We start from the raw sequence: 72089 nt of genomic DNA on the forward strand, positions 1-72089 counted from the left end.
TCTGATTTATGGCACTATCTCACCCAAGACTTCTGGCAGCCGGGCAGAATACAGGGGAACAAGAGTCTTGGCACCGGCTACCTTCAAATATAACAACTTTCTAACAGATAAGGACAGAAACCAGCAGATAACAGAGAAATATAACCATCTGCTGAAACCCGGCTTATCGCATCGCTACAGCTGCACGCACAACATTTCCTCATAAACACGTCTAATAAATATACACATGTTTACATTGCTTTCATTCAGCATCTGATTATCCAGAAAGTCTGATAATCCGGTATTTGTTTCCAGCACGGATGGATTTAATAAGCTCATAACAAATGAGTAATGCACGTCACAAAATGAAAGGAAAAAGGTGACCCTTTCCGCATAGGTCATTTTAGGGGTCGGTCCCTCACTGATGGTCAAGTTCTCCCTTATCCGATAGATTGGTGCATTTGATTTGTATCTTGTCCAAACAAGTTGTCCCCAATGAGAAAAAGGTACGGTAAATCTGTAAAATAGTTTCCTATAAATGCAAAATAAGAAAATTAATAAAATTTGATTTTGTTCACAAATTTCTTTTACGATCACTCGAAAAAGTCAGAATTTTAATAGTGAATTTGAAAAATGTGCATTTTTTTCATTTTTCTTTTAAAAAAAAACAAAAAAACAAAAAAAGGGGAGGGATTTGAAAATTTAGGGATTTTTGGGACCAATAAGACTTGTACTGCCCAGGCGCTGACGTCTACATCAGGCACTGATGTCTACCCCAGGTGCCGGCATCTATTTCAGGTGAGGCAGTCTTCCCCAGGCAAGGGCATCTGCCTCAGGTACCTGTGTCAACCTCAGGCACCAGCGTCTACCCCAGGCGCGGGCGTCTACCTCTGGTGAGGATGTCCACCTCAGGCGCCGGCGTTTACCTCTAATGAGGGCGTCTATCACAGCTGCCAGCATCTACCTCAGGTGAGGGCGTCTATTTCAGGTACCAACGTGTACCTCCGGTGAGGAGGTCTACCTCAGGCGCTGATGTTTACTTTAATGAGGGCGTCTATCTCAGGTACCGGCGTCTACCTCAGGTGAGGGTGTCTATTTCAGGTACCGGCTTCTACCTCTGATGAGGGTGTCTATTTCAGGTACCGGCGTCTACCTCAGTTTACGTTTACCTCTAATGAGAGCATCTCTCTCAGCTGCCAGCATCTACCTCAGGTGAGGGTGTCTATTTCAGGTACCGGCGTCTACTTCCGGTGAGGATGGATACCTCAGGCGCTGACGTTTACCTCTAATGAGGGGTCTATTTCAGGTGGCGGCACCTCACGTGAGGGAGTCTAGCTCAGGTGCCCAGGTCTACGCCAGTAGTCCGCCCAGCTCTGGTCCAGCTTCAGAGTACCAAAGTAGACCATGGACTTTTCGCTCATTTCTAGAGACCTTTAAATTATTTCATTATATTTTATATTTCTTTGAAAAATTACATTTTTTTTTTTCTTAAGAGCATCTGTAAGCAAAATGTGAGTTTCAGGTACCTGGATAATATAACAGGAGCTGGTGACCCAGCATGGATGCAGGAGGAGACCCTGAGGGTAAATAGACATAGGTCAATGGGTCAAAAATTGATCTGAGGACAGGCCAGGCTCATTGACCTTCCGGTCTGTTTTTTTTTTAAGAAATAAACAAACAATTGTTCTTATCTACTGCGGAAAAGTGTCCTGCAGCCTGGGAACATAACATATCACAGAGGTATCAGTGGAGCCACTTTTTAAACAGTTCTTCCTTTGAATAGATAAAGACTATGCTCAAATTACAAAAAATTCCCAAATGCAGCAAGTCCACCCCAAAATGTAATGTTTTGGGGTTTTTTTTTTGATCCATAAAGCTGGTTCTTATTCATAGCCTTGAAGTGTGTCAGCAGTGACCTTATGGCTCTTGAATAAATGATATTGCTGGGAAGTTCATCTGTTTTAGTTGTTCTGAGCACAAAAATACCGAATCAAGTAACTAACATCTTATGACATATGCAAGTCAGAATCGAAGACTTTAGTGTATAAGACGGTGTAGACATTAGGGAAGGGGGTGCCAGAATTTAATAAAGGGCTATTCAATATATGAATGATGGGCCGACCCCCCCCCAGTGCCCCCTACTGATCAATCCAAATACTCAAGTCCTGGCAGTGCTGTCTGCTGGGCACTATTCGTACGAGGAGTCTTTTACAGCATTTAGGGGTCCCAGCATTCTTACAAATCATGGCAGTCTGAATTATTTCACTTTGATGACATATACATCACCCATTCCCTGTAGACTGTGAGCCCTCGCGGGCAGGGTCCTCTCTCCTCCTGTACCAGTCTGTTATGTACTGTTAATGATTGTTGTACGTATACCCTTTCACTTGTAAAGCGCCATGGAATAAATGGCGCTATAATAATAATAATAATAATATACAGTAATATGAACAGCCCCTTAGAGAGAGTATATATTTATGTATCTGTATACACTCCAGAACTCAGTAGGAGAATAGCGATGGGCAAATGAACAATATAATCACTAGACAAGATCCTCAAATAGAGGAACATTTCACTGGCGACAAAAACACAACTCACTTTCTGTAGTCACATATGGATGCGAAACCTGGACAAAAAAACCCAAACAAGACAGAAGAAGAACCAACGCCTTCCAAAAGTAGCGCCGCAGAAGGATGTTATCCATACCATGGATAACTAGAAGAAAACACAAATTTTGAAACAGATCAAGCCAGGCATGTCATTCGAGCAAGGATCACCTACAACTTGACTACTTTGGAAACAAACATATGAAGAGAGCAATCAGTGGAGAACGGCATCATGGTGGGAAGAATAAAAGGAGCAATGTGAAGAGGAAGACCAGCAACCGAATGGCCTGATACTATCAAGACAACAGCGCAGAAGATTCTAGTGGACCTAAGTTGCAAAAGATCGCTCTTCCTACAGAGTGTTATTCCATCAAGTCGCCATGGCTCGAGATTGAGCTGAAGGCCGCTAAATAATATACACTCCTTAAAAATGAAATTGCAACATGAAGATGAAAAAGTTGTGTTATGATAGAAATCAGGAGGATGGACTGGCTTAAAGTTTACAAAGACCAACCCCTGGTACAATACGCAACCACAGACTGGTAAACCTTTACCAATCAGCGATCGTTCAATAGCCTGCTTACACAGGCAGGCTGCGGTAAAACGGTGCGCACTGAGCAATCTCTAGTAGATCTGTGATAGACCTATTCAGTGCGCACACACTGCCATGGTACTCGTAGTGGGAGACACGTTTACACAGGTTGATGTACAAGGTGGCCATTAAATAACCGAACGGTGTTTGGAGCTGTGTGCAGACTGACCCAGTGGACAGAATTGGCTGGAAATTGGTATGTATGCTATTTAATTCATGTGGAAACGGAAGGGATAAAAAAAAAAATAAAATACCAAAACTCCCCACCAGGTGAAAAAGTGGCGCTGTACAGTGAACGAGCAGCCCAAAAACAATGTGCCAATAATTGGAGATGTCACAATTGTTCCACAGACTAGCATAACTGTTCAATATGGCCGCCATCACGCATGGTGATCATGTTCATCCGATGCAGAACATGCTCGACGCTTGAGTGAAACACGTCTGGTGAGATGCTGTGCACAGCCAAAATGACAGTCTGAGGTCAGCCAGGGTGTCGACATTTCCCCGATAAATGCACTCTTTCAAGTGTCCACATAACCAGGAATCGCAAGGATTGAGATCGGGCCATGTGTTAGGAAGGAGCGGCTCAAAATCCTTTCAATCAGGAAAATGTGCACGCAGAACATTCTTCACACGATTTGTGATGTGAGGAGATGCTCCATCATGCATGAAGGTGGTCGTCTGAAGACCCTGCCGCTCTTGGAGTTGCGGAACAACCACTGTTTCTAGCATGGTCTGGTATCTCGCACTGTCACGAACAGGTAGTAACCCCAGTTGGCCTCGTTTCTTCGTAAAAGAACGGTCCAAGGATGAATGATGAGGTGAAGCCACACCAAACTGTTATGTTGGTGAATGCAGCGAAACTCCCTTGACCGCATGAGGATTTTCGGTAGCCCATATGCAACAGTTTTGTGTATTCACCGTTCCATTCAGGTAAAAATGCCCTTCGTCGCACCACAGAACATTCCATGGCCAACTGCCATCCACTTCCACGCTCACCAGAAACATGAATGCAAAAGTCATGCGAGTATCATTGGAAGAAGTTGTTGGCTAATTTTGTATGGGTATGCCCGCAAGACCTTTCGGAGAACTTTCCACACTGTGCTGTATGAAAGCCCCAAATGCCTGGAAACAGTGTGCACGGCTGTTCCCGGCAGGGTTGTTCGTGCCCTGTTCCATGACAGCAGTGGCAATGTTCTCCACAACCTCTCTACTTACCGGTCGCCTTCGCCCTGGATGACCACTCAGTAACCCTGTTGCCCCAAAACATGTCCTCATCTGCCAACAAATTGACAGCCATTGGACCGCTAAGGACGAAAGGCCTTCAGTGCAGCTGTAGCATTCCTGGTATTCTCATAAAACCGTACTAACGGCGCACCATCCGGCAAAGAGACAGGCAGACTGAGTTGAAAGGCACGCTCACCTGGTAGGGGGTTTTGGTATAAACATTTTTTAAGATTCCATCCGTTTCCCCATGCCTGGACTAGCATAAATACTAATTTTCAGCCAATTCTGTCCACTGGGTCAGGCTGCACATGGCTCCAAACACTTTAGGTTATTTTATGGCCACCTTGTACTACTGAAAATAATTTTTTTGAGCTGTGTTAGAAAAAATTTCACTTAACGAACAAGCGTTTTGCTCGTACATAAGTCGATCGGCAGCCTGTTTATATGGCAAAAGAATTGAGAAATGAGCGTTTTAACAACCTTCGAAAACTATTCTCTTGCTGCGTAAATGAAGCTTTAGACTAGACAGTCTTATAACGGTACAAATTTATGAACATGGTTCATCTACAACCAGGTGATGGAGAGGCTGCCGGTGGTCCAGACCGGAACAATAGAAAACACATGCAATGAAAAATCTTCCAACAAGTACCCTGGACCGGACTGGACTGTTGAGCAGAGAATCCAACATCAAAGAATGATCCAAAATTTCACTCTGAAAACTCCAGCGACTGGTCTCCTCAACTTTCCAGATTGTTGTCATAAAGAAAAGGTTACACAAGGGTGGACACCACCTGCACACAACTTTTTGGAGATGTGTTACTCCCAGCAATTTCTAAAGTAGTTAACTTCTTCAAAAGAAATGGAAAAATGGCCGACGTTCACCGTGAATGAAACATGGTGAGGAGATTGCCAGATCATCGCATCCTCGTTTTCTTTACATTGTACACCGCGTCCAAACATTTTTAGAAATGGGCTGTAGTTATAGGACTTTCTAGCCCAATTTTATACCATTACTTTGTGTTAGACACTTACAAACTTTCGGCCCGTGTTAAGCTGTTAACCCCCTTATGTACGAAGTAGTAAAATGTCTAAGACACAAAAAAAAAAAAGCAGCACACGGATGAGATCAGTGTACAGTCTGCGTGCTGTATGCATTTACAGGGAGCCGGTCACCAGATTTGGCAACTAAGCTGCAGCCTCCACCAGTGAGCTCTTATACACAGCAGTCTGGGCTCTTATACACAGTATTCTAGAATACTGTGTATAAGAGCCCAGGCTGCTGTGTATAACATAAAAGACCTTTATTATACTCCCCTAGGGAACAGTCCGGTCTGATGGGTGTCTACTCTCGGCGGCGATCGCCATCCTCCTTCTGAGGCCAGTGTGCATGACATAGCTAATGTCAGCCACAAAGGCAGGCATTGCAGTCCTGCGCAGGCGCACTTTAATCTACTCTACTCAGGGCAGATCAAAAGTATTGTAGTGCGCATGTCCGGGTGGTCTCTAACCTGTCTTCCCGCCTGTGCATTACAGCGCTTTGATCTACCCTGAGGAGGGCAGATCAAAAGCGCACCTGCGCAGGACCCAAATGCCAGCCTGTATGACGTAGGAGGCATCATGCACACTGGCCCCAGAACAACGGTGAGTGCAACTGGACCGGAGAGCAACGACACCTACTGGATCGATCACTCCCTAGGTGAGCATTAGGCCCTGTGCGCACTAGAAAAAGGCTTTTTCTCAAGAAATTTGAGTCTAAAAAAAGATCAGCGCACTTGCGTTCAAAAAACCCACAGATAACGCACCGAAAAACACATGCGTTTTTACCGCAGGTTGGTTGGTGCAGGTTTTTTTCCATTATATATGGTAAAAAAAAAAAACACCACACGCTATGAACATGAATTTCTCAGACGTTGGCAACAACCCATCCAATCCACACAGGCAGAGGAATCAAAACCATAGATGTCCATAAATCTAGTGATTTGTACTAAGAAATTACACAGGATAAAAGTATAGAACACACTTGCTGAAATTTATATAATGCTTTGTACAAAAGCCTTTGTTGGGAGTTAAAGCTTGAAAACTCATCCTGTATAGAGAAACTAGTAGCATGCATTGCTCAGGTGGGATTTTGGGCCACTCTTTCACACAAAATACTCTTCACATCCTAAACAATGTTCTCAGCAGCACAAATGAACCCAGGATGAGGTGCTGCTGAGAACAATTGAGTTTAAGAAAGCTTAGAAGATCTTCCGGAAAAATGCTCGAGTGCCTCATAGACTTCTATGTTACTTGATTAAAGAGTCAAGCCCGTCCCAAGTGTCAAAATGCTCGTTAAGAGTACAAATCACCTGAGCATTGGAGTGCTCACGCATCACTAGCTCCAAGTTAAATTCGGGCATTCACATCAGCACAAAACCGTGCACCTCGTGGCTATGGTCAAGCCACTGCATACAGCTGTACCTCACCAAACACAATGCCGAACATCGGATGGAGTGGTGTAAATCGTCACCACTGGATTCTGGAGGAGACGTGTCCTGTGCAGTGACGGTTCCCACATCTTTATATGCCATCTGATGGACAAGTGAGTTTTGCAAATGCGAAAAAGTTACCCGTCTGTTGTGCCTTCTGTAGTTTGGTGTCTGAGGGATACTGTAATGTGCTTGTTTTTCAGGGGTCGAAGTCAACCACTTACAGTGGAGGGAAATCTTATGATTCATCACCAAGACATTTTGGACAATCAAAGCTTCTAATTTTGTGGGAATAGATTGGCAAAGCCCCTTTTCTGCTCCCCCATGACAGTGCCCAGAGCACAAGGCCAATAAAGACATGGTTGGGGGTGTTGGGGGGGGGGGGAATTAGGTGTGGAAGGACATGAGCAACCACAGTCTGGACCTCAGCCCCATCCAACACTTTGGCATGAAACAGAACGGAGACTGTTAACCCGGCCTCTACCCAACATCAGTGTCACCTCACAAAATGTTCTGAATGTGGTGGTTGGGGGGGGGGGGCGCGCTTAAGGGGAGGTTTGGGGTGGAAAAAAATTCCCATATATTGTACTGAAATCTTTTGAAAAACCTTCCTAGAAAAGGTGGAAACAGCAGGAATGAAAGGGTGAGTGGGGGAACCAGCTACATATTAATACCTATGTAGAAAGGGATGTCCAAAACAGCCTGTAGGTGTAATGTGGAGGAGGCACAATACAGTAAAGGCCCCGAGACACGCAACGACATCGCTAACGAGAGGTCTCTGGGGTCACGGAATTCGCACATCCGGCCTCGTTAGTGACGTCGTTGCACGACACTTACGAGCGACTGTTATCGATCCCAAATATTCACCAAATCGCTGATCGTTGACACGTCGTTCATTTTCAAAATATCGTTGCTTGTTGTGGACGCAGGTTGTTAGTCGTTCCTGAGGCAGCACACATCGCTACGTGTGACACCCCGGGAATGACGAACAGCGTTCCTGTGTCCTCTGGCAACGAGGTGGGAGTGACGTTCATGCGGATGCTCTCCACCCCTCCGCTTCTATTGGTGGCCTGCCATGTGACGCCACACGAACCGCCTCCTTAGAGAAGAGGTTGTTCACCGCCCACAGCGACGTCGTTAGGAAGGTAAGTGTGACGCGTACCTGTGATATTGTTCGCCACGGGCAGCGATTTGACCAGGACGCACCAACGACGTGGGCGGGTGCGATCGCTAGCGATGTCGAAGCGTGTAAAGCGGCCTTAGGCCAGAGTCACACTTGTGAGAGACTCGTGCAAGTCTTGCATCACATCACCTGACATGCTCCTGTCAGGAGAGCTGCAGGCCATCTCAGCTGCATAGAAATACATGCAGCTGACCCGCTCCTGTCAGGAGAGTGTGTGGCCATGCCGGGTGATGCAATGTGAGACTCGCGCGAGTCTCACATCGCAAGGGTGACTCCAGCCTTAAGTGTAAGGGAGCAGAGAAGAACAACATGCATGGGTTGGTGATTGAAAGGTAAATTCAGCACCTAAAGTGCTGGCAGAATGCTGATGGAGAAGAACTACAGGAGAGAGAAACTGCAGCACATGAGACTCGGAACGGTTCATGGCTATGTTGTACGGCAGAGTTTTAGCTTGTAGGTGATTTATGCTAAAGGACAGGAAACAACAAATGCAAAGCATTCAATCCTTGAAGTTACATTTTCCTTAAAAACATCCAGTGTCCACAAAAGGTTTTTCAAAGTAAAATTTTATTGCATTTTACCCTTACAATATGTTACAGAAAACTGTTTAATGAGTCACATGGTACAAAGTTTTTGGTTCCTTAAAACATTGCTATAAGAATGCAGCCTTGTACAACCGGTCCTGGGAGACCCGGAAATCGGAACCTGCGGATTGTGAGTCGTAAAGGCACGATCAGCTGGAAACGCAAAGTTTGCGTCAGGCAGGTTGTCAAATACAACTCTGCTCATTGCGCGTGCATTTATCCCTGAGTTGTCAGCCCTCGTTACTGCTATATCTTAATTGCTTACAGCAAACTGTACAGCCGCCTGCACAAATGAGAAATGTCAGCTGAACCCTGTAGAAACAGCCAATGATCATTTGTGTATACACTGCAACACATCCATCAATGGCAGATAACATGGTATGGAGGATCGGGCATGTTGCATTTTAAGATGCCCCATCCTTTAACAGGTTTTTAATGTGCGTGGCCAACTTGGAAGTGTGGTGATCATCATATTCTCCCACAATCTTACATTGGGTGCAAAGAGATCCAGATGGGGCACTGGGCGGTACCAGATCTAATAGTCTCGTTCCTATTCTTACTAAAATCGGACCTGTCCTCCGATATTACACCGCCAACCTCATCCCTTCACGCCCGATGGAAGAGTGAACAGCAATAGCGACTGGTCGAATCCAACAATCATTATTGATTTGCCCAAGGCTGATATTGATTCCTGAAAGGAGTCAGGGAAGGATGCAAATAAATCACAACAATTAGAAAAATACTAAAAAGAACTTTTAAAACCTATTTACACATATAAACATTTAAATTGTTAACACGCATTTCTGACTTAAAAAAATAAAATACTCACCAAATATAAAGTTTTTGTACTTTGAAACCCCTCAATCCACAGGTTTCCCCTTTTTAAAATAAGACTTATGCTCGCTGCTGGTGCCGTTCCAATGGTGCTGGCACGGTCTCTACCAAGATGGCGCACATCAAGTCTTGTGGCCACTTCACGCTCCCAGTTTTCGGGCAGGTCACATCTATAGAAGAGTGGAAGTGCTCACTTGCTCCAGATGCATGTAATTTGTTGGAAGTGTTAGATTGGCCGCAAGACTGATACACGAACGTCGAGAGAGCGAGTGCCGAACGGCGCCGGCGGTCAGTATAATCGTTGTTTTAAGAAGGGGAGAACCTACAAATTGAGCAGGGGGTTGCCCAAGTAATGGACAACCCCTTTAAGTCTCATCTGCATCAAATTTAGCTATTGCTTACTTGTTCTGTGTTATCGAGAAGACACTTCAGTACGACAGCCATAGCAGAAAAAAAGTCTACACTATTCAATGGAAAATCCATCTAGGTTCACAGTCCATTAGGGTGCAGGTGGCAATAAGGACCCTAGTAAAATTAGGAGTAAACCTTTAGGTTGCGTTCATGCTGCAATTTAATACTGCAGACGCTCTCTGCTGCCGTTTCACCTGCAAGACTACACGGCCGATCATAATGGCCACGCCGTTTTGAAGTAAAAACAAATATTTCTGTACAATATGAATTGATTTTGTAGGAAGAGCACAGCGCTGCTTCGATAGAAAGCCGCAACATGTAAATGCAGTCTTAAAAAGGTGCTGCCCGGTCTTAGAATAACTGCAGGCATTTATCACATGTAACTGGAGACTTCTGAATCCTTACAGTGCGCACAGAGCACACTATCAAGATTCTCTAGTGTTGCTGGCGAGAGCAGGCGGTCATGCGAACGACCATATGTGCCTGGCTTAATTCACTTGTATGGAGCGATGCTGTGCACATAGTTGGAATTTGGCTGGACCTACGCAAATCACATACCTGTGGTCTGGTGACCACCGCGGTCTCACCAACACCAAACAATCCTGACAGTGCGAGTATCGCTCGCTACAATTTAGATAAGAGACTGCAGACTTTTCATTCAAAACGCCTTTAAAATGAAGCATGTAGAGATGGTCACCCAGATTTCCAATACTAGCAATCTGGGAGAGGATTCCTTGTAGGCTTAAAAGGGAACCGCTCATCACTTTTTTGGCCTATAAGCTGCGGCCACCACAACCGGGCTCTTCTATACAGCATGTTGGAATGCTGTATATAAGAGCCCAGGCCACTGTGACAACATAGACACTTGATAATACTTATCCAACGGTCGTGCGGTGGGCCTTATGGGCGTCTTTCTCCAGTGCTGGCGCCTCCTCTTTTGGCCATCTTCGTCCTCTTTCTGAGGCCTGTGTACATGATGCAGCTACGGCATACACACTTGCCGGTTCCGCGCAGGCGCACTACAATACTTTGATCTGCCCTGCGAAGGGCAGACCGAAGTGCGCTTGCTCAAAGCCTGAATGCCGGCGAGTGTGGATGACGTCGGACGCGTCATGCACCGCAGCTTCAGAAGAAGGACGACGAAGTGGTTGAAAGAGGCAGCGCCGCCACCGGAGACGCCCATAAGGCCAACCAAGCGACCGTTAGGTAAGTACTAAAAAGTGTTTGTTCTATACAGTGGCCTGGGCTCTTATATACAGCATGTTAGAATGCAGTATACAATAGCCCAGTGGTGGTGGCTGTAAGCTTATAGGCCAAAAAAGTGGTGACAGGTTCCCTTTAAGTACTGGGGATGTTTTTTAATATTTTTTTTTTTTTTTTTTATTTTGGAGGGTGCAAAAATGCTTTTTAACTGAAGCTGTGAAAATATATTGCATCAAAGACAAACTTTATATATTACAGTATTAGTGTATCATAAAACCAAAAGCAAGTCCTGGGAGAAAATCAGGAACAGACCAAATAATATGCACAGCACAAACTTTAGACATGGCAAAATGGATCCAAAAAAAAAAAAAAAAAAATTACATTCACTCAGTATATAAAATACTAGATTAAGGCCATGTGTGCATAAGGCAAGTACAACCCAGAAACTTCATGGGTTTCTTGACATTTTACAACCAGATTTAGTTTTGCAAAAATCTGATTAATACGGCAGTAAAGACTCCTTCCTTCTGGTGACCTCTGACAGTTAGGACTTCACCTGAGCAATTTGAAACAGACTGGTTGCTAGGAAACTCCATTTACAAAAAAAGGTATCCATAGCAACCAGTCTGCCTCCTGGGCAAACTTTTAAACAGGCTGTCAGCCAGCTTTAGTAATCAGATTTTACAAACAAAACAGTGCAGATGAAAAATCTCTTGAAGACCCCATAATAGATCTAGTCTGGTTTCACCAAAAATCAAATAAAAAGACTGAACCCATAGACTACTAACATTTTATCCATGTATTTAACGAAAAAAAAAAAAAAAACATCTGTAGTGTTTATAACTATCCCAATGAGCAAAATTAAAATACCCCAGAAGCAGCGTTGCAATTGTCATACAGAACAGAAATGTCATGAGATGAAAAAGTGTGTGGGGGGGTCAATACCTCTAATTGTAACAGTTCTGTAATATATAAGGGTGTCTGAAATGTAAAAATAAAAAAAAAAAAAAAAAAAGGGGGGGGGTGAGGTGCACAAACATTAACATTGGCACTGCATATGCTCCGATGGGAGGAGAAAATAAAAACGACGAACACTGAATATAAAACACGAAACAGCAAACAGCTCAAAAAAAAAGGAACGGAGGACAGTTAGTGCAAGAAGAAAAAAACGATTGATGGTGGAAGGTGCACATTCGACCACTGATATTCCTCGGATTATCAACAGAACAGATTTATAAACAAGTGAATAAATAGTTGTGGCAGTTTAAGGCTAAAGAAAAAAAAAATAAAAGTAGTAAAGAAAAAACTAAAACGAACCCCAAATAAAGCCTCTGGGATGGATCAGATAAGCTTTTTTTGCGAGAACCAACCTCGATGGTTAGGTGATGGGAATGAAAGGAGTTGGGGTGTAACACTTGGATTTTAAGTGCCATGGTGGGGTGTAACTGGATTTTAGTATTTTTTTATGATTTAGGGGAGAAAAAAAAAAAAAAAAAAATAGATATATCTTTGTAAAATTGAACTGAGACACATAGGAAAAGTCAGCAGAGGAAGGTGTGGAACGATTGCGTTGAAGGTACCCAGTCAGATGTGCTTTGTGACATTGTACCGAAAGTAGTCTAACTCGCGAGCGGACAACATAAAAGCCTCCTCGAAAAATAAAGGCACGGAGCTGTGGAAAGGCACGATGAAGGCTTTCTCCATAAATAATGTCCAGTAGTCGTCCTTTGAAACAAACAAAAAGCCACAGAGCAAAAGCTGTGGCCCGAGAACGAGGAAGTAGAGGCAGATCTCACAAGAGGAGACGAAGAATTGCAGGACTATGCGTAGAACTCCTTCTGTTCCCTTGGCTTCTGATATCCACCGTTGGACTGTTTTGGTTCCTCCAGAGAGTAGCTGCCTTCATCTTTCTTTTTCATCCTGTATAGTACAAACACAACCAAGGCGGCTGCGAACACCAAACCGGCCACTCCACCTGCGATGATTCCTAAGAGACAAACAGATTGTAGAGGACCAAGTATGAGACCACGCAAGACAAAGAAAGCCACGAGAACCCAAATATCAGAAAAATCGATAATGTAGAAATGTTCTCTGGACAACGCCTTTGCCACAATCATTGTGATATATTACTATCCATGACATGACCCATGTAGAACTAGTGGAACCAAGTTTTACCTGCAAGAAGTTCCTTCCTTTCCATGATCCCATGTGAGGAGTCAGAGTTCCCGTCTTCAGAGGATGGGTTCATTCTGCCTTCATTGAGAACTGGATTAGCAGCCTCAAAAAATATATCCTAAAAGAAAGTAAAAATAAAAATAAAATATCCAACCCTGATGTATAATCTGTTGTAAAGCAATTGTTGGCATTTCTAGAAGATAGGTAGTACACCTCAGTGGAACCAGACCAAGGCCAGGCATTAGGGTCCTTCTGGTGCCAATGATGTCCTTTGTGCAATAAATATGAAAAGGTCTAAAATGGACTATCTATATAGTAAATTTGGGTCCTCCTGATCAAATGTGTACATTTAAGAAGGTGGTATCTGGCTCCGCTCACATCCACATTACGAGGTGAGGGGTGCTGAAGAGGTCATGTCTAGCAGATAGAATTGGACACGTTCGCACTCCCACGGAGCGAATGATTAGGATAGGTACCTGCCATCAGTGAGCGGAGCTGGACATCCCTTTACAAGTTCAATAGACCACAAAAGTAACTTTGCATTAAGTGTTTTTTTAGGGTGCACTTATACAGGCCATCCCGAGGGGGATAGGCGCTTGCATAGACAGACAGTCAGGCTCATAGTCCTAGCCAAACCCTCGCCTGTGTATGCTTCAGTCATAGTCAGCCCCCGATAAGCCAGTCACCAACAAAGATGACGAAGATGTAGAGTTCTACCTGCATCTCCTACCCCACACAGAGGAACATTGGTGGCCCTAATCAAATCTATCTTCGCAAGTTGTATTAATATTTTTTTGAAACCTGTCTAGGGCAATTTTTCATTCAGTTGGACAACCTAAGGGTTTAATAGGAGACTAGGAAAAAACCATTATTGACTGCCTCTACTAGTGAAGAAAGGTACATCACCAAGACTTGCCTCATCTGCGACCCCTGATGGTCCTTCCTCCTTAGAGTCGGGAATCTCATCGTTTTCATCAAAGGGGCTCCTGGAGACGTTATACTGGACCGTGGTGCTGGGGAGGTCTTCAGCTTCCGTATCCTCGGGGATGTGTTCTTCGTCGCCTATTACTGGGACAGCCGTTGTGCTTCTATCGTCGGGGACATAGATTCTCCTGCCCTTTGGATCTGGTGTGTGAACTTCATAAGGCTTTTCGGGTTCAGTAGGCATGGTGGTAGCTTCATGGTGATGACCATGATGAGGGTGTTCATCCTCCGCAACGGTAGTTGCCTTTTCTCCTTCTTCCGCATTACCCTCATCAAGAACCGGGTCGGAGGGCTTTGTAGTCACTTCTTCCATAACATCTAACCCACCAAATGGAGTTGTAGTATGAGGAGGATGATGGTGGTGGTGATGATGATGATGGTGGTGGTGAGGATGATGATCTTCGTTTGTGTGAGAGTCTTCTGCCACAGTTGTAGTTACCAAGGGTGGTAGATTATCTAATGGATCCACAGCAACTTCTTCATTATCCACATAGGTACTTGTAGCCCCGGAGGTTGTTTCTTCATGGAGAACACCGTGCTTTGCCAAATCCCCGACAGGAGTAGTCAGCTCCTGGGGAACGGGATGCAACCCAGACTCTGTATCAGGTGTACGCGTTGTAGTTTCTTCCGGCAGATCAACTCCAGGAGGAATATCTGTTGCAACATAATCTCCGTCTGACTCAGAAGGAAGAGTTGTGCTAGACGTGGTTGTATGATGGTGGGGATGATGATGATGATGATGATGATGGTGTTTCTTAGAGTCATTTTCTTCTTGGTGGAATGGAGATGTTGTGGCTTCTTTTGTGGTCACTTCATCATCAATATCCACAGCAACAGGGTCAATGGGGGATTTTGTGGTTTCCGCAGACTTCGTGGTGATGGGGTCTTCAGTTTTAGTTTCTTCCTCATCTACAATCTCCGGCCCTTGAGCTGCTGTAGATGCTTCCATGGTGGGCATCAGAGTCGAGACAGATGTGTTATAGACCTTTACGTCAGACTCCAAGTCCACAAAGAAACCTATAAAACAGTTATAGATTTGTTATTTTCAACCAATTTAAGAAAAGAAGAATTTGGTCCAGTAGCGTCAAACACCGATGTGTAATCCACCACCGCATCACGATAAAATGACTCACAGTCAGTGCTATGTAGAGAACAAAAATAAAAAGTTGACTGTGCTATCCTGGTACAGACATTCCTACCTGACATTAAAAAGGTGCCAATATTTTGTATGTTCGAATAATTATGGATACATGCTGCATGTGAACACTGCCCAAGCAGAGGCAGACCTATGGTGGGCGAGATGCTGGCGGTAATCCTCACACTGGATGGCTGCTTTAGTTCCTAACACTCAATAAGACACTCACTAGTCCATAGTGACCGTCTTAAAATGCAATCTGTCAGCAGGTTTTTGCTATGTGATCTGAGAGCAGCATGATGTAGGGGCAGAGACTTTGATTCCAGCAATGTCTAACTGTGTTTTGTGGTTTCAATATAAAAATCAGCAGATCATCATCATTGCAGGACTAGGTGTTTTGCTGCCTGGTCCAACCACTAATTAGCAGTTTTCAATAATAAATATATTTCTTCCAAAGACATTACTAAGGACCAGGGGGCATCACTGTGAGTGGAAGAAAAGCGATTCCGGCAGCTAAATAGGAAAGGGTTCTTTACAGTTAGAGCAGTCAGACTGTGGAATGCCGACCACAAGAAGTAGTAATGGCAGATACTAGAACAGCTTTTAAGAAAGGGCTGGATGATTTCCTCAGTACACAACATTGTTGGTTATAAATGAATTTGTGACCAAATGTAGAACTGGTGGAGGAAGGTTGAACTAGATGGACCTAGGGCTTTTTTCAACCTTAGTAACTATATACTTTGATAAAAAGCAGCTAATCCATGGTGTGGGCGGGGTTATACAGGGCTCTGCATTCAGAGCTCTGCTGCAGAGAATCAGGGATCTTATCGCTAGAGTTGAGCGAGTACCTAACTATTCGTACTCTCTATACTCCTAATGAATACTGTGTAATACTGGGGTATTCTTACAAATATGTGCAATGCAAGTCAACGGGAAATAACTTGCAATGTAATGAGTAACCCGAGTTCCACACTATTTGCTACTCGCACGAATAGTACAGCATTCGGGTTACTCGTTACATTGCGAGTATTCCTCATTAACTTGCATTACACATGCTATTTGGAATGAATACGCGAGTATTACACAGTATTCATTAGGAGTATAGTGAGAAAGAATAGTAAATAAGTTATATCTTGCTGGAATCAGGGTCTGTCAGATTTTTGCTATGTACTCTTACAGCAGCATGATGAAGGGACAATTCCCTTTAACTATATAAATGCCAGATCTCCAATTTGAATACCAAGGGGTTTTTTTTTGGTTTGTTTTTTTAAGCCTTTTCAATATCTGAGGAGGAGCAGAGTAAAAATAAAAGAAAAACAAATCTGCACTCACCATCGGATCCTGATCCAGAGAAATCCTCATCATCCCCAGAACCATCAAGGTCTTCAGGAAGGGGAACAGTGTCTTCACCCTAAGCAAGAAGAACAATGGCAAAGAATTGGAATGATGGTTTACCCAACCCACAAATAAAGTCAGCCACAGCTGTCTAATCCCGGAGACCACCACTACATACCACACATCCACTGAGCAGCAGCAACATTACAAGCCCAATAATTGTGTAGATCGCACTTGTGCCAAAACAGCACTAGTAACTAGTACTGAGCACCTGAGCATGGTAGTGCCCGCTCATCACTAGTTACTAATACTGAGCACCCGAGCATGGTAGTGCCCGCTCATCACTAGTTACTAATACTGAGCACCCGAGCATGGTAGTGCCCGCTCATCACTAGTTACTAATACCGAGCACCTGAACATGGTAGTGCCCGCTCATCACTAGTAACTAATACTGAGCACCTGAGCATGGTAGTGCCCACTCATCACTAATTACTAGTACTGAGCACCCGAGCATGGTAGTGCCCGCTCATCACTAGTTACTAATACTGAGCACCCGAGCATGGTAGTGCCCGCTCATCACTAGTTACTAATACTGAGCACCCGAGCATGGTAGTGCCCGCTCATCACTAGTTACTAATACCGAGCACCTGAACATGGTAGTGCCCGCTCATCACTAGTTACTAATACCGAGCACCTGAACATGGTAGTGCCCGCTCATCACTAGTTACGAGTACTGAGCACCTGAGCATGGTAGTGCCCGCTCATCACTAGTTACGAGTACTGAGCACCTGAGCATGGTAGTGCCCGCTCATCACTAGTTACGAGTACTGAGCACCTGAGCACGGTAGTGCCCACTCATCACTAGTTACGAGTACTGAGCACCTGAGCATGGTAGTGCCCGCTCATCACTAGTTACGAGTACTGAGCATGGTAGTGCATGCATGCATACTCACTAGTAAGCATCGATGTGCAGATCAGAGAGCAGCCATATAGTCTTTCAGTAAAAAAGTGCTTTGCTGAGTGACCAGTCCGTCCTTTAGACCGCAGACCGATTTCTTTTTCTATGGCCGATCAGTGTATATTGCAATTCCAGCTAAAGAATATTGGACACACAGCGCTCAATAACAAGGCACAGATACCACTACCAGCATCTTACGGTACTAAAGTTATTGATCAAACTTCCTAACAAGGGGCCCAAAAAGATTTTGGAAAACCAGAATTTCAAGGCTTAAAAGTCAGACTCAGAACAATTATTATATATATATATATATATATATATATATATATATATATATATATATATATATATATATATATATATATATATATATATATATATATATATATATATATATATATATATATATATATATAAGAATTGCAAGCAAAGAGAAGAAGTGCGGGGAAGAAGAAAAAAAAAAAATAAAAAATCCATTCAAGTCAAATAGAAATGTCAAAACAAGTAGAGCGATTGCCCTGCAGGAGCTGAAATATTCCCCTGCCCAGAGGCCGCTGCTCCCCTCACCTCTGACCCAGGATGATTACTCCGGGGAGAAGAGGACAGGGCAGAGGGTCTGCAGATAAACAGGGCTATGGAGCCTCAGAAGTGTCTGTGCCTTCTTTTATCTGCACACTGTATCTAACCCTTCACCTTAAAAAGGGCAAGTGCTTTATTGGAAGAAAAACAGATTTAAAAACCAAAACCCACACACCAGGGATTATGTGGTCATTACTCCTGTAGAGGACCACTGTGGAGACATATGGAATAAGGCTGTGTGCAGTTTTTTTAAATGCAGTTTTATCAAAGTGCAAGAAAATCCTGTTATCAGCAAAGCCAATGAGAATCCTCAAGTGCACGAGTGTTTTTTTCCTTGTAGATTTGATGCAGAAAACACTTCAGCATGTCAATTTCTTTCAGCAATTTTTGTTGCCTGCGATTTTCAACATCGATTGCAATAAAAAAAAAAAAAAAAAGAAGGGGGAGGGGGGGTCCTGCAGAAATGCAACCAAATCCTCACTGTGCACACAGCCTTACAGTCTAAAAACACAGCAAAAAGCCAAAAGAGAATATTTATGTACCGCCTCGCGCTCGGCTGTAGCCGAGCCGCTCGGGTCCGGGCTCGTTTGGTGGGTGGCTCGAGCGCCTCCGGACCCGGGGGTCACGTCGCTCTGCAAGGGGGTTGCTGGCAATCTCGATGGGGTGGCTAGGTAGGTGTACGGCCGGAGCCGTGTTAGAGTTCGTGACGTCACCCACAGGACGTGGTGAAGATGTAGACACCACCGCTGCAGTTACGGGGGGCACCCGGGGGAGATGGTCGTGCAGCAAGATGTTAACCCCTCCGTGGGCAGGGATGGTGGCCCCGGAACCAGTTTGGTGAGAGTAGTGGCTGGGTGGTGCACGGCTGGATGGCACTGTTGTACTCACTATTATTGAGACACACAAGTCTCTGGTAAACAAAGTTGATGGTGGTCGGTGCCCGCAGCCAGCTGCGTCTGGTCCCCCACCCAGGTTGGTGGTCCTGGCCTTCTTCCTGCACCTTAGGTCTGTGTAGACTGCCTGTGTCTTAGCAGCAGGAGTCCGCTCCCCGGCTGTGTATGTACCGGTGGAGTCAGTTTGCCCGCAGGCGCTGGCCTGTGGGATCTCTCTGCCTGTGTGGTGGCTTTCTATCCCCCTCGGTGGGCTGTTGTCTTCAGTCGGGACTTCGGATGGGAATGAACCTAAAGTCCAGACCTCAATCAGTAAATTCAACGTGGTCCAGTGGTGCTCTGGTTTCCAGTCGGTTCCCCAGTTCGGTACCGGCGGGCCACTACCCTGTCCCGGTCCCTTACGGTTCCACCTGGCCATCTTCCCGGCTCCTGCAGGCTAAGGCCACCGCCTGCCTCCTAGCCAAGGTGTGCGAGCAACGACCCTGGCACCTGTCAGTTTCCGCTGCAGACCTGTCACCACAGGCCTGCTGCACACTCCTTCACTCCTCAACACTCCAAACTGAACTCTTCAACTTGCCTGACTGACTGAACTGTTTGTTTCCTGCCTCAGGCCCTCTGGACGACTCTGTGGGCGTGGCCAACCACCTGGCTCCGCCCCCCTGGTGTGTCCATTAAGCACTGAGGGAGGTGACTAGGGTGTATGTGCATGGCTGGTGTTACCTGTGTGGGACTGGTGTTATGTAATGGCCTACCTGTGACCACCTGGCTAGTCCAGGTCGTCACATTTACACATTGTATAAATGAAAGCGCAAGATAAGCCCATGTGGGTAAAGCGGGGGAGGGCTTCACTATAAAGGTTACAGTGTAATATAATGCCTTGTGAGCACAGTGGAGCCAGGTATTGGAGACCTGTGGCTTTTCTCAGACCCTCTGCCCCATAAGAGGTTTCAGCAAATGTTGCATTTTGCAGACCTATGCAGCTCACTGAATTCCCAGGGCATGTCCAGATTACACCCCAATATGCACTTAAGGGGTGCGGTGTGCATAAGGCCTAAAGATAACATGACCTGTAGTAAAATCAATGAGTCCAGGGGGATCCTATAGCCCCATTGTGTGGCTGTGACTACTGAAAAGAACATTAAAAAAAAGCCCATCTGACATTCTCTACAGGGTTTCATCTTGTGTCCCCAGCAGTAGATGGGTGTCTGCACACACAGCTCTCCATATTATTGCCCATCCATGGCCCAAAAAAAAAAAAAAAAAAAAGTGGATTAAGTCGCCTCCTCATTCCCAGCAATCAGCATCAGGCCTCGTTCTTTACAGTCGCATGTTTGTAGTTTTATTTGTGGATGGGAAGGCAGATACTTTAGTTTGTAGCTTTGGAGAGAGGTCCCGATAGTTTCAGCTTCTGACTTTGTATCACTGATGGGGCTTATTCTTGTATCCTGGAGGCAGAGAATAAGCACCGAGAGCCGGGTCGTATCCTGGACAACAGGAGAAACTCCTAACCCTGATATTAATCCACGTCAGGACCACAAAAGCCGGACACGGGGGGAGAATACATAGAAAAAAGAAAAAAAAAAAAAAAAAAGTTTTGGGATACTAAAATTACACTGTGAAGAGTTCGGATTAAATTAGTGAGGGAAGGGGGGGGGGGGGGGGGGAGAAACAACGCTCCCAGGCTTAATCAAAAAGGGTCAAAATTGGCCTTAAGATAATATGTAATGTGTCTTCTGTATATGGAGGATGACAATCAAAGCACTGAGATTTGGGGGCAGAAGGGCGAACATGTAAGGGTCAAAAAAGCCTTGCCCCAAGCCGGACAGTCCACACTGTGCAGCTTTCAAGCAGCTTCTTAGTGGTGCAGGAGACCCCCCCACCCCTTTAAATATGTATAAAAAAAAAAAAAAAAAGGGCAAGATCCCAAGATATAAAATAAAGTGCATAGAATATTTTAAGAGCCAAGAAGCATTACAATACTTTTCACCAGCAAACCAACTAGTGTTTTCCAAGGATAGATAGATACACACACACACACACACACACACACACACACACACACATATATACAAACATACACACACATACACACACACACCATCACAGCCCAAACCAGACCCCAATCAGAGGACAATAAAACTTTCACACTGCTTATCTATGAACCACAACAATATTTAAGGCCACAACAGTTTGCCCCCTGCCATACTGATAGTTCTGCTTCACATAACTTTTTTTTTTTACTGCCCCATTCTATGTCCTGTTGTGTATAAATATGTGACTCTTCAGATGTTGTGTTATACCATGCCTGATGAAGAGACCTGAGTAGTCTGGAAAGCTGCTATTATTACCATCTTTTCAGTTATCCATTAAAAAGGTATCAACCACTGAGGACTTCAGTTCTTTTAAACAAACCATACATCAAATGTGTTTAAATAGTCATATATAGAGTATAAACCCGCAGGTATCTTGTGCACCTCCTGGAGGGAGCAGTGGGTGACAATTGATCCTCATGACCCTGTTTGGTCAACATGGCGGTGCCAGACTGCGGCTGTGCCCTGTAACGTGAGCTCCTCATACAGGAACAATAAGGGCTTTTCAAACAAAACCATGAACCTGGTTTTTCCAAATTTGAACTGCTCAGAGGACAAGTGTCTGCCTGTGCCGCGATCATCTGCCAGGACGTCGTACAATGCAACACGTTGTTGGCTGCGTTATCCGATGTGTCTGCCAAAAAAGAAAAACAGTGCGACACTTCTGATGGTGTAGAGCACAGCTCCTTCCAAACATTCATTCACCGCTGTTGCAAAACTACAACTCTCAGCATGACCCTGCAGCCGCAGGCACCGAGAACAAGAAGGGGGAGGAAGGCTTTGTCTGCTGTACTCTTCCATGCACAATGTCACCAAGGACGGCACAGAGGCCATTAACAGCCATTAATCACCGCAGCCATAATAATAGTAAGCCACGGGTAAAGTCAAGGTTAAAACAACCTCTCACTGAGCTCCACGAGATGCAGGTATCAGGCTCCAGCATCAACGATCCATATATTATCACTGCAAGACTAGGAAAAATATACACTTAAACCTTAAAAACAAGGACAAAATATCTATTATGGGTGAAGACTCTGGTGCCACCAGTTTTTTGCCCTATAAGCTGCGGCCATCACCAGTGGGCTTCCAGCGCTGCTGCATGGAGGTGACCCTAGCTGCAGCAGACACAGCCGCTCTGGTCACCTCTGCGCAGCTAATGAAGACAGCCGTGCGATCAGCTGAGCTGTCAGTGAGGTTACCGGCTGTCACTGGATCCAGCGGTGGCCGCGGGTAACCTCAGTGACAGCTCAGCTGATCGTGCTACTCACCTCAGTTGCTGCGTGGAGGTGATAGGAGCGGCGGTGAGTAGCGCGATCAGCTGAGCTGTCACTGAGGTTACCCGCGGCCACCGCTGGATCCAGTGACAGCCGGTAACCTCACTGACAGCTCAGCTGATCGCGCGTCTGTCTTCATTAGCTGTGTGGAGGTGACCGGAGCGGCGGTGTCTGCTGCAGCTCCGGTCACCTCCATGCAGCAGCGCTGGAAGCGACGCAGGAGCATCCTGGATTACGCCGGACATGGAGGGCTTTTTGGGGCTGATTAAAGTGGTTAACCAGGGTATGTGTTTGTTTTTTATTTCTAATAAAGGATGTGTGTGTGTGTGTGTGTGTGTGTGTGTGTGTGTGTGTGTGTGTGTGTGTGTGTGTGTGTATTTACTGTAATTTAGAGATCATGGAGGGTGTCTCAGACGCCTGACATGATTAATCTAGGACTTATTGGCAGCTATGGGCTGCCAATAACTCCTTATTACCCCGATTGCCAACACACCAGGGCAAAATCGGGAAGAGCCGGGTACAGTCCCAGAACTGTCGCATATAATGTATGCGGCAATTCTGGGCGGCTGCTGGCTGATATTGTTAGGCTGGGGGGCTCCCCATAACATGGAGCTCCCCATCCTGAGAATACCAGCCTTCAGCCGTATGGCTTTATCTGGCTGGTTTTAAAATTGGGGGGGGACCGCACGCCGTTTTTTTAAATTATTTAATTATTTATTTCACTACACAGTATAGACACGCCCTCCGGTTGCTGTGATTGGGTGCAGTGAGACACCTGTCACTCAGCATGGGGGCGTGTCTCACTAACCAATCATAGGCGCCGGTGGGCGGGGAAAGCAGGGAATACGAGATTGTTTAATGGGCGGCCGGCTTTTTCAAAACAGTAAAAGCTGCCGGAGCAGTGTGAATGCCGTGCAGCGCCGGGGATCGGGGATTGGCGAGTATGAGAGAGGGCTGCTAACTTCAGTCACTTAGGAGCACTTAGGAGATTAGCGGTCACCGGTGAGCCCTTCACAGGTGACCGCTAATCAGGACGCGACGCGACACAGACTGAGCCGCAGCATGACAATGAAGTCGGGTGAAGTTCACCCGAGTTCATTCTGACAGTGCGGCTCTGTCTGTGTCTGCTGTCATCTGCCATTCAGCTCTGCTACATGGCTGTCTGTGGCTGCTGTCAGCGGCCATGTAGCAGCGCTGAATGGCAGATGACGTAGTAAAAACGCATCCCTACACATTACACACGCTTGGCAAGTCAATAAATAAAAAACAAAAAAAAAAAAAAAAAAAAAAAAAAGGTGCCCAATGCATACGTCACGGAACACATGATCTAAAGGATCGCACACAAAATTGATCAATTTAACATAGACTACTAACGCACGTGTGACAGCAAATGAACGACCTACGTGCAATCTCATAAGATCCCGTATGCAACCTGGGCGTGTGACATCGCATATGAGATTGTACAACTAATTGCAACGTGTAAAGCTGGCTTAAGTCCTCAAAGTTATAAGTCCATCTCCAGAGATCTTGCTTTACAACTCAATACACACACACAAAAGGAAACAAACAAGTGATAGTAAACAAAATATGTAATTGCAGTAATTTTCTGGTAGAAATACCTCATTTTTGGAATTATAAGGGTGCCAACACTTTCCGCCAAAACAGTACATTAGTATAAAGCCATGGGGGCCTGACCACTGGGACCCCACCAGGTACACAGAATGGGTGATCAGTGTAAATAGAGCAGTAGCACACAAGCACTGCGCCATTCATTGCCTATCAGGTAGGTGGTCTCTACTTCTCCAATAGATAAGAGGCTTATAGGGGTCCCAGCGGGCATACTCCCACCGTCACACATCCTATGTTTCGGACACATTAAATGTCCTTTAAACAGCAGTGGCTTGAGTAGAAGACAACTACCGTATTTTTCGGACTAAGACACACCGGACTATAAGACGCACAATAGTTTTAGAGGAGGAAAATTTGAAAATAAAATATTTTAAGCAAAATATGTGGTCATGACACTTATGGGGCAAGGATCTGCTGCTGACACTTCTGGGGGTAATGTCCCCAAATTCTCTAAAAAGGTACCCCATCCTGCTAATGATTCTCCTGCCTTGTATATTATCCCCATCCTTGTATATATGTCCCCTATCCAGATAAATGCTCCCATCCTGGTATGTGGCCGGCATCCTGTGGCACACATTTATACTCGCCTTTCCTCACTCCACGCAGCATGGCTCGTCTTCCTGTCTGTACCAGTGTGGCGGGCAGGGGCAGGGAAGGCTACCCGAAGCGCTCGGATCCGGGATCGTGGCTGTGGCTCGAGTGGCAGCCGGATCCGGGGCTCGTGCAGTGGCCCGTCGCCCCAAAAACAATAAAAAGGGCGGTATTTACAGGGGAAGAGTTTGTCTGTGCTGCCACCCGTGGGTTGCGGTGATGACTGGTAGCACCGCCACTGCCATGGTATACGGTGCCCGGAGCTGATGGAGCGGGGCAGCAGGATGGTATCCCCTCCACGGGTAATGGAGGTGTTGTCCCGGGGCCTAGAGGTGCGGGAAAGACTCCCTCACTTCCTCAGTCAGTACTGTTCCATTTGTGTTCCCTCCCCTGACCCCTAGGTGGGTGTCACTATCCGCTTGGCCCCGCCCACTGCTGTGCCCCTATTGTCATGGGGGGGGGGTGATCAGGCTTTGCTGGCTGATGTAGTGTACCTGGGTGTGTGTTTGGTTGGTATGCCAAGGAGGATGGAGTCCTGCACTTGGAAGATTTACGTCACACCAGCACCGCTGATCTGTGTGGAGCCGTGTGCACAGCGATTATGTCATCGCTGTGTGCACTGCTCTCCACACACATCAGCGGCCAGCCGACAGGTGAGTATACTTATTCACTGCCCCCCACACCGATTACACACAGGGGGCAGTGAATATAGCCACACATGTTCACTCGAGGCTGTAGGAGCCGGGGATGATCACGTGGGCCGGCTCTTTAGTATGCGTGATGCCCCAACCCATCATCCCACGCACCTCTCAGCGCCGTCTTCAGGGCTGAGAGATGATGGGCGTCGGGAAGCAGTGCATATGAAATGAGGCTAATGAGCGGGCCCACGTGGTCACGGTAGGTGCTGCTCCTGCCTCTGATGACCCGCTCCACCACCACCGCACCCCCCCATCCCTGCAGCCATCAGACTATAAGAAGCAACCTCCACTTTCCCTCAAAATTTTGGGTGCGTCTTATAGTCTGAAAAATACGGTATTAGCCATTGTGACTATTTATATAAGCCACCAAGTAGTCGGTGGGTTTGGTGGTGGCGGCGGCTTTAAAAAAGGCAAAATTACTAAAACCTAAATTAAAATGAAAATAGGAGTTTTCCCCTGTCCAATAATGTTTACCCATTTTGTCAGTATTAGTTTAATTACAGCGATTAATCACTTTACATGTTATTTCCCAGGGATGGACTATTTCAAAACTAGAAATGCCGGATTGCGCGCCGCACCGAACCGCACAGACTCCTACCGAGCGGCAGCTTCCACTTTCCCATAAATGGGAGGGGGACCATAAAAATTCTCTAACGACAATCTAAATACAAGAGACTTGTCCATCAAAATGGTTAATGAGCTCTTAAGGTTTAGGCTGCGGGGCAGAATGTAATGAACAGAACTTAAAATCGTGAAACATTTACTAGATTTTCAGGCATGTGGCTACATGGATTAATGCTCTACTCCATGTGGGGGGGGGGGGGGAAGCCAGAGGACTGCGCAGCCGGCAGCGCGCTACTGTACAGTCATCGGCTGAAGCCTTGTGACCGATTTGAAGACCCCTTTAAAGTGAATATAAAATCTTCTCCAGTTTTACCAAGAGGGCCTAAAAGTGGAGAACTGCAGCTCTACAAAAAGTTGGTCCACCAATAAGAGAAAAAAGAAAGTCAGTCATCTAGTGAAGGCCATGCAACTCCATCCTGCAGACCAGCGCTCAAGACGTACTGTGGTTTGTATTCAGGTTGACTGTGGTTTTCCCTTAAGTGTGATACGAGGAGCTGCTGGTAAGTCTTTGGCTTTACCCAGAAAGAAATTAGATCGGATGATGAAACTTTACATTTATGCCACATACTCTCCACTGATGTCACTTTTTGCTAGGTATACAAAACTTGGAATATCGATATAAAAAGGATTTCGGTTGTGCCTCAAACCAGGTATCCATAGCACTATGGCATAAAAAATGGTGTGACATCTGGTACCCCCTTGAGGCGTTTCTTCGGGTTTGGAAACAAATGATAGTTGGAGGGAGCTAGATCAGGTGAATAAGGTGGGTGGTCAGCCAGCTGGAAGCCCAGCACCCTTTGGCCTTCAGAGCTGCCTTCAATTGGTCCAAAAGTTCAATGTAATACCTTGTATGGATGGTGGAACCCTTTTGAAGGTAGTCCACTAGCAGCACACCCTCCTTATCCCAGAACACAGATGCCATCACCTTAGTGGCTGATTTTTGCCCCCTGATCTTTGGATGAGAACCACTGTGCCTCCATTCTTTTGACTGCTCCTTGTTTTCAGGGTCATACAAATAAATCCAGGTGTCATCCATAGTGACCAGTTGATCCAGGAAGTTCTTATCAGTCCAGAAACGCTGACAATTGAGCGGCAAGTCTTCACTCGCATGCGTCTCTGATCTGCAAAGTGGGTCCCCAACCCAAATGTTTAACAGATTACTTCCTCATGCCCAAATGTTCATGGATAATGGCACAAACACGTTCACGGGAAATACCCATGATGTCTGCTATTGCTTTAGCTGAAATTCATCGATTCTCCAGTGTGAGGTTGTGCACCGCATCGACGATCTCCGGAACAACCACCACTCTCGGTCGTCCAGTACGTTCCTCATCATTGGCGCCGAATTGGCCAATTTTAAATTTGGCAACCTGTGGAATATGAATGGCATTGATCCCTCAATGTCTGCAACTTATCACCATGAATATCCTTTATGGACTTTCCTTGCACAAACAAGAATTTTATCCCTCCTCTGCTCTCAGTTGCTGTGAATATCGCATTAGACTCCGCCATTCTGTTTTCCCGCGTGCGTAGAACACTGTTGCCGTAAGCAACAAACACAAAATTTTGAAAAACATTAGACACAAGTCTTTCATGTGATGTAACATTCATTACCATAGAAACAAAAAAAAAAATAAATTACAAAACCAAAGCCTTATCAGCCCTTGGAATTCAAAACACGTTGACAAATAAATCAGATTTAATCCAGACGGTCTTCCAACTTCATCTTTCGAACAACTTTTGTCCAGGCAAGGCAGGAATTAATGCTTTTCAATTCCACTTTCTCTGTTCCCAAGAACAATGAAGAGCTTTGCAGATGCCCCAACAGGTTTCAAAGAAGAAGGTGGTCATCATGTGGTAGAGTCGGAGGATACCCTAGGTCAGTGTTTCTCAACTCCAGTCCTCAAGACCCAACAACAGATCATGCTTTCATGTTTTCCTCAATATTAGACAGGAAATAATTCCATCACCTGTGCAACATTAAGGAAATCCTGAAAACCTGATCTGTTGGTGGGTCTTGAGGACTGGAGTTGAGAAACACAGACCTAGTTAGACCGTAACTGTGACCCCCTACCAATAATCATACCAGACTCACACTGGACCCTTCAGTGATACATGAACAAAGTGTGTGGGCGAGACGGAAGGGATAGTTGCCTGCTGAAATTTCTTTTAGCCCACAGCGACCTCATGTGACTAGCCAGCTTGCCCAAAATCCATTTTACACCCAACATCCCAGACACTAGAGGAAGGTCTCCAAAGTCATCAAAATATATCTTTTCATGCCAATTCCATACGCAACGTTGTCGGGTAAGTGGACCCTAATGGGACGAATCCTTGTGAGAATCAATGGCAGAGATACAAGAGTCTGCCTCAGATTTCTGCCAAAAATAAACATTTTGATCGGACGTGAACAATTTTTGGGTATGAAATTCAGATATATATGATCGGAACCATCTCACACTTCCAAGCAGAAGCTGGAGCCTTCAGAGCCGTTCTGCAAAAGGTCAAAGCCACCCAAGCCAGTCACAGAGTTCACTCCAAGGCGTCGGTAGGTAGAAGGAGCAGATTGTAGGATAAATACTATAATTATTTCATCCATTTTATACAGCTTAATATAAAACCTTTAATAGAATAATGTAGATTACACATACGCACATGCAACATAGTGGTGAAAACGGTGGATTTACTTGTTCCGGGGATGCCCTGTAAGCAATTTGTGGGATGACTGGGAAAGAGAGAAAGTGCTAGCAGATGACCCAGCTATGACAGTGTGGGCTTGTTACGAGATGAGGAGTCTAGGGAGTGTTCAGAAGGCCTGGAGACAGGGTGTCTGGTGGCTCAAGGAAGACTTGCGATGAATAAGTGCAGCACAAGAGAAGCCCTGCAGGCAGGATTGAGCAAAAATTTAGTTATGTAGAAATGCAAGACGCGTCAGTAATCACGAGATGAATCATTTTATAAAAAAGGACCTCAAGAGAAAAAAACTGAAGAAAATAAATGCACACCTGGGTGGGCAAAAGCCGGAAGAACTCCACGCCCAAGAGTGACGACAACCGAGAACATCTATAGATCATGGGATGACAACTGCCATTAAGTAACATCTCAAAGTATTAAGGGTAAGGCTGGTAATACACAAGATCGCAGTCTGAGCCAGCTTCCCCCCATATACAATGCTTCAATAAATTAGAAGATGCTCAAAAAGTTATTTCAGTAATTCAATACAAAAAGGGAAACACATTATATAGAGTCATTACACACAGTGATCCATTTCTAGTATTCATTTCTATTAACCCTGGAACGCATACCTGGGGCCTCGCAGGCCTGCTAGGTTACTTGTTTTCTATGGTTGCGCGTTCTAGGATTAATGTTGATGATTATGGCTTACAGCCAATGAAAGCCCAAAAGTCATTACCTCATAAAAAAAAAAAAATTAATAATTAACACAAGACCCTGCAAAGGCTTCCCAAATGCTTAAAATGGTCCCTTAGTTTGGTTCAGTAGGCTACACAATCATGGGGAAGACTGCTGACTTGACAGCTGTCCAGAAGGCAGTCACTGACACTCCACAAGGAGGGTAAGCCATAAAAATGGTCATAGCTAAAGAAGCTGGCTGTTCAGGGTGCTGTATCTAAGCATATTAATGGAAAGTTCAGTAGAAGGAAAAAAAAAAAAAAAAAAAAAAAAAGTGTGGTAGAAAAAAGGTGCAAATAACCGGGATAACCGCAGCCTTGATAGATTTGTTAAGAAAAAGGCCATTCAAAAATTTGGGGGAGATTCACAAGGAGTGGACGCTGCTGGAGTCAGTGCTCCAAGAGCCACCACACACAGACGTATCCAAGAGATTGGCTACCAGTGTCACATTCGTGTCAGGCCACTCATGACCAATAGACAACGCCAGAAGCGTCTTACCTGGGCCAAGGAGGAAAAGAACTGGACTGTTCTCAGTGTCCAAGGTGTTTTCAGATGAAAGTAAATTTTGGATTTCATTTGGAAATCGCGGTCCCAGAGTCTGGAGGAAGAGTGGAGAGGCCACAATCCAAGCTGCTGTGGTCTAGTGTTAAGTGTCCACAATCCGTGATGGTTTGGGGAGCCATGTCATCTGCTGGTGTAGCTCCACTGTGATTTATCAAGACCAAAGTCAGCGCAGCCGTCTACCAGGAAATTATACAGCACTTCATGCTTCCCTCTGTCAATGGAGGTTTTTAGAGATGGAACTTTCATTTTCCAGCAGGACTTTGCCCCTGTCCACACTGCCAAAAGTACCAATACCTGATTTACTAACCACAGTATCACTGTGCTAGATTGGCCAGCAAACTCACCTGACCTAAACCCCATAGAGAATCTATGAGAGACACCAGAGCCAACAATACAGACGAGCTGAAGGCTCCTATCAAAGCAACCTGGGCTACCATAACACTTCAGCAGTGCCACAGGCTGATCGCCTCCATGCCACGCTGTATTAATGCAGTAATTCATGCAAAGGGAGCCACGACTAAGTATTGAGGCATTTACTGTACAGACTTTTGTAGGCGCCAACATTTCTGAGATTAAAATCATTTTTTCAGTTGGCCTTATATAATATTCTAATTTTCTGAGATCATGACTTGGGTTTTCATTGGCTGTAATCCATAATCATCAACATTAACAGAAATAAACACTTGAAATAAATATCCTCTGTGTGTAATGACTAATATATAGGAATAGATCCCTCTGTGTGTAATGACCAATATATAGGAATAGATCCCTCTGTGTGTAATGACTAATATATAGGAATAGATCCCTCTGTGTGTAATGACTAATATATAGGAATAGATCCCTCTGTGTGTAATGACCAATATATAGGAATAGATCCCTCTGTGTGTAATGACCAATATATAGGAATAGATCCCTCGGTGTGTAATGACCAATATATAGGAATAGATCCCTAATATATAGGAATAGATCCCTCTGTGTGTAATGACCAATATATAGGAATAGATCCCTCTGTGTGTAATGACTAATATATAGGAATAGATCCCTCTGTGTGTAATGACCAATATATAGGAATAGATCCCTCTGTGTGTAATGACCAATATATAGGAATAGATCCCTCGGTGTGTAATGACCAATATATAGGAATAGATCCCTCGGTGTGTAATGACTAATATATAGGAATAGATCCCTAATATATAGGAATAGATCCCTCTGTGTGTAATGACCAATATATAGGAATAGATCCCTCTGTGTGTAATGACTAATATATAGGAATAGATCCCTCTGTGTGTAATGACCAATATATAGGAATAGATCCCTCTGTGTGTAATGACCAATATATAGGAATAGATCCCTCGGTGTGTAATGACCAATATATAGGAATAGATCCCTCGGTGTGTAATGACTAATATATAGGAATAGATCCCTAATATATAGGAATAGATCCCTCGGTGTGTAATGACTAATATATAGGAATAGATCCCTAATATATAGGAATAGATCCCTCGGTGTGTAATGACTAATATATAGGAATAGATCCCTAATATATAGGAATAGATCCCTCGGTGTGTAATGACTAATATATGTGTTTCACTTTTTGTATTGAATTACTGAAATAACTCATTTTTTGATGATAATCTAATTTATGGAGATGCGCCTGTAGAAGAGAAGGCCTCTGTCAGGCTCTGGCGGTGACAACTCACCTGAAGACAAAAGGATTGGGCACCGATTACAACTATCCAACCCCCCTTTTCCCTGGCACCATTTGACCAAAATTTGACCAAAATCTTAGGGGAGGGGACACTTGGAGTTATAGCAGGCCACAAATGACTTGTCTACTTCAGAGTCAATGGAAACACATTGGAGGCACATTCCTTTTAGTATTTTGATGAACAGTAGTTTTTGCAAACTATGACAGTCAGAAAGGCAGGAAGAGCCATTACCATGCAGTTTGGTGATGATACCCAAGAAGAAACAAGCTTTTGTTTGATTATTCTCTATGAAGCAGTTACGCGGGTTTTTTGGGAAAAGCTGCTGCCAGACGCCTCCTCTTGGAGAATTGATGAGCGAGCACTACCATGCTCTGCACTCAATGACCAGTTGGATGCTCGGGTTGGCGCGACTTGAGCTCCCGCGTATAATGGAAGCTAGTGGGGAACTCAAACATTTTTTTCTTCAGGAACTCTTCCAGAAAAATACTCAAAGTATCCCATTGACTTGCATTCTGTTCAGGTACCAGAGCTGCGCCCATTTGAGCACCCAACCACTATTACACTAATGAATGGCCAAAATCATATAGTGGCTAACTCTAAAATAAGAGTACTGAGCATGGTAGTGCTTGCTCATCACTAGTCATGTCCAGTCGGATCATAAAGGATTGGGAGTTGTAACCCCCCTCCCCGCCCCCACAAATCTTCATTTACAAGCAGTGACAAAACATTCCTCAATGACCTCCAACAACTAAAACGTCTAACTACTCAGCAAGTCATGCAACTAAAGCATAAAAAAAAAAAAAAAAAAAAAAAAAAAAAAAAGATACAATGGGTGGTAAGAAGACACGGTAGCCCCTCCAAGGACCCCTTTTTCCATGGTTCCTTCTCCAGTAGTGTCCTGAGCTATCACCAGTCACAAGACCAGGCTGTGACTGCAATCACATGTCCTTATTTACCACAAGCTGACTTATTTACTGACTAAATCATTCCCTGTCCACATTTAAAAGACAAGGCGGACAAGGCGATCCCTCTCGCTCACAGCGGACTGGGCCGGTCACGCATTTTAGGAATTTATGAGTATCCAAGAAGAGTTGTTGATGAATGTCATCCTCTGATAACAGTTCCGCACTACCAAAACAATGGGGCGCTTCAAGCATTACATAACGGTGCTATAAAAGATACTGACTAAAGGCGGAATAAAGTGCAGAAATTATCTAAATGTTTATTTACCTACCCCCCCCCCCCCCCCCCCCCCCGTTCCCCCTCATTTGCCCACTTTTGGAGGTATTCTGTCAGTGCTGCAGTATCCAGATCTATGACAGTGACCAAGTAATCAAAGACCCATCCATATTTAACGAGGGTTGATTTTTGGCATGGATATAGCAAAAAGGTGCAGGAAAGAAAGGAAGGGGGCGGGGGGGGGGGGGGGGTGACAGGCCATGTTTCGTACAATTACACCTTGCCGTACACAGTGGGGTTCACCCTTATACAATGGAGGAAGGTGATATCTAAGTAATACATGCAGCTTTTCTTGCAGATTTCTAAGTAAATTATCTGCATTGGAAACTCTCTGCAACACATGCCGTTATACAAGTGGTCCGGTGAAGATTGGAGGGGGCGCGACTGCTGGAACCTGCACGGATCGGTGGGAAAAAGCAAAGCGGCAGGGTGCATGATTGACCACTATACTCCATTCATCCTCTATGGGACTGCAGAGCGCAGCTATTTGAACAACCCAATGAAGAATGGAGCAGCGGTCCATTGGAGCAGTGGTAAGAACGCTCCGATTGCCCCTGCGTAGCTGAGAATTTATTTTTTGCCGGACAGCCGCTTTAAGGCTGTGGTCACAAGCACAATAAAGGTTTTGCCATTTACCCGATTAGACGAGCTTTGCACAAGCAGATATCAGATCGACATCAGGAGGAAATAGAAAGTCTCCCCCTCCTATTTGCATGTACGAGCAGCCACCACAATGTGGCTTTTCCATAAAGATTAGTTTGCATGGCGCTTGTTACTTTTGCTTCAGTTAACACCTGGATTTCCTGGAATACTGGGCAGAAAATCTGACTTTTCCTCAAAATGTGCGCAAGAAAGCTTAGATTTCCAACCAGGGGGGGGGGAAAAAAAAAAAAAAAAAAAGTGGTTTTAGTAGGAGTTTCTCAGAACGTCTCTGTAGGATCAGATGTAATTATTAATGTCTCCTGCGGAGGCGCTATAGGAGTTAGGCTAGTTTATTCTGTGAGGGATTCTAAGTTATTGGCATTATCAGATGTGGTACAGCGGGTACTGTCCAATTCATCAATCCTTCATAAACAGGCTGGGGCCACACGGGCACTACTGCGATCCACTTGCATGAGACTCGGCTCGTGCTGGCAGTACAGCAGAGCCGAGTGTCATGCCTGTGTCCTTGCAACTGAGGTCCGTTCGTGCGAGCAGACCTCAGCTGCGGGGGGCGGGCTGGCACTCAGGAGGGGAGGGAGGGATTTCTCTCCCTCTCTCCTGTGTAGCCGGGTATTGCCATTCTCGCACTGCACTAGCAGTACACCGATGTACCGCGAGTGCAGTGCGATTTTTCTCTCGCCCCATTCACTTGAATGGGTGCGAGAGAAAGAGACTCAGCTTACAATCGCAGCATGCTGCGATTGTTTTCTCAGTCCGATTAGGGCTGAGAAAATAATCGCCCATGTGTGCTGACACACAGGCTAGAATTGGTCCGAGGGGAATGCGATGTTTTATCGCACTCCACTCGCACCGATTTTCTCGCCGTGTGGCTTAGCCCTAATAGAAAGTCTAAGTAAGATCATTACACCCCCCCCCCCCCAGAGACCTATTACTGGGGCTACCAGACTATGGAAGCGGGGAATCAGCCAACAAAGGTGATTCACGAAAATACAAGCCAGCTCGCCTCTGCAAGGGCAGGAATGCAAGCAAAAAAAAAAAAAAAAAAAAAAAAAAAGCCTCAGACAGATCCGGCCTCCACCTCTGGCAATACGTTCCTGCTGATTTGCTGGAGAGACCTCATCGGTACACTCCTAAATTTCACCTAGATTTCAAAGAATGAGCAGCTGAAAGCACGGAATGCCAGCGTCTACTACAGGGATCAGAGCCCTCCAGCTGCATTTGTAAAATTGATCTCATCATACATAAACCAAAGTCACTATTATGCCAGCCACTAGATGTCTCCTTTCTGTGCAACTTGCTGAGCACTGCCTGTTAAATGCAATCTGTCTCTGGAAACAGGGAGGTGAGCTACTACTTCAGGGCAGAGAAGCCAATTGGATAACGTAGGGAAGTGAGGTGAAGGGAAGATCCAGCACCTGGAGTGCTGTCTGAAAGCTATACTGACAAACTAGACCGTTCTAGGGCTCATTGCACGGATATGTGCAAACTTGTTTTATGTGATGAGGAATTAAGACTCCTTTGCAATATAGATTGGGTGCCACTGTTGATGTGCATACACACACACACACACACACACACACACACACACACCTTGAATTAAGAGTAACTTGGTCTGAGAGCGTTTTGCAAGACAAGTAAAGCTTTTTACAAATTTGTAAACTTTAAGAGCAATGATTTGTAATAAGAGCAAATGCCCACCGTGCACACGTCCGGTTCTGTCCTTACACCGCCCTCTGACCCGCTCTGGAGGCAACTTTCTGTACATATGTACTGTATACAGTAAACCATTGTACAGTACAGGATATACTATACAGCATATCTATCAATTTGCATTTGTGGATACAGTATTGTACTCTTATTGATAAACCAGTGCAGCACATTGCTTGTACTGTGCCTCTCGCACCAACAATTCTATTGTAAGCTAACATGCAGTTTAAAAATTGTTTTGTATGCTTTTACTGTACTGTGCAGTATTTTGTATTAGTGTACTGTAATAATTTTCTATGAATACAGTACATTATATTGTATTAATGTAATAAATTGTATAAATACAGTAAAATATTTTTCGGTTGTGGAACGAATTGTCTGTGTTTCAATTTATTTCCTATGGAAAAATTTGCTTTGATATAAGAGTAACTTGGTTTAAGAGCACACTCCCGGAACCAATTATACGCGTAATCCAAGGTTCCACTAATAAAATATATATATATATATATATATATATATATATATATATATATATATATATATATATATATATATATATATATTTATTATAAAATAATTTATACTAATATACACATTAATATTACACACACACAAAGTTCTTGGTCCTAAAAAGCAAAAAAAAAAAACCCAAACCTGTAGCTGCTGATTGACCTGAAGCCATAGCTTCATATGTCCTGAAAAGCTGGGGCTGTGCACTTCATCACAACAAACACTATGGAAAAGCTGAGATATCAGACTTTTGCTGGAGGTTTAGTTCCCTCCCTAATTTGTCTTAAAATAAGGAATTCCTTATAAGCAGCCCAGTGTAATATCAGAATATACCCTCAGAGGAATCACCACCTCCAGAGGACGTCTCTATTGAGCAGATTAGCCTCTTCATGACCAGAAACCGTTCCTTCCCAAAGGTAATCTGTATGAGGGTAAATAATCCACATTAGGCTATATGCCCACAGGAGATAGATCCACAGGTTTCAGCATGTACAGACACTCCCCATGTTATCCTATGGGACTGCTGTGTCCATGCTGCGGATACTTGCGGAATATGCTGCGGATGTTGCACAACCGCATGAAATTGCATGTCAATTCTATCTGCGGAAATCACGGCTCTCCACTATGGAGATAGAGGCCAGGACTTCCGCAGGTAATCCGCATGAATGTCCGCAGGTTTTCTGCAGATATTTCGCTGTACTACCGCAGCTAAAAATAGCTGTTGATTCCGGCGAGCAGCTGCGGGAAACCTGCGGCCGAACCTGCAGATATATCCACAGGTACAAACTCCCATGGGCAGATAGCCTTAAAGTCAGTGCTTCCATTTTCTCATGATGCATTGCCAATAAATCTCTAAAAAGTGGGCCCGCCCCTGAGGATCCAAGAAATACACACTGCAACCCCTGAGGTGGTCACAAGAGTAAAAGGGATTCCTCTTGTAGACATCTGACAGGGAGAACCTCGGTGATGGCCCCATTATCTGCCACTAAACACTAGAATCCCTCTTGCACTTTGTAGTCATTTCTGTAAGGCAGAATCTATAAGACTAAATATTACCCTGGGGGCAGGCAAGATTACATTCCAAATTCTCAAAGCGGGGGAGGGGGGGGGGGGCAGGAGGGGCCTTCCAAGGTGATAAGAAGCCTTCATGTAATCTTCTGACTTGTGGAATAGAGTTCTCTTATAAGCAGGTGCCCCCAGTATTATATATACTGATGTGACATAATACTGGGACCTTCTTCTAGATCCTGGGTAATTCCAGACAATTTGCAGATCTCCCACTAACCGTATTGTTCATTTTATAAAGACGCACTCCACATTTAGAGACAAGGTAAATTGTAAAATATTATATATATATATATACATATACATATACATATACATATACATATACATATACACACACACACACACACACACACACACACACACACACACACACACACACACACACACACACACACACACACCTCCAAAAATTATTTGGTCTGGCTTACAGTACATAGAAATACATGTTAATTAATTTTGGATGGACACATAAGAACCAAAAGAAAGAACGACCAACAAAGCCCAATAGCTGAAAGAGAAAACTTTATTGAAAGAATTGGTGAGCGGCACAATTGCAAGAGGAACACCAGCATCAGGAATTTCCCAGCAAAATAGACATGATCACAATTTGAACCATGAAAACCAATGGGTAACCATATACACAGTATAGAAGAAGAACATAGTATATAAGAACATTACCAATAATGACAGGTATGTAATAGAACAGAAATAACCTGTAAGTCAGTTACTGATCTTAAATAGATTACCGACTAATTGTCAAGCTTCACTAAAAAGTGACATTACAAATACAGAGCCTGATGGTAATATGTTAGGACAGCAAGAAAAACACATGACAAGCACTTACATATGACCGCATTTATCTAGTGAGATTTAATATTCTCTACATGGCATTTTAGCTGGGCATGTACGCAGGCGCCCCTCCCGCTCCAGACTGCGGTCGCGCTGCTGTATCTTTAGGTCTCGCGTGACGTCCGCTCACGTGACAGCCATGTGTTTTGTCACATGTCCGTTACGTGGGGAGGACGTCGGGTGATGCATGACGCGGTGGGCGATTGGCGTCCTGGGTTGCTGTGGCAGCTCATGTGTCACCGATCCACCCATTACTTTTGATTCGATGATGCCTCCTTTTAATCCTCACACTTCCCTCACGTAACCACTTCCCCTGAGGAAGGCTTTTCCTGCTGAAACGGCCATTGGGTGGACGCTGACACCAGGTCTCTCCTCTGGTATGTTTATCCTCAATGGGCTATGGCTTCTTTGACCCGCTGGTAGTCTATTTTGGGCCCAGTACCTATTATGTCATTTTTTTGGTTAGGCATGACAATATAGTCAGTAATATGTTTTTATACATATGCGACCTATGAGTTTTCTTGCTGTCCTAACATATTACCATCAGGCTCTGTATTTGTAATGTCACTTTTTAGTGAAGCTTGACAATTAGTCGGTAATCTATTTAAGATCAGTAACTGTGACTTACAGGTTATTTCTGTCCTATTACATACCTGTCATTATTGGTAACGTTCATCTTCTATACTGTGTATATGGTTACCCATTGGTTTTCATGGTTCAAATTGTGATCATGTCTATTTTGCCGGGAAATTCCTGATGCTGGTGTTCCTCTTGCAATTGTGCCGCTCACCAATTCCTTCAATAAAAGTTGTCGTTCTTTGGTGTATAATTACACACACACACACACACACACACACACACACGTATATATAATATATCTATCTATATCTATCGATGGGGTCTGTTTTATAATCTGGTGGTCTGTGCTGGGTCGGCAGGCGATGCAAAGTCCATTCTGAAGATGTCTGCGATGTGGGCTTCAAAGAAATGGCAGCTGGAGTCTGCGCCATTATTTGAATTACTTACCGCCAACATCTTCAAATTGCCTGCCCGTCACACAGCGCCTCGCTGTCTGCCCGCAGCACAGGGCAGTGCTTGCAGCACAGCATTTTCTGGCCTCCCGTGACCCCTCTCCACCTCCCGGTAAGCTATATTCAGATTAAGCCACAATTTTCCGCCAACATTTTTTGGGAGGAAAACTGCATCTTCTAATCCAAAAAAATACGGTAGTCCTTCCAGAGCTCATCACCTACAATAGTAACTTATTAATTTGGAAATATAAAAAAAAAAAAAAAGTTGTGCAATTATCTTACATTTATCTCCATGGATCTTAGGCTCAGCACTCATAAAATAAAGCTAAAGTCCATTTCCGGACATGTGACGTACTGTAACTTAATGGAGGGGAAAAACAAACAAACCATGTTGATGATTACTGGATCATACGGGATCCTAGGGACTCCTTTAGTTCTTCACAGCTTTTTTTTTTTATATTTTTTCATCCAAGAGAAGTGATGCAGGGGAAAACAAAAAAAAACAAAAAAAAAAAACCTCCTGACCTTGTCTTAGACAAGGGAAGAACCAGACTCCCAGTCTGAACTTAGAAGTGGTGTAGAAGGTCACTGGGTCCAATGTATTCGTCTGGGCTTATCCTGCGGTGACTCAGTGGTGAATAGTACACAAGGGAGAGACAAGTCACATCCGGACAAGTCAAGACCCATGTCTACTGCGTTAGGTCTACAACAAAATATGGATATCACCAGGAGCGTCTGGTTCGGCCATCTTCATTACGAATTGAGATGCAACCCAATTTTACATGGATGAGCTAAAGGGTAACAATGTTTTGAACTACTGCCTTTCAGGCTCCATATCTCTCCATCCACTACAGCACTGAATGTGAGACTGCCTTCATTTTATAGACCATCTTGGCTCTCACATACATAAATTTTACTTGCAACTATTAAGTATATGATTAGCTATGTAGATTCTTGTCCCGCCACTGCACGGTTACTGTTTTGTAAATTTTGGAAATCTACCTTGGGCTTTCAGCACTGCCTGAATCCTTCTATACGTGCTGTCCATCAGATTCAAGCATGTTTTGACTAAAATCTGACCCCAGGTTTCTTCTACTCGTTCCCAATGTTGGTGCATACTGAATGGCTCTTTGGGATATATACAGCTTTTACTTCAACTTTACCCACAAGTGTTGGATTGGGTTGAGGTCTGGGGACTGCGCCCAATCCAGCACCCCTACTTCATGGTCATTGAGCCTTTTCTTCGCCATTTTCAATGTATACTTCAGGTTTTCCTCCTGCTGGAACAGTAGGTAGTCCTTTTCATACCCATAGTTCTCAAGTGTACAAAGTAACCCATCTTGTAGGATACTCACATATACCTCAGTATTGTGACCACCACAATTCTGGTCAAGTATCTAAACCAGTGTTTCCCCAAACTCCAGTCCTCATGGCCCCCCAACAAGTCATGTTTTGAGGATTTCCTTACTATTGAACAGGTGATTGAATATTATCAAGGCATCACCTGTGCTATATTTAGGAAATCCTGAAAACATGACCTGTTGGGGGTCGTGAGGACTGGAGTTTGGGAACCACTGATCTAAATAAACCCTTGGGCTGTGAATCATCCCCATATCACCAGTGTTCATCCACCGAACTTGACAGTTCCTTCAATTTCTTGGTCCGTTTGCCCATTTTTCACTTGTTTCTTCAACACCCATCAGAGCTTAGTCTATTGGCTTTTATCTTATCACACGTTTCCAATCTTCTACTTTCCACCTTGACTTTTGCAAACTCGAGCCAATACTTCTTATGAGGATAGTGAGGTCCAGCCTTCTTCACCTTTTGCTTTGGGCCACCATTCCAGACTTGTGTAACGTGCGTCACACGGTGCTTCCATGGATGTCCAATGTCACTATTATGAAGTATACGAGCCGCCTCCAGTCGCGTTTGTTGCTCCTGAACCAATAGACCTTGTGAGGAGCCGACTTTGTCTGGTGTTTTCCCTGGACGTCCATCCAAAAGCCAAGAGGAGGATGGATTTCGTTTCAAGTTCTTCCTACTGTCATTCCACTCATTATGCAGTCTGACAATTTTCTTGACAGAGACCGCTATCAATGAGCTGGATGATGACGTCTCTTTTCTTGGGAAATCATCTTCATGGCTGCTCCTCGATTGGAACTAGAGACGTTGCACTTGGAACTCAACCTCAGCTATTAGGGAAGGTGAGGACAGGTTGTAATTTGTGGTATACAGGAAGAAAAAAAAAATCAAATATATTTCTTCTACCACAAGATGAAACACAGATATTGACAAGAATCTGCATAACTAATCTTATGCTAAATAGTTACAAATCACATTTATGTATGAGATAGTCAAGATGATTGTCTATAAAACGAAGGCAGTCTTCTCACCTTTGAGGCTGTAGTGGATGGTGAGATATGGAGCCTGAAAGTCAAAAGTTCAAAACATTGTTACCCTTGTGCCTGTAAAGATACAATGATGAGCAAAACGTGACGCGAGTAAAGCAGAGACTTCCACAGGTGACAAAGGGAAAGCTTATAGCCCCATCTATGAGATGGTCCTCTAAACGAGAGCATTTCAGAAGATTGAGGAGAGCAAGAGGGGCAGGGTTCCTCATGCCTTTGAGATGTGTGGTCAATGGGGGACAACGAAACGCATCATGGTAGATGTTCCATGTGAGAAACTATGCAATATGCCACAAAGATATCCAGGGGTCAAGTAGAGACTAGAAGCCGCCATGCCATCCTCACTATACAGATCAACATTGTTCAAAAAGAGTATGGACGGACCTATAATACTCTGCATTCAAGTCTATGGGTGCATGGAAACCGACGAACTTCCCTCGGACGACATCCAAGCGCAGTCCGAGGGACTTACTGATGGATCCCAGCAAAGCAGAGGTTTCGGGGTGTTTTTTTGGTATTTTTTAAGTTAGTCTTAATGTAATCCCAATGCTAGTCTCAAAATATACAGCACTAAATCACATGGCAGGGCTTGCAGATGTGATGAAAGCAGCCTAACCTGCACTTGTTGTATCTGACAGTTTTCTTTCCTTTTTATTGCCAATTCGTTAATAAAACTATATATATTTTCCACTTAATGGCTGGACCCTCTTTCTTTGTAGGTTCACATTTTGTGATGCAATTTGGGCAAATCTGGTGCAGAGGAGAGAAAAAAAAAAACAAAGCGCCATTGCACCGCACAAGACACAGGCTCCTCAGCCGGATGACGTGCTCGGGGTTCAGGTACACACCCAGGTTAGTGTTGGAACATGTCAGGTGTGAGGAGAGCGGACTGGGCAGGATGCTGGGGTTTGGCAGCACTTCTGAGAAGGAAAAAAAAAACCCCACAGATGACTAAGTGAAAAATCAAAGCCGACTGTAGATAAGGCAGCGCGCCATTCCCTGGATTGCATCACACCAGGAACATGTCAGGCTTCACTTTTCCTTTCTTGCACTAGCTATTACAGCCACCGAGTCAAGCGGGAGCGAAAGAAAAATAAAGCATATAACACCTAAGCAAGTCATTCCAACTGTATATATATATATATATATATATATATATATATATATATATATATATATATATATATATATATATATATATATATATATATATATATATATACATATATATATATATATATACATACACATACACACACACTTAAGTATATACCCAGGGTACAAGGCATCGTCTGGACGATCTGCAGTTTACTTTTACTTGACTATGCCAAGAGGCCCCGATCACATTTCTAGCAATGGTCATTGAAGGGGTCAAGTGCCAACGATATATATTCTATATCTTGCATACAAAACCACCACTTAATTCGCATGGAGACATTTACCTCCAGTCTTCGGGCTCATGCGCACGTAACTGCTGAATATTCTGCAGCGATTTGACAGCACATGTGCACTTCAAAATCGATGCCGAAACACTGGGTAATGGATGCAGGTTTTTTGTAGAAAAAAAAAAAAAGCAGATTTCATGCGCTATGGCACCATACAGAGTGGGAGCCACATCCAAAGCGCACGGAGTTATTGACATGCTGCTTTTCTGAACGTACAGATTTGGGTGAAAATTTTAGCACCAAAATCGCTGCGTTCAAAAAAAAAAAAAAAAGCATCGTGCGCACGTCTCATGCACAATATTCATAGATTGTAGAGCGGACGCATGCATTTACGCTGCAGTGCAATACGCAACGTGCGCTTGAGCTTTGTGCGCACGTTGCGTAGTGTCCATGCTGAAAATTCTGCAGCGATTTGGCAGCACATGTGCGCTTCAAATCACTGCAGAAATACTGCAGTCTGTCTGCAGAATAGATGCAGATTTCATGCGTTCTGGATGCTGCCTCTCCCATAGACAGAGTGGAGCAGCATTCAAAACGCACGGAATAATTGAGATGCTGCTTTTTTGAGCGCAGCGATTTGGATCAAAATTTCAGCATCCAAATCGCTGCGCTCTCAAAAGCAACATGCCCATGGATTATGCACAATCAACATAGATTATGCTGGGATGCAGGACGCAAGAGTTTACACTGCAGTGCCAAATGCATGAAACTACGCAACGTGCACATAGCCTTATAGCTCTCACATGATGCCCACTAAAGTCCACCATACCCATCAGACTGCTGTTGGACAGATTATGGATCTGACCATTTGTCTGGCAGTCTTTACTGCAGAGTGGTCCTGGGTCATCTAGGAGAACCACCTCAAGTGCTCATTTCCAGGAGAGCGAAACAATGGGCAGTCCAAAAATCAGACATCCTGGATCCGGAACTCCGCTGACAATGAACTGCTCAGGGTCCCCTTAAGTATTAAGGGTGCTTTACACGCTGCGACATCGCTAGCAATCTCGTTAGCGATGTGACACGCCAGATCGCACATGTGACCGGTGCTACAAAAATGACCTATGTGCGATCTCGGCAAATCTTATCTGCGATCTGGCGTGTCACATCGCTAACGAGATCGCTACCGATGTCGCAGCATGGAAAGCAGCCTTTAGGCTGTTGGCTAAACTTATCAATAGCAGGTTTGGTTGACATTAGTTTAAAGTTATGATGGGGCAGTAGACGGGTAGTCAGTAGAAGGGTCATCTGGAGGGGGGGGGGGGGGAACATCATATTTGTAGGAGACTTTCTCCACCAATGGAATTAGACAGAGGGGGAAGGGAGGGAGAGAGCACAACACCGGATGATGACTGGGTAGATTTGCACAATTGATCATCACCACATGAGTGACGGTCCGGTCTTTCGCACAATAGGATCAGGTCACAATATTGAGGAATCCAGCAGCTCCATGCATCACTATGGTCACTGTATGACAAACATCAGAGGCCGGCCTCAAGGACAGTCACTTTGACGAGCGGGAGACCTGCTTCAGGGCAATAGTCGCCAAGTGACTGCGGATAAGTTGGAGTCTTGGCCAGACATTGCCAGGCTTCCTTGTGCCGCACCCTGCGATGAGTTTAGTATTTGTGGGGGGGGGGGGGGGGGTTGCTAGCCGATGGACTACACAAACCATGAACTAAGAACTGCACCTCTACAGAAACCCATAATTGTAAACAGCTGAGGACGCGGCTACAAACCAACCACTCTCACACTTTCCCCGCACACTCTTTAATAAAAAGGTGTTGCACGTCTTGAGCCATTTTTGTAGCATTATTAAAAATAAGACAAAAAAAGATACCGTAAAAAAAAGTTTGCTGCACAGACGTACGAGCTGGTCAGACGCCTTTCCAGGCAAAAAAAAAAAAAAAAAAAAAAAAAGGGGGACAATACAAAAAAAAAATTCAAATGAAATGTAAAATTCAGTCTGGGAGGAATAAAACCACCACAAATCCAGAGGTCAGGAGCCGGAGAGTGGTTCCTGGAGGTTCATTGTGATGCAGACCACAAGGTCGGTTATAGGGCCGCAGCTCGGTAGGAAAATTCCACAATATTTCACTTGCATTCATCTTTTTTACAGCTTTGTGTAAAGAGGAAAAAACAGAAAAACGTGATCTATTGCAACCATGTCAGGGCCAGAAGTAGGGCCTGAAAATATTGGGAGAACTGGGGGTGCAGGGATGCCAAATTTACTGTAGACTGGCACATCAGGCAGGTTACCCCAAAAAGGCCTAGATTGGTACTCTGTTAGTGCGGGGGGGGGGAGGGGGGGTGACATCAGGCCTCAGCGCTAGGGAAGACCGAAAAGTTCCATTCGGCCCATATGATAAGACCAATGGGGGGGGGGTATGGGTTTGTCCACATCTACCAGACATGGTCTGAGATGAATATACTGCTTTAAAAAGTCAGCTACTATTCCTAATGCCCCGCTTGGGTAAAGACACGATTGCCCACTTGCAGATGTGGCCAGTAGTTTGGCCATCGCAGGCACAAGCCTCTTCCCCACTGTACACTTGGCACTGGTGCCGCTTTGATTTAACCCAAAACCATTAATATTTTGTGAAAACAAAGTCCTTGTTATTGTGCCAGTGAGGCTGTAAAAACCATAAACGCAGCCCATTTGCTCCAGTTTCCCCAGCACCAATCTGAACCGTCTCCGCTCACAGTCAGCCGAGTGTCTGGATAGAAATTCCTGCTCCCGTACGTAATGCAGACTACACTGTAAATGATTAGTGCGGACCGGCGAAACCCAAATTCCTAGCATTTATTACAACACATAGAAGACACAGGAGTCGCTACTGTTATGACCCAGACGGTACGAGCAGAAGTCACAAGCTTTGGTGAAAAATGGAGGAAAAAAAAAAAAACACAACAAACAACCAACACAAAGCTGGAAATGATAATCTGTCATTGCCATTCAGGATCAAAGTATCCACACTATATATAAACACCCCTTCTTCATTCTATAGGGCCAGTTAAACTCTTCATAGACTAGTTCATTTTTTTGGGAAGGAACCTTCCCCCCCAAAAAAAAAAAAAAAAAAAAAAAAAAAAAAAAAAAAAAAAGAAAGAAGAAGGTTTGCCAAAACTATTTTGAGGCACTTTGGGTTTCGTTACCTGAACAGCAGTGACATGGACCATCCTCGTCAGCAGCTTCCTTGGAGGACATGTTCCCACTTGTCGATTTAATTAGGTCACATAACGATAAATATATGAAAGTGCTGAACTTGTGGGAAATCCTTCACAGGACCATTAATCAACATGGAGGTAAATCAGAGTCGTATTAAAGGCATAATTCGGCTACAAGAACTTGCCACCCTCATTTCAGTTTTGGGAAAGCTCGGCTGCATTGAATGTTTTTGGATCCTCGTAGACCAGGAGCGGACAAGTTACTGTAGACTTCAGGAGCCAGCGAGACGCTAACCTCCCATATGTACCAAACCGGGTGCGGATGACATATACCCCGGATTAGGTGTATGGGTTCTGTGGCTCATACATGCCCATATTTATATCCAAGAAGAAAATGAAAAAAATTAAGAAGAGTTCTCTCACAAAAACAATCCCTGGCCATGAACTATTAGGCCGGCCATGTTTAATCAGGTACAAGCCACACGCATGGGTATGGTCATGTGTGTGACATCTATGTTTGCATACATGTGACACATTCCGGACAAAACATGTGTCTTTGTAATAAAAATTATTTTCTATATTCACCAGTATCCAGCGCTGCTGTCTTTTGCTTCTGACCCCTGCTAATTATGCTCATAGACTATTCACTGCACCTTGGACCTGGAAGCCGGAGCATCGCCGGGTGATAGGGGAGTAGCCAGCAAACAAGCAGTGTGTGTGCAGTGACGTCCAGGAGGTCATCAAAGTTGCTAATGAACTCTGTTGACCTCCTGATGACACCCCCGCTACAGCAGGTATCATGAAGGTGACTTCACGGTTCATCTGAGTTCATTGGGAACTCAGATGACCTCCTGGACGTCACTGCACACACAGCTTGCTGAGTAGTCACTCGTCCCCAGCGATGCTCCTGCTTTCAGGTCCGAGGTGCAGTGAATATTCAATGAGTATAATGAGCGGGCCTGGAAGCAGTAGACAGCAGCACTGGACACAGGTGAATATAGAAAATATTTTTTATTTCACAGACACGCGGACGCAGCAAAAACAGAGTCCAAAAACGTTCCGGACACTGACCGTGGGAACGTACCCTTAGGACTCACTCCGACCAGGCCATGCTCAGTCCAGGCTCTGGCAAGCCATGCTCAATCATATTAAGAGAATCTGTCACTAGCCTTTTGCCACCTCATCTTAGAGCAACATAATGTAGGGAAGGAGACCCCGATTCCAGTGACATCACTTATTTTACTGGGTGCAGCAGTTGTGCGTTTTTAGAAGTAGCAAGGCTCAGAAAGCCGTGATTTACAATGGAAGCCTATGGACGCTGCCGTAATGCGGCAAAAATCGGATGCGGCCGCCGGATCTGTTATATATATATATATATATATATATATATATATATTTTTATATTTAAACTGCGCATGCTCCAGTTTATTGTAAAAAAATGGATCCAGCAAAAAAAAAAAAAAGACGAAACCAATGCAAAAATGGATGTGCCGGATCAGTTTGACGGATCAGGTATACCGGATCCATCAAAACAAAAAAAAAAAAAAAAAAAAAGAAAAGAAGCCAGAGCAGTACACGCTGGATTGTGCCCGATGCCAAAAAACTGGTGTGAAAGTAGCCTTAGGGACAATATTTCATTTTTCCATCCATTTTCATGTCCAGCTCAGATCCAGTCTTCAGTTCCTGGGCGACTGTTTGACACCAAGCCCAATATGGCTTCCAAGCCTAGCTTTGCAGTTTTTTGGGCACATTATTGACCTGTGATGGCCCCTATAGTTTACGTAGGCTTCTGATTAGACCTAGACTTGTGGTGCCTGTCCTCACGTACATAAAGTTGATTTTACCCCCAGGTAGATAACCAGAATCACATTTCCATGCAGATGAGATTACCTACTGGAGATCCCGGCAGACAGGGGACCCTCAAACACTGGGGCCTTTGCAGTAATTACTCTCAGTACATTTCTTCACAGGGGGAGGACCAGGTACAAACAAAAGGTGCTAAGAGAGAAAAATGTGTTCTGTTTGGAGGCAATTGTGAGTGCAAGAACATGAGTGGAATTGGTGGGTTTTATTTCTGTGTCTATAGGTCTGTGCACTATGCAAACTGGAAAATGGAAACCTCAGCCGAGCAAAGAAGCAGAGAAGACAGACATGTCCGCATGCATGGAGCCAAAACCACGTGGGTTGTAAAAACAAAAGTGGGGGCTCGGCCACTTGGCAATCCAGCAATTAAAACTAGGAGGTAAAAAACCCTGAGCTCCCCCGATTCCACCACTCTGGGTGACGTCATTGCAATGTTAGTTCATGTGAGCGCTTGCCTGGGAGGAAAGTATGCTTATTTTATTCAGCATATTGGGTCACGCAAAAGAGATTGTTTAGTAGGAGACAACCCCTTTACAAAAAGGGATACGTTTACTTGTACTGGAAGACGAATATATAAAAGCCTACAACACCTGCACCTAAATATATTAAGGAAAACTATAGTGAAGGCAAGTTAGAAACTTAGTGATAGCAACACAGAAATCTGATTTCTCCACTTAGGAGCCACTTCCCCATCCTGAACTCAATTCTTGTAAGAATCCTTCTTGATAAAAGCAAGATCCTGGCAGCACACTTATTACATATATAATGAGCGTATGGAGCATACGAGCATACGAGCATACGAGCATACGAGCATACGAGCATACGAGCATACGAGCATACGAGCATACGAGCATACGAGCATACGAGGCATACGAGCACATACGAGCATACGAGCATACGAGCATACGAGCATACGAGCATACGAGCATACGAGCATACGAGCATACGAGCATACGAGCATACGAGCATACGAGCATACGAGACATACGAGCATACGACGAGCATACGAGCATACGAGCATACGAGCATACGAGCATACGAGCATACGAGCATACGAGCATACGAGCATACGAGCATACATACATAGTACAGACAAAAGTTTGGACACCTTCCCATTCGAACAGTTTTTTTTATTTTCATGACTCTGAAATTGTAGATTTCACATTGAAGGCATCAAAACTATGAATTATCACATGTGGAATGAAATACTTAAAAAATTGTGAAAACTGAAAATATGTCTTATATTCTAGGTTCTTCAAAGTAGCCACCTTTTGCTTTGCACACTGTTTGCATTCTCTTCATGAGCTTCAAGAGCTAGTCACCGGAAATGGTTTTCACTTCACAGGTGTGCCCTGTCAGGTGGGATTACTTGCCTTATAAATGGGATTGGGAGCATCAGTTGTGCTGTGCAGAAGTCTGGTGGATATACAGCTGATAGTCCTACTGAATAGACTGTTAGAATTTGTATTATGGCAAGAAAAAAGCAGCTAAGTAAAGAAAAACGAGTGGGCCATCATTACTTTAAGAAATGAAGGTCAGTCCGAAAAATTGGGGAGAACTTTGATGTTTTTTGCCACTGCATTTGGGGAGACTTTCAAACGCTACAAAGAAACTGCCTCACATGAGGACCACCCCAGGAAAGGAAGACCAAGAGTCACCTCTGCTGCAGAGGATAAGTTTATCCGAGTCACCAGCCTCAGAAATCGTTAGGTTAAGGGGGTACTTCACACAGAGCGAGATCGCTACTGAGATCGCTGCTGAGTCACGTTTTTTGTGACCTCATTAGCGATCTCGCTGTGTGTGACACTAAGCAGCGATCTGGCCCCTGCTGTGAGATCGCTGCTCGTTACACACAGTGCTGGTTCGTTTTTTTATTGTTACTCTCCCGCTGAAAAGCACACATCGCTGTGTGTGACAGCGAGACGAGCAACTAATCCTGAATGTGCAGGGAGCAGGAGCCGGCGTCTGACAGCCTGCGGTAACCTGTAACCAAGGTAAACATCGGGTAACCAAGGTGGTTACCCGATATTTACCTTAGTTACCAGCCTCCGCAGCTCTCACGCTGCCAGTGCCGGCTCCTGCTCCCTGCACACGCTAAGTTAAGCGGTGTGAGCTGGTAACTAAGGTAAACATCGGTGTAACCATACCACGATGTTTACCTTAGTTACCAGTGTCCGCAGGTTCCAGACGCCGCTCCGTGCAAGCGCAGCGTCGCTTGCACGTCGCTGCTGGCTGGGGGCTTGTCACTGGTCGCTGGTGAGGTCTGCCTGTTTGACAGCTCACCAGCGACCATGTAGCGATGCAGCAGCGATCCTGACCAGGTCAGATCGCTGGTCGGATCGCTGCTGCATCGCTAAAGTGTGAAGGTACCCTAACAGCAGCTCAGATTAGAGACCAGGTCAATGCCACACAGAGTTCTAGTAGTAGACATCTCTAGAACAACTGTTAAGAGACTTTGTGCAGCAGGCCTTCATGGTAAAATAGCTAATAGGAAACCACTGCTAAGGACAGGCAACAAGCAGAAGAGACTTGTTTGGGCTAAAGAACACGAGAAATGGACATATAGACCAGTGGAAATCTGTGCTTTGGTCTGATGAGTCCAAATTTGAGATCTTTTGATCCAACTACCGTGTCTTTGTAGAAAAGGTGAACGGATGGACTCTACATGGCTGGTTCCCACCGTGAAGCATGGTGGAGGAGGTGTGATGGTGTGGAGGGCGCTTGCTGGTGACACTTTTGGGGATTTATTCAAAATTGAAGGCATACTGAACCAGCATGCCTACCACAGGATCTTGCAGCGGTGTGCTATTCCATCCGGTTTGCATTTAGTTGGACCATCATTTATTTTTCAACAGGACAATGACCCCAAACACACCTCCAGGCTGTGTAAGGGCTATTTGACTAAGAAGGAGAGTGATTGGGTGCTACGCCAGATGACCTGGTCTCCACAGTCACCAGACCTGAACCCAATCGAGATGGTTTGGGGTGAGCTGGAGCCGGCAGAGGTGAAGGCAAAAGGGCCAACAAGTGCCAAGTATCTCTGGGAACTCCTTCAAGACTGTTGGAAAACCATTTCGGTGACTACCTCTTGAAGCTCATCAAGAGAATGCCAAGAGTGTGCAAAGCAGTAATCAAAGCAAAAGGTGGCTACTTTGAGGAACCTATAATATGACATTTTTTCAGTTGTTTCATACTTTAAGTATTTCATTCCACATGTGTTAATTCATAGTTTTGATGCCTTCAATGTGAATCTACAATTTTCAGAGTCATGAAAATAAAGAAAACTCTTTGAATGAGATGTGTCCAAACTTTTGGTCTGCTCTGTATAATAATGTATTGTGCTGCTGCGTCTAAGGACGCAGTGCTTTAGGCTATGTGCCCACGCTACAGGATTTACCGCGGATTTTGCCAGCGAAAGTCGCGGATTTTCAGGCAAAAAAATCCGCAGGGACATTCTAGCGTGGGCACATAGCCTTACACTTCTCTGTATGGCTGTACACTCCAAGCTTCTGCACATGTGCTATATTGAGAATAGGGAGGGGATGGCAAACGTCTGGGTGTGCTGCGCATGGGAGACACCATGGCAGCTTGATCAGAACTGAAAATTAGAGGTAGAGCCTGCAATGGCCCCCGACAGTGCACTTTTATCCCAGTTACATAAGAGGAATGGCGATAGAGCATGTCTACTACCGCTCCATTAAAATGGGTATAAACATTCCTCATTCTACCACTTGGTGCAGGACTCAGAGGTCAGACCCCCCCCCCCCCCAAATTAATCAGTTATCACCGAGTCGGCACAATTCTCACTGAACAACCCATTTAAAAAGTCAATATGTTTTGTAAAGTCACCTGAAACGACAGGTAAAATGGATGTAACACAGATAGCAGCTGTAGGGTTGTCTTTTTCAATGCTGGAGGGCCCGAATAAAGTCACAGCAGAAACCTTATCCCCTGCACAGACAATGCTGTAAGTGATCCCACCTTGGGACATGTTTACACAGAGCGTCAGGTAGAGGACGATGAATAGGAGAGATCACTCCTATCTGAGGGGATCATTTTTCCAACAATTTACAGCACGACATCAGCTAAACCAGAACTGGGTGCATCAGCAGCTCAGGATGACAAGGTGACGGAACCGCAGCAGTGAGAAGTCACATCGGTGATGTGAGCACCATTTGGAAACGGGGGGGGGGGGGGGGGTGGGGGGGGGGTATGGGTTGGGGGGGCTGGTTTCACATATCCGTTTTTTTTCAGCGTCAGGCACAATCCAGCGAAAAAACTGATCCTTCGCATCAGTTTTTTTCCATACCTTCCTTCCGTTTTTTGACGGATCCGTTGTGATACTGGGCATGCTCCGTTCAAAAAAACATATCCGTCTTTTGATTCTGTCATATGCCAGATAACGACGGATCCGGCGCCCATAGGCTATCCATTATACAACATGCTGGGCGGCAAAAAAACGCTGCATGCAACGCAAGGCCATCAGGCACAATCCGGCGTTTAATACAAGTCGATGGGGAATAAAACAGATCCTGCGCCGGATCAGTTTTTTTTCCGCATTTCGACGAATTGTGCCTCACAGCAAAAACCGGAGGTGTGAAACCAGCCTATGGGTAAGTAATACATACAGTATAATATCTCTATATCTCTATATAAAATTCCTACAAAAATTGCTGAATATAATGCAAAAGAAGAAAACCCTTTTTGATTGAAGTCTACGTAGCAGTGTAGGGAGGGTCCGTCCTATGGAAAAAGCATCTTTATTTTCTAAGCGCAGCTGTACACTGGAGAGTCTGGCAGTATACTACCTCTGGAGCGGGTCAAGTCATTGATTTCTTCAAATAGCAAAAAATAAGAATAAATCCAGCAAAGATATAAAAGCCATCGAGAGAAGGGTCACATCTGCAGCGATGGTGAGGGCAGCAAACACCTGCCTAATTATATCTCCTCACCTGGCAGTGCCATCCAGACCAGGTTCTGTAAGCCCCTAATTTGCAGGCCACGTCCCTATACCTGCAGCCTTCATGCACTGGCGTTCTGCCAACAGCTGCGATCTATAAGGCTTGGAGCTGTCAGGACACAGGGTCATCACTGCTTTATTCATAGAATCCTTAATCCACACCTCAAGTCCCCCCTACAGGCACCAAAACACCTAGCCACATGCCTCCCCCCCCCCCAACCCACCTCGAGGAGCACCACGTTTTTGTAAAAATATATTCTTTTGGTTTTTACATTGCTTGAAGTTTACACATTTGTTCTTGCTATCCACTCATTTCAAGTGTGTGGTTACTCAAAAGGTTCTGCCAGCACTATAGGTGCTGGAGTTTCTTTGCCCTTAGTTACCATTAGGTCTCTCTCATGAGCAGAGCAATTGGAAAAATTGCTTATTTCTAGAGATATGCCACCTTGGCAACCATAGCTACAAGAATTGTGCTTCTCACTGGCCACCACAGCTAGTCCAGCCATGAGATGGGACGACGACAAGATAGAAGGTGTTCGGGTATATTCTCTAACAGAGAGAGACAGACACACGTTACCCTAATACCAAAAGGAAACAGTGCTGATTGGTGCAGCAGGTGACCCCATCAAAGCACAGCAGCACAGAATATTCCTAAAATGGACATGACAGTCATGCCCAAGACTAACGATGCTCTGCCATCCAAGCCACCAATGTGCGTAATTAAGGTGTCACGAGACCCTTTCCTTCCAAAAAGGGAACACTTTCTTCCTTCGGTCTAATCAGATATTTTCAAAGTGACAAAGGGCTTAAGAAAAAAAAAAAAAAAAAAGGAAGAAAACGAGAGAGAAAAAACACACACACACACACACACACACACACACACACACACACACACACAACACACACACACACACACACACACACACACACACACACACACACACACACACACACACACACACACACACACACACACACACACTATAATAAGGGAAGACTGTGCAACCCAACCTCCTGTGGAGAGGCTGCAGACCATGAATGAGATGTGAGGGTCCTGTACCTGGGGCCACGATGACAATGAGTGGGGGGTGGAGTCACCGCACTTTTATGTATATGCACCATACACAATCCTTTGGGATATTGAGCCGTTTATTATGGAGAGTGGTGGGTGGAGGGAACACGAGTTACAATAAACGGTGTCACTTTACAAAAGGGGTCTGGGCATACGACACAGTGGTTGTTGTACGACATTATACTCCACACAAGGGGGCAATCTGTAGGCTAATGAGATATCGTCTCCCCCCCCCTAAAAAAACATGGGCATTAGTTGTAAGAGAAGATGGCATCACATGACTGGCACATAAGGGTGGCAGGGCATATGCCATGCTCAGGATTACTAGGGCATAATGTATACCAGTGATATCGTTCCAGTGCCCACCCCGAGATGTCGTGCAAGTGCTATGCTCACCTATAGTGCAAGTACACATCCCGCACCAACACATCGCGCCATGTTGATAGCACACACCCTGCACTGATACTGGGCACAACATAAACCAGAAAAAATTCACCGCTATACTGCCATAACCAACCATAGCATCTCCACTGTTCTACCAAATCATCAACCTATGGAGGAAGAAACTCTGCAGATCCTGTGCTCACATATAGTGCAACATTACACTGACCAGGAGGGCGACAAATGTACAGCAATAACAGTAGCGACAAAGTGCTCACATATAGTGCAACATTACACTGACCAGGAGGGCGACAAATGTACAGCAATAATAACAGCAGCGACAAAGTGCTCACATATAGTGCACAGAGACCACTTCACAGTCACAGCTATAACAGAACCATGGAGTGACACCATATCCTACCTACATCATACACCGGCCTCCTGTAGTGCGAGCACAGGTATACAGGAAGGGGGGGGGTATGGGCAGTAGTGCGAGCACAGGTATACAGGAAGGGGGGGGGGTATGGGCAGTAGTGCGAGCACAGGTATACAGGAAGGGGGGGGGAGTATGGGCAGTAGTGCGAGCACAGGTATACAGGAAGGGGGGGGGGTATGGGCAGTAGTGCGAGCACAGGTATACAGGAAGGGGGGGGGGTAATGGGCAGTAGTGCGAGCACAGGTATACAGGAAGGGGGGGGGGTATGGGCAGTAGTGCAAGCACAGGTATACAAGGGGGGGGGTATGGGCAGTAGTGCAAGCACAGGTATACAAGGGGGGGGGGTATGGGCAGTAGTGCAAGCACAGGTATACAAGGGGGGGGGTATGGGCAGTAGTGCAAGCACAGGTATACAAGGGGGGGGTATGGGCAGTAGTGCAAGCACAGGTATACAAGGGGGGGGGGTATGGGCAGTAGTGCAAGCACAGGTATACAAGGGGGGGGGTATGGGCAGTAGTGCAAGCACAGGTATACAAGGGGGGGGTATGGGCAGTAGTGCAAGCACAGGTATACAAGGGGGGGGGGGTATGGGCAGTAGTGCAAGCCCAGGAACAGGGTAGGGGGGGGGGTATGGGCAGTAGTGCAAGCACAGGTATACAAGGGGGGGGGGGTATGGGCAGTAGTGCAAGCACAGGTATACAAGGGGGGGGGGTATGGGCAGTAGTGCAAGCACAGGTATACAAGGGGGGGGGGGTATGGCAGTAGTGCAAGCACAGGTATACAAGGGGGGGGGGGGGTATGGGCAGTAGTGCAAGCACAGGTATACAAGGGGGGGGTGTATGGGCAGTAGTGCAAGCACAGGTATACAAGGGGGGGGGTATGGGGCAGTAGTGCAAGCACAGGTATACAAGGGGGGGGGTAATGGGCAGTAGTGCAAGCACAGGTATACAAGGGGGGGGGTATGGGCAGTAGTGCAAGCACAGGTATACAAGGGGGGGGTATGGGCAGTAGTGCAAGCACAGGTATACAAGGGGGGGGTATGGGCAGTAGTGCAAGCACAGGTATACAAGGGGGGGGTATGGGCAGTAGTGCAAGCACAGGTATACAAGGGGGGGTATGGGCAGTAGTGCAAGCACAGGTATACCAGGGGGGGGTATGGGCAGTAGTGCAAGCACAGGTATACCAGGGGGGGTATGGGCAGTAGTGCAAGCACAGGTATACAGGGGGGGGGCAGTAGTAAAAAGTACAGGTATACAGGGAGGGGGGCAGTAGTAAAAGTACAGGTATACAGGGGGGGGGGGGGCAGTAGTAAAAGTACAGGTATACAGGGGGGGGGGCAGTAGTAAAAGTACAGGTATACAGGGGGGGGGGCAGTAGTAAAAGTACAGGTATACAGGGGGGGGGGCAGTAGTAAAAGTACAGGTATACAGGGGGGGGCAGTAGTAAAAGTACAGGTATACAGGGGGGGGAGGCAGTAGTAAAAGTACAGGTATACGGGGGGGGGGGGTGGGTATGGGCAGTAGTGCAAGCACAGGTATACAGGGGGGGGGGGGTATGGGCGGTAGTGCAAGCACAGGTATACAGGGGGGGGCAGTAGTAAAAGTACAGGTATACAGGGGGGGGGGCAGTAGTAAAAGTACAGGTATACAGGGGGGGGGGGGGCAGTAGTAAAAGTACAGGTATACAGGGGGGGGGGGGGCAGTAGTAAAAGTACAGGTATACAGGGGGGGGGGCAGTAGTAAAAGTACAGGTATACAGGGGGGGGGGCAGTAGTAAAAGTACAGGTATACAGGGGGGGGCAGTAGTAAAAGTACAGGTATACAGGGGGGGGGGCAGTAGTAAAAGTACAGGTATACGGGGGGGGGGTGGGTATGGGCAGTAGTGCAAGCACAGGTATACAGGGGGGGGGCAGTAGTGCGAGTAGTGGGGGGGGGGGGGCTTTAGTGCGGGTACAGGTATAGCCTTGGGGGGCGGTAGAGCCTCCTGTGGTGTGAGTACTGGTATCCCGGGGGGCAGCAGTGCCTGCCAGACACGGAGCACACCTGCAGGCGCCATTTCCGTTCCCTCCCCTCCGGTGTCCGCCGTTCCTTACCGCCAGTGCCAGTGAGCAGACCCCCAGCAGCAGCAGACACAGCGCAGGTAACGCGTCCATCCTCGGCCGTCCTCGGTCCACACTGTTCTCCTCACAGCGCAGGGATCTGCCTATACTGGTCGGGGGGAGGAGCCGTCACAGACCCCGCCTCCTCCACAGACTGTATGGCCGCAGCGCCCCCTGCCGAACCCGCGCCGCAACCGCAGCACTCAGCGCGGAGCGTTTATTACTGCGCAATGGGCTGAGTGCGACACCTCCCGGCTGTGCGACACCTCCCGGCTGTGCGACACCTCCCGGCTGTGCGACCTCCGAGCGCAGACCGTGGTGGCTAATTTTCGATATGTCGCATTTTTTCCTCTGAGCTGTAGACTGTTTAGTTTTTGTTATTTTCTTGCAGAACATGTTGTAGGGGTAAATTACAGCGTTATCTTTATCATACATTTCTGGGGTTGTCTTTTTGGCCTGTATTGAGCTGTAAAAATGTCCGTTCTTTTCATTCAACTGGTGAAAACATATTAAAACTGGTAAAAAAAAGAAATGTATATATATCAATGTATATTTATCAATATATATCATGCTCTAGTCCTTGCCCCACATGGGTCCCGCCTTTTTATCAGCCACTAAACATGCTGGGATTGCCTACCAATCATGGTAATGCTGCGGCCATCTTGGCTACTGGCATTACTGTGGTCGGTCGGCCCAGAGATGCCATGTGTGCCACACTGTACCCGGGAATGGTGTAGGGCTTAGGGAGAGAATCTGCTGGAGAAGGGACAGTGTGTTTTACCATCAGCAACAAACCGACATTACTTTTCAGGGCTAATTGACAAGCTCTTAGCTGCATTTAGTATAGGGTGAGCTGCTGGAGAATGGATAGTGTATTAAGCCTGCTTTACACGTTGCAATTTCGCATACAATATCATATGCGCTTTGCAACGCCCCCATCGTATGTACGGCACCTTCAATTTGTTGAACGTGCCGCACAAACGATTAACCCCCGTCACACGTACTTACCTTCCATACAACCGCGATGTGGGCGGCGAACGTCCACTTCCTGGAGTGGGAGAGACGTTCGGCGTCACATCGATGTCACGCAGCAGCCGGCCAATAGAAGCGGAGGGGCGGAGCTGAGCGGGATGTAAACATCCCGCCCACCTCCTTCCTTCCGCATTGTGGGCCGGGAGCCGCAGGACGCAGGTAAGATCTGTTCATCGTTCCCGGGGTGTCACACACTGCGATGTGTGCTACCCCGGGTACGATGAACAATCTGACGTGCAATTCTAGAGAAAGGTACGATGTTTGCAATGAACGTTTTACCGTTCAATCGCAATCGCATTTACCTGTCACACACTGCAATGTACCTTACGATGCCGGATGTGCGTCACTTACGACGTGACCCCACCGACACATTGTAAGATATATTGTAGCATGTAAAGCGGGCTATAGAGGCATCTAAGAAGGCATTATTGCCTTTCAGACCTTGCTGCTGATGCCTAAAAAATTTAATTTATTCCCTAATAATACCGCGCTTAGCTGCATTTACTGCAGGGCGAGCTGCTGGAGAAGGGATAGTGTATTAGAGGCATGTAGGCAGGGATTATTGCCTTATACACTGGGTGCAGAATTATTAGGCAAGTTGTATATTAGCGGATTTTTTTTTATTATTGATCAACAACTATGTTCTCAATCAACCCAAAAGACTCATAAATGTCAAAGCTTAATATTTTTGGAAGTTGGAGTGGGTTTTTTTAGATTTGGCTATCTTAGGAGGATATCTGTTTGTGCAGGTAACTATTACTGTGCAGAATTATTAGGCAACTTAATAAAAACCAAATATATTCCCATCTCACTTGTTTATTTTCACCAGGTAAACCAATATAACTGCACAAAACTTAGAAATAAACATTTCTGACATGCAGAAACAAAACCCATAAAGTGACCAATATAGCCACCTTTCTTTCTGATGACACTCAGTAGCCAACCATCCATAGATTCTGTCAGTTGCTTGATCTGTTTACAATCCACATTGCGTGCAGCAGCCACCACAGCCTCCAGATACTGTTCCCAGAGGTGTACTGTTTTCCCTCCCTGTAGATCTCACATTTTATGAGGGACCACAGGTTCTCTATGGGGTTCAGATCGGGTGACCAAGACACGCTGTGGAGTAGTTGGATGCATGTGATGGAGCATTGTCCTGCATGAAAATCATGTTTTTCTTGAACGATACCGACGACTTCTTCCTGTAGCACTGCTTGAAGAAGTTGTCTTCTAGAAACTGGCAGTAGGTCTGGGAGTTGAGCTTCACTCCATACTCAACCTGAAAAGGTCCTACAAGTTCATCTATGATGATACCAGCCCATACCAGTACCCCACCTGCACCTTGCTGGTGTCTGAGTTGGAGTGGAGCTCTCTGCCCTTTACTAATCCAGCCTCTGGCCCATCAAGAGTAAAGGCCCTGTCACACACAGAGATAAATCTTTGGCAGATCTGTGGTTGCAGTGAAATCATGGACATATTGTTCCATTTGTACACAGCCACAAACCTGGCACTGATTGTCCACAATTTCACTGCAACCACAGATCTGCCGCAGATTTATCTCTGTGTGTGACAGGGCCTTTACTCTCATTTCATCAGTCCATAAAACCTTTGAAAAATCAGTCTTAAGATATTTCTTGGCCCAGTCTTGATGTTTTATCTTATGTTTCTTGTTCAGAGGTGGTGGTTTTTCAGCCTTCCTTACCTTGGCCATGTCCCTGAGTATGGCACACCTTGTGCTTTTTGATACTCCAGTAACGTTGCAGCTCTGAAATAGGCCAAACAGGTGGTAAATGGCATCTTGGCAGCTTCACGCTTGATTTTCCTCAATTCATGGGCAGTTATTTTGCGCATTTTTTCCCAACTCGCTTCTTGCGACCCTGTTGGCTATTTGCCATGAAATGCTTGATTGTTTGGTGATCTCGCTTCAAAAGTTTGGCAATTTCAAGACTGCTGCATGCCTCTGCAAGACATCTCACAATTTTGGACTTTTCAGAGCCCGTCAAATCTCTCTTTTGACCCATTTTGCCAAAGGAAAGGAAGTTGCCTAATAATTAAGCACCCCTTATATAGGGTGTTGATGTCCTTACACCGCACGCCTCCTCATTACAGAGATGCACATCACCTGATTTACCTAATTGGTAGTTGGCTCTCAAGCCTATACAGCTTGGAATAGGACAACATGTATAAAAAGTATCATGTGATCAAAATACTCTTTTGCCTAATAATTCTGCACACAGTGTATTCTTGGCTGCTGCACCCTAAACCCAAAGGTCTTTTTCATGATTACATATTTTCTTTCCCCTATTAATACTGTAAAGTTTGAAGGCATATATCATTTACCTAATTTAAAACATTAATGGCCTGCAGTAAGGGATGTAGAAGTGGATGGTCCTCTGTTGGTGGTGCATGCAGATGTGACGCCCTGGTAAAACCAGGTAGTCAGAGAAAGAGTTAAACCTCCTTGGTACCACCTGATCCCACACTGGTACAGTGAAGCAGCCGCACCTCCCCCCCCAGTGTAACAAAAGGAGCAGGAGGGGAGGAGTTGAGGCAGTCGGTGGAAGGAGGGAGAGGAGTGCAAACAGGGTTGTGGTCCCCTGTGCTGCAGGGGAAGTGAAGCCAAGAGAAAGCAGAAGTCTTGGAGCTTAAGTGGAGAATAGGCTCAGAGGAACCTGTAGTGGACCGGGACAGGGTAGTGGCCCGCCGGTAGTGTGCAAGGGACCCCGGACTTGTGCAAAGAGAGGACTTCCCCTGTCCGAAACAGAGAAGGTGACTCTTAGCTGGAGTGCAGGAGAGAGAGAGGGCCCTGCTTCTTGTACCGGGTGTGGGATCCGAACACCCCCGTATCAAAGGCCTATGGACACCGGCAATTTCTGGTTAAGTACTGGACTCTGTGTTTCCTGATCCTACATATGAAAGCAGCCTCATCCAACACCAGGACAACCGAACTGTGAGTTTCCTGCTCCCTGCAATCCCTGCCACCACCACAACTCCCACTAGGCCCCAGGGCATCCATCCCTACCCACGGAGGGTTAATAACATCCAGCTGCCAGCCCAACAACCCCGGGAGTCCCCTCAACGGCAGCGGTGGTACCCCATTTCTCTGTTGCTTCATTGGGGGACACAGGAAACCATGGGTGTATGCTGCTGGGACTAGGAGGTGACACTATGCAAATCAAAAAGTTGGCTCCTCCCCCGCAGTATACACCCACTGACCGGAGCTGAGGAGATCAGTTTTTGCTTAGTGTCCGAGGAGGTTGGACACGCAGGGGCTGCTCTCAGCCCCTCAGGTTTGTATTGTTGTGTTTTATTAATGCTTTCCCTTTGTTTTTCAGACACAGCTCGTCGGGCGACAGGGTGTAATCGCTCACCCTGCTCTCCCACATAGAGACTGGTCGCACAGAGTGGGGTCCGTCCGCCACTACTGTTGACCCCCGTGTCTGTCTGGCAGTGAACCCGGTCCCTCCAACACAGAAGAGTGTTCGAGGTGCATCCGCAGTGAGGAAAAGTGCGACGTCGTTGATAAAGGCGGAGGGTCCTGCCCCCCTCCCCAACTCTCTCGCTCCCGAGCCTGATTGTGGGGTAGGAGGACGAAGATGGTACCTGGGATGGAGAGGTACCCCTCCAGTCTCCCGTCAACTACACCCGGGTCGACTGTTGAGATGACTTCGTTCGCCTCCTCCAGGACTGATCACCAGGAGACAAGTTGGAACCTCCAAGAAAAGGTACCATCCCTGATCTCGGGGGTCCCCCCTTTATATTTATCCCCCTGCTCCTTATGACAGGGGCTCTACCTGTAACCCCTCTCCTGGGTAATGGGAGGGATAGTTTTATATACAGTCGTTTAGTCCCTGGGTGGCTGTTGTATGTGAAGAAGCTGTATTGCGCACACTTTTAATGTCTTCTGATTTGTGATGTACACTCAGACACTATCGCCACATCTTGGCTAACACAGATGTGCTCCTGAATTCTGGGTGTTGACTGTCAGTTGGCCATTCTCTCCCCCAGGTATTATACGCCTGTAGCACTAATCACTGATCCTTTGTGTCCAGCTGTATTATATGCCTGTGGCACTAATTACGGATGTTACTACAGCATTCTAGATCTTCCCCAAAGTATCGTTCTTTGCGCCTGGTTATCTGTAACGTTACGGATAGATTATGGCACTCTACCCAGCAATCAGAAGCTCATATTTCGTTACGCACGATGATTATCCGGCGGTCCATGACATGGCCTTTTCCGTGAGCACTCCAGTGTCTCCGTGAACCTGTCATCTTTCCAGTGTGTTTCATAATTACGCCCGGTTTTTCCATGTACCTGTCCGCTATCCTACGTGTCAGTGTCTCTGCGTGCTACTGTCGCAAGCGGGGAGGACGCCATCGCTGCTGCGCTCTCGCTAACGGTCGGGTCCAGCACTGCTGCGGCTGCTCGGTGGCTCGAGCGGTGGGCCGGATCCGGGGACTCGAGCGGCGCTCCTCGCCCGTGAGTGAAGGGGGTGGTTGGTTTGGGGGATTTAGTCCGTGACGCCACCCACGGGTCGTGGTGAAGATGGGCACCACCGCTGCTGGTGACGGGGATCCCGGGAGCGATGGTAGGGAGCAGCTGGGATGTTGTTTTCCCCCTCGTGGGTAGGGGTCGGTGGTCCCGGGGCCCGATGATGTGACGGGGAGGCAGGGTTGGTGAGGTGCAGGGTTGCAGGGACAGCGCGGCGCGGTGCCGGATGGCACGGGTGTACTCACTCAGCAAGAAAGGTACAAAGTCCTCGGTAAACCAAACGGCTGGATGGACGGGTCCCGCAGCCGGCTGCAGTGTCTCTCCCCGGACAGGTAATGGCGGCTGTCTTTCCCTGCACCTTGATGTTCTCTTTCTGACTACTATGGATTCCCAACGGTAGTCCGCTCCCCGGTGTATGGGTACCAGAGGAGCCCGTTTGCCCGCAGGCGCTGGCCCTTGGGTCTCTAGCCTTAGGCGGTAGCTGTATACCCTCACGGTGTGGGCGGTTGCCTTCAATCGGGACTTTTGCTGTTATGAAACCCCTGGGGTTCCAGTCACATTCGGATCTGACTATTGTCGGCGGCTCCAAGCCTGGTCGGGGTCCGATGGCCCTGCCTGTGTGTGCTGGATTCACTTCGCTCCCCGGTCGGTACCGGCGGGCCGTCGCCCGACCCCGGTCCTACGGTTCCGCGTTGCTCCACCACTCCTGCAGACGGCCACCACCGTCTGCCAACCTTGCTGTCAGTGCCTGGGCAACAAACCCAGACACCCAAGTGTTTGTTCCTCTCACTTCAAACTCCAACTTCTTTCTGTCACTTTTCCCGCCTCCAGGCCTGTGAACTCCTCGGTGGTTGGAGCCAACCGCTTGACTCCACCCCACCTGGTGTGGACATCAGACACTGGAGGGAGGCAACAAGGGTTTTTGTTTGGCTGGTGTCCCTGTCTAATGGGGGTGGGGGTGTTTGTGTGTTGTCTGTGACGACCTGGCTAGGCCAGGGCGCCACACTACCTGTCTGTTACAGTGCGCAGGTGCTTCCGGGACGCTGCCCACTATCCAGTGTGCTTGTGTTTCTATAGGCACATGTCTACTCTGGCTTACCAGTGTTTTTATGAATCAGCTCGCTACCCAGTGTGCCAGTGTTTCTGTATGCACAGGGTTATGCCAGTGTACCAGTGTTTCAATGAACCTGCCCACTGTTAGCGTGCCAGTGTTCCTCTATGCACCTGTTTATGCACCCGTTTACTTCAACGTGCCAATTCTTCGTTCAACCAATCCACTATCCAATGTGCCAGTGGTTATGTATACTCCTGTTCAAGCCGGTGTACCAGTGTTTCCACAAACCTGCCCACTATTCAGTGTGCCGGTGTCCCTGGTTGCACCCTTTATGCTCTCATTACTTCAGCGTGACGATGCTTCGTTCAACCTGCACATTATTCAGTGTGACAGTGTTGCTACGGCCTGTTTCTTTAAACCTATCCTCTGGTGTGTCACTGTTTCTCTACTTACCAGCAGGGTATCTAGGATAACAGTGATCCATGGGCCACTGTTTTGATGAGCCTGCCCACTACTAAGTGTGCCAGCGTTCTGCAAACCTTAGACCGAACACAGCAACAGGCCTAAGTGCTCTGTCCACGACCCTGTGAGTCGGAGCCACCCTTTCACTCAGGGCTGTGGAGTCGGAGTCGGAGTCGTGGAGTCGGAGTCGGAGTCGGAGCTCATTTTGGTGGAGTCGGAGTCGGAGTCGGAGTCGGTATAAAATGCACCGACTCCGACTCCTAAAATATATAATAAATTGGGGACAGGAGTGCAATGCAGAATGTGCTGAATATTTTACTAAATAATAACATTTAGTATAATGCTTATATTTAAGTGAAAAATTTATTGTAGTACAATGTGAACATCAGACATTTAATTGTTTTTATGATACAATAATCAAGATATTTGGATAGAACATAAAATATTTATTGGAATACAACTTTAGAACACAAAAAACTAATAAATTGTAAATATGTAATATATATATATATATATATATATATATATACATATAGTGTATATACACACACAAGATATATATGTAATCTACTGTATATTACATAGTGTATTACATATTTACAATTTATTACAGTTTTATGTGTTCTAAAGTTGTATTCCAATAAATATATTTTATGTTCTATCCAAATATCTTGATTATTGTATCATAAAAATTATTAAATGTCTGATGTTCACATACACATATTCATGTACTACAATAAATTTTTCACCTAACTATAAGCAATATATGTAGGAGTCGGAGTCGGAGCCGGAGTCGGAGTCGGAGCCGGAGTCGGAGTCGGTGCAAGAGAATTTGAGGAGTCGGAGTCGGAGTCGGAGTCGAAGGTTTGGCTTACCGACTCCACAGCCCTGCTTTCACTCACGGCAGACGGATCAGGTATCAAGTGCATCATTATTGAGGCGAGAGGTGAGGACTCCATCCATCCACCAAGGACTCCATGACACGGCATGGCAGCAGCAGTCATTTAGTCACTTTCCAGTGACCCGGGTGTATCTCCTACCTCGTACCACTCGTCTAAGGTAACCACAAGGTAAGGCACAGTCCTGTGACCAGCACGTGGTCTGCTTCATTCACTGCAGCAGCAGACGTTACCTGTCATCTAGCCGATTCCTACGAACTTCGGGCCATCTCCTGCCTCACACCACTCTTCTAGGGTATCACGAGGTAAGGCACGCTTCTCTGACCAGTACGTTGTCTGCTTCAATTCCTGCAGCAGCAGTCATTTCTTCACTTCTCAGTGATCCGGGTCTATGCCCTATCTCACACCTTACGTCTATCGTAATCATGAGGTAAGGCACTGTCCTCTGACCAGCAAGTTGTGTGATTTTTACTCCCTGCAGCAGCAGTCATTTAGTCACTTCCCAGTGACCCGGGTACCGCACCACGTGCCTAACGGGGTCAGGAGGTAAGTTTGTCTCTCCGACTATTAGGTTGTCTGCTCCACTTCCAACAGCAGCAGCCATTTACTCACTCGAATGTGGAAGTTACTCACGAAGTAAGGAACTGCCCTCTAGCCAGTAAGTGACCTGCCTGACTCCCTGCCGCCTTCCATCGGTGGTTCATAGTGTTTCTGATATAACAGAGTTCAGAGCATGTATGTGTTTAAGTCCAGGGGTTGGTTCTTACACTTTCTCTCTTCCAGACAAGGATCAGATTTTTCTCCAGTCCCTTCGCAGACAACGGATGAAGAACCTACTATGGTCCCTCTCTTAACTGCTTCTGGACCATTAAGAACTGGGCACAGGATCTTCGACAGTCATCAATGTTACGAATGGCCAGTTTCACCATGGACTTCCAGTTCACTAACAGCTCAGTCATTTCACTCATTTCTCCCCTTCTGCCTCGGTCTACTGAGGCTACAAAACTGTCCTGCCTGTCTACTTTCAGCAACAGAACTCTTTCAGGAGCCCAAATGTACAGGACACTCAGTATTTCTACTGTCTACCTGATTTTCTCTAGTCTTCAACACTCAACACCACTGCCAGTGGTTCCTTCCCAGCTGGCCGTTTGTCTCTAGCATCATAGTCTTAACCCACTTGAGTACCAGGCTGTTAATGTCGCGGGCGGAGGAGGGGACACTGTGCTCACCCACTGCTCGGGTCCGGCTGCTGCTGCTGCTCGGTGGTGGCTCGAGCGGTGGGCCGGATCCCGGGGACTAGAGCGGCGCTCCTCGCCCGTGAGTGAAAGGGGGTGGTTTGGTTTAGGGATATTGTCCGTGACGCCACCCACGGTTGTGGTGAGGTTGTGACACCACCGCTGCTCTGGACGGGGATCCCGGGAGCGGTGACATGGAGCAGCTTGGATGTTGTTTTCTCCCCTCCGTGGGTAGGGGGGTTGGTTGTCCCGGGGCACCGGTGAGGATTAGGGATGGCAGGCGGGTTACGGGGCCTGGCGAGGTGCAGGGTCACGGCGGCAGCGCTGTGCCGCACGGCACGGTGGTACTCACTCAGCCAGTAATTCACACGGAGTCTCTGGTCAAACAAACGGCTGGATGGATGGGTCCCACAGACGGCAGCGGTAGTTCTCCCGGTAGGTTGATGGTGACTGCCTTTCCCTCCACCTGTGTTGTGTTTACGGTTCCAATGGCTTCCCACCAGTAACCCGCTCCCCAGCTTGGATGGATGCTGAGGGAGCCCCTTTTGCCCGCAGGCTCTGGCCCTGGGAACTGTAGCCTTGGCGGTGACTGTGTTTCCCTTTACGGTGTGAGCTGTTGCCTTCAATCAGGTCTTGACTGCTGGGAAACCCCGGAGGTTCCCTTCGCTAACGGATTTGACCGGTTTTACGGCGACTCCTAGGCTGGTCGGGGTCGGTAAGCCCTGCCGAATGGTGCTGGCTTCTCTTTGTTCCCCGATCCGGTACCGTCGGGCCACCGCCCGTCCCCGGTCCTTACGGTTCACTCCAATCAGCCTCTCCTGCAGACGGTCACCACCGTCTGCCAACCTTGCTGTTCCGTCCGGGCCACACACCCGGACGCCTTCAGTCTCCTCTGCTACCACTTCACTTCACTCCTCCTCAACTCCTCTCCAAAACTGAACTGCTTCCAGGACTGTGAACTCCTCGGTGGGCGGGACCAACCGCCTGGCCCACCCCCTGGTGTGGACATCAGCCCCTGGAGGGAGGCAACAAGGATTTGTGTTTGACCTAGATGTGCCTAGCCGGGGTGTGGGGTGTGTTGGTGTAGTACCTGTGACGACCTGGCTTGTCCAGGGCGCCACATTAAGGGTTCCCACCGCCCCTGTCCCTGGTCTGCCTCCCACTACGTCACTCGTTGATGTTCTAGGCTTAAGTGACGGTCCTCTAATTCTTTGCCCTGCCGAATTCCACGGCCGGTCCCCACCGCTTGGGCTCAGACGTACTCGTTCATCCTTGTGCGTTCTAGCGGAGCCTTTGCGAGATTTTTTACCTCACATATTCTCAAGCGTTGCTTCCCCTTCAGCCGCCACTTCTGGATTTGGCGTGATAACTTGTTTTTTCTCTTCAGTTCTCCAGTTTCCTGGCTACCTTTTCCAAGATTTCCGTTGCCCCTCTGGTCGGATAGCATTTGCGCCAGCGACATAGTCTTCCTTCTCTCTTCTCGATTATTCTAGAGTCTTCTCTTAGCCCAATACCCCTGCACTCTCTTTGGAAGTTGGCTTGGGCAATTGGTTTCCCTTTTAGTCACTCTGTGGCAGTCAATAGCCACAGCTATATTGGCCTCCGTTTGTCCCGACATCCACGTCTGCCCGGTACTCTGCCCGGTACTCTGCCCTTCGGTTATTCTTACACAGTCTCAGAAGAGACACTATGTCCAGTTAGTCTTCTTCTCTTGGCCTCAACCTGTTGACGATAGTCTCCTTAGATTCTCATCTTTGTGGACACATATTCCACAGGAGATAGTGTACTATCTCTCGTTCTCCCAGCCCTCCGTTGGGATTTATCGTCTTCGGACGCATGTCTCAATAGTGGTTCAGTAGTTTCTTTACTACCCTGACTCTCTCCCCCTACATTAGGGTCCCCCCAAGCTAATCTGTTCAGTTACGCAGCTATTGTTTACTTAACAGCTTGTCTTTGAGGGCATTTACAGTGCCCATATTCTTTTCTTAATCACCGGCAGTTCACTTCTGGCTGGGAAACGGTTCTTTACAGTGTCTAGCGTCAGGTTCCGTTCACGGGACCTCGTCCCTGGTAATCCTATTTTTGAGTCCTTCTTTTCCCACCCTTGGGGACTGCTTTAGGACGTCCCATAATTTCCTGTGTCCCCCAATGAAATGACAGAGAAAATAAGATTTTGGGTACTCACAGTAAAATCTCTTTCTCGGAGCCTTCATTGGGGGACACAGCACCCGCCCCTTTTTCTTCAGACTTTAGTGGATCTGGTCTGTTTTAAGATTCAAGCTTCTCCTCGTACTGCTTTTACATTAACTGATCTCCTCAGCTCCGGTCAGTGGGTGTATATTACTGGGGAGGAGCCAACGTTTTGATTTGCATAGTGTCAGCCTCCTGGAGCCAGCAGCATACACCCATGGTTTCCTGTGTCCCCCAATGAAGGCTCCGAGAAAGAGATTTTACGGTGAATACCCAAAATCTTATTTTACCAGATACCGTGGGTGGCGTTGTGTCGCCCGGGAACAAGGGGTACTCAGATCCGGGCCACGGGGTCACTTCTGTGGGTATCACGGGGGCGTGACCCGGTCTGTGATCCCAGGCTCCACAGTAAGAAGGGGATTAGGTAAGGGAGATTGTCCGTAACGCCACCCGTGGTGTGCGGTGAGGTAACGGAGCACCGCCGCTGCCAGTTAATGGATCCCGGGGATGTGGTGGGCAGCAAGGTGGTGATTTCCCTCCACAGGTAGGGTGTTGGTGTCCCGGGACCCCGGTGAGGTGGTGCAGGGAGAAGATGGAGACCGTCTGAGAGCTGTGCGTCCGGTTGGACCGAGGGATGTTGTTACTCACAGTTCGCTTTGCAAGAAAATTCACACAGAGTCAGGAATTAACCAGAAACTGCCGGAGTCCGCAGCCTTCGGTACAAAGGGTGTTAGTGTCCCACACACGGTGCAGCAGCCCCTGTTCTTTCCTTGCAGCCAGGTGCCTCTCTCTCCACTCTCTTTCTCTTTCCTCCTCAGCCGGGAACGGGGAGTCTGCTCCCCTGCAGTGATCCGGGATCTCTTTCCACACCGGCGGGCCACTACCCTGCCCCGGTCACAGAGTCCCTTCCTCACTACCAGCCTGTCCCGGCACACTCTGCTCCAGCCCCTCCCCTCCTGCTCTGTTTTGCTCTCACACTGGGGGAGGTGGTTTGTCCTGCTGCACTGGTGTGGGATCAGGTTACCAAGGAGGATTAACTCTTTCTGTGACAACCTGGCTTTGCCAGGGCGTCACAGCATCACGTACAAACTTTCCAAAATCCCATACACCATAACCCCCTTTTTAATTGAAGTGACTGCGAGACCCCCGGGTCCGGATCCGAGCAACGTTGGCTGCTGAGAGCGGGGTGGTACACAGAGGCCATGGTCGTAGGCCAGGAGAAACTGAGGCTGCTATGACAGCACAGCAAAACACACATCAACCTAACAGAGGTTCCTGTCTCACTTTGAAGGGGGGCAAAGGACACAACTGTTGAAGCAAGAAGAGTGCAAGCAGGTTGTGGGCTGGATGAATAAAGTTTCCAGTCTTTTTACCACCACCACCTTGTCTTCCACACAATCCAGTCTGATAAGTGAAGAGTCAGTAGGACCTACATAATCCTCAGTCTGATCCTCCTTCCTACCACCATGGCGAGTCTAAGGAGAAAAGTAATCCCATACTTGGACACTCTGAGGTCTTTATCTTTATGTCTTCTTCTGACCTCTCAACCTGCACATTTCAAGAGGCACATGACAAGATCGATTGTGGTGATGCCCAAATATTTGAGCAGCCACGGTCACAAGAACCCGACGATGGGGAATGACAATTACTGTCTCAAGAGGTGGATGATTACACAGAATTGCCAACAAGTCATGTCAAGTCAAAAGTCAGTAGGAGGATCAAAGTGCTGAAGTGGAAGACGAGGTGGTTGACGATGAAGTAAGTGACCCAACCTGGCAAGGTGTCATGCAGAGTGAGTGCAGCAGTGCAGAGGGGGACGTATCTACAACATCACAACAGGCAAGAGGCAGTAAGGTGGTCAGAGGGAGAAGGCAGGCAACTGTTTCCTAAAGCACCAACACACGGACTGATCCCATGCTGTGTCTACTGCCAGATCGTGAACCTCCTTTGCCTGTTTGGAATTGACTCATATCAAGCCAGCTAGCTGGACTCGACTTTCCATGCACCGCCTCCAATAAGACTTTCTAAGAGTGGTGAGCTGATTTAATCTTTGAACTTTCCTGCTTTCGCCCATATCCAGTGTCTGCAGGTATCACCTCTGCCTCTTCCCCTGTGCTACTGTTATGCTCACAGGGCTAGCAGTGTATTAGTGGGCCGAAGGTACCATTCACTAGCCTGGGGGTGCGAACTCGACCGGCCACCAAGTCTTCACTAGCAGCAGATACACAAGCTGGTAAGCAGAAGGCAGAGGGCAGCCCCAGGTGATCTACAGTACCCTGGCAGCTGGCGCCACGGACCCAGTACAGCCTCTGGTAGTAGCGACAGCAGCAGCCAGCAGAGTTGTGGATCCAACTGGGATGGATGGTTATGGCAGTAGCAACCAGCGTGGATATGTGCAGCAGCTGGTATCGTAGCAGACAGCCGGTGTAGGTGGTCGTAGCAGCAGCAGTTAAGGAGTGCACTGAAACAGTGGCACAAATCAGCAGCAGAATGTAGCACAATAACAGCAGCAGTGACAGCAGCACAGAGGACCTGAGAACAGCAACTAACTAACTCGTTGCCCAGCCTCCCTTAAGGGAAGGGGTGCATTAAATACCTGAAACCTCTCAGCTGACCTGAGAGGCACTTCTGGGTCAGAGTGCGCTGGCCCTTTAAGAAAAGGGGCGTCGCCACAAGGGCACCCTTTGGGCAATACCAGGAGGACTGTGAGATGTACATAGGCTCTGGGAAACAGAAGCATGGACTGGGGACAGGGAAGCCACCGCAGGACGGCTGGGCAGGTGAGAGAACCAACGTCCCCTCCGGGGAAAGGGGGGCCGGACAGCGCGGGGATGCCGGTATAGGCGTTAAAGTACCCACCCTTACGCCCCCCCTTTTCCAGGAATCCTTTAAGGAAAAGAGGGGCATTAATATTCTCCTTTGCTTCCCATGACATCTCCTCAGGACCAAACCCCTTCCAGTCCACCAAATAGTAGATTTCACCTTGGACCTTTTTAACAGCAAGGATGGCCTTTACCTCAGTTTGCCCTTTTGCGGGTCAAGGCTGAGATGGGAAGGACCAGGGACGAGAACCAGGGGGTGAATTGTTAAAATAATTGTCGAAACTGAGGAACCGCTGGATTACTTTCAGACCATTGGGACAAGGCCGCTTCAGTTTTGCTGACAGCTTGTCTGGATCCATCCTTAGGCCAGTATCCAAGATAAAATAACCTAAGAAAGGCAGAGAGGACTGCTCAAATAGATACTGCTCGTATTTGGCATACAGTTCTCTCTTAGGGGTACTTTGCACACTACGATATCGCAGGTGCAATGTCGGTTGGGTCAAATCGAAAGTGACGCACATCCGACGTCGCTGTCGATATCGTAGTTAGAGATGAGCGAACCGGCCGTGGTTCGGCTCGAGGTCGGTTCGCCGAACGGAGGTCCCGTTCGAGTTCGGTTCGTCGAACGTTCGACGAACCGAACTCGAACTGCATAGGAAACAATGGCAGGCAATCACAGACACATAAAAACACCTAGAAAACACCCTCAAAGGTGTCCAAAAGGTGACAAACAACTCACAACACAACACAAACACATGGGAAAGTGACAAGGACAAATTCTCATGTGAAAACAAAACAGCGTTGCGAGGAAAAAGAGGATGAGACACAGATATAGGCATGGCATGCCCTTCTAAAATCATGTAAAACACCGCAAGGTGACTCCAAGCGGAGTCTCCCTTTTTTCCAAAAATTGGGCCACACAGACACCTTATCAGTGGCAGCACTTGTGCCCTAGTTGCAAACAGGATGTTTTGATTTGCATCAAGCACATTCAAAAATACGCCATACTTAACCGTCCCCAGGATGACACCGGGGTAGGTAGCAAAGTCTTTCCTGATCCCAGCTCTGTTCATCTTGGATCATTTTTAAAAAACACAGCAAGCAAGGGTTACTCCAAGCGGAGTCTCCCTTTTTTTCCAAAAATTGGGCCCCACACACACCCACCCCTTCAGTGGCAGCAGTTGTGCCCCAGTTGTACAATTCACAGCTAGATTTGCATCAAGCACATTCAAAAATACGCTATTCTTAACCGTCCCCAGGATGACACCGGGGT

At 46.4% G+C, this 72089-nt stretch overlaps 1 protein-coding gene across 1 annotated transcript; it reads right to left on the reverse strand.

Moving 5' to 3' along the window:
- Positions 1-8605: 8605 nt before the first annotated feature.
- SDC1 (syndecan 1) lies at positions 8606-56785 on the reverse strand. The gene is made up of 5 exons (XM_075341138.1): positions 56623-56785; positions 16714-16792; positions 14179-15263; positions 13263-13380; positions 8606-13074 (listed from the first exon to the last, which is right to left on the reverse strand). The coding sequence occupies exons 1-5, from the start codon at positions 56680-56682 to the stop codon at positions 12908-12910; spliced, it is 1509 nt and encodes a 502-aa protein (XP_075197253.1). The 5' UTR covers positions 56683-56785; the 3' UTR covers positions 8606-12907.
- Between the last annotated feature and the right edge of the window lie 15304 nt (positions 56786-72089).

The sequence above is a fragment of the Anomaloglossus baeobatrachus genome, chromosome 3 (genome assembly GCF_048569485.1).
Source record: "Anomaloglossus baeobatrachus isolate aAnoBae1 chromosome 3, aAnoBae1.hap1, whole genome shotgun sequence".
Lineage (NCBI taxonomy): Eukaryota > Metazoa > Chordata > Amphibia > Anura > Aromobatidae > Anomaloglossus > Anomaloglossus baeobatrachus.

What these genes read in the sequence shown, in the direction of transcription:
- SDC1 (XM_075341138.1), bottom strand. Translation starts at nt 56,682, where the DNA reads ATGGACGCGTTACCTGCGCTGTGTCTGCTGCTGCTGGGGGTCTGCTCA. An exon ending in TCTGCTCACTGGCACTGGCG is followed by an intron (nt 16,793 to 56,622) that starts GTAAGGAACGGC and finishes CTTCTTGCTTAG; the next exon opens with GGTGAAGACACTGTTCCCCT. An exon ending in CATCAGGGGTCGCAGATGAG is followed by an intron (nt 13,381 to 14,178) that starts GCAAGTCTTGGT and finishes ACTTTCTTTTAG; the next exon opens with GATATATTTTTTGAGGCTGC.